Source organism: Nyctibius grandis, chromosome 19 (genome assembly GCF_013368605.1).
Source record: "Nyctibius grandis isolate bNycGra1 chromosome 19, bNycGra1.pri, whole genome shotgun sequence".
Classification (NCBI taxonomy): Eukaryota; Metazoa; Chordata; class Aves; order Nyctibiiformes; family Nyctibiidae; genus Nyctibius; species Nyctibius grandis.
This window is the reverse complement of record NC_090676.1, coordinates 3,366,281-3,436,361: the sequence shown is the minus strand read 5'-3', so window position 1 is coordinate 3,436,361 and position 70,081 is coordinate 3,366,281. Positions and strand designations below refer to the sequence as shown.

At 49.6% G+C, this 70,081-nt stretch overlaps 3 protein-coding genes across 3 annotated transcripts; all 3 read right to left on the bottom strand.

Annotated features, from left to right (window-relative positions):
• Positions 1–3,230: 3,230 nt before the first annotated feature.
• Positions 3,231–7,491, bottom strand: RPS21 (ribosomal protein S21). The gene is made up of 6 exons (XM_068416278.1): positions 7,443–7,491; positions 7,080–7,170; positions 6,037–6,100; positions 4,173–4,244; positions 3,473–3,528; positions 3,231–3,293 (listed from the first exon to the last, which is right to left on the bottom strand). The coding sequence occupies exons 2-6, from the start codon at positions 7,127–7,129 to the stop codon at positions 3,284–3,286; spliced, it is 252 nt and encodes an 83-aa protein (XP_068272379.1). The 5' UTR covers positions 7,130–7,170; positions 7,443–7,491; the 3' UTR covers positions 3,231–3,283.
• A 3,067-nt stretch (positions 7,492–10,558) lies between these two features.
• On the bottom strand, positions 10,559–30,135 carry CABLES2 (Cdk5 and Abl enzyme substrate 2). The gene is made up of 9 exons (XM_068416279.1): positions 29,615–30,135; positions 16,967–17,059; positions 16,171–16,248; positions 14,947–15,055; positions 14,139–14,304; positions 13,278–13,381; positions 12,917–13,023; positions 11,402–11,606; positions 10,559–10,934 (listed from the first exon to the last, which is right to left on the bottom strand). Exons 1-9 carry the CDS (start codon positions 30,133–30,135, stop codon positions 10,794–10,796), a joined length of 1,524 nt encoding a protein of 507 aa, XP_068272380.1. The 3' UTR covers positions 10,559–10,793.
• A 6,550-nt stretch (positions 30,136–36,685) lies between these two features.
• RBBP8NL (RBBP8 N-terminal like) lies at positions 36,686–50,257 on the bottom strand. The gene is made up of 13 exons (XM_068416431.1): positions 50,191–50,257; positions 48,406–48,448; positions 47,825–47,920; positions 47,364–47,476; positions 46,745–46,817; positions 45,368–45,534; positions 44,783–44,865; positions 43,186–43,349; positions 41,115–41,934; positions 40,593–40,701; positions 38,509–38,570; positions 38,060–38,186; positions 36,686–36,804 (listed from the first exon to the last, which is right to left on the bottom strand). Exons 1-13 carry the CDS (start codon positions 50,255–50,257, stop codon positions 36,686–36,688), a joined length of 2,043 nt encoding a protein of 680 aa, XP_068272532.1.
• Positions 50,258–70,081: the final 19,824 nt, after the last annotated feature.

Here is a 70,081-nt window from a genome sequence, read left to right as displayed (position 1 = left end):
AGAAAATGCAACTCAAAATTGATTTTTAAAGGGACACATGTCCTCCCTTGCTAGGATTCTGCAGAAATTTTTGTAAGACCTCACGTGCTACGCAGTCTCGTTGGTGAAGATGGTGTGAACTTCAGGAAGCCTTTGGCACCGCACTAATCCATTTCCAGTTGAACTAGGTTTTAGGATATGGCACCATAACATTTCATTAAGCTTATTTTGACAAGAAATTAATGAAAAAGTAATTTGTTTCAATTATTTAAAATTCTGAAAAACAAACAGCAACAGTCAGTATTACAAAGCGAAGAAAGTTTTAAATTACAACGTAATTCTTAAATACTTAATCAGTACAGAAGTGTAAATTCATTATAGCTGGATGCTAGTGGAGTTTTATTGCTTCACAAGACATCTGAGAAACCTCAAGTTCATCTTGAACTTTTAAGCTGTCAGTTCACTTTGCCTTATGGAGGAATTCCACTGAAATCCACGGGGATGAAGAGTCCCAGGGGATTAGAAGCAAGTCAACAATATTTAAACTCTTTGGTAAACCAGGCATTTATCAGCAGTAAACAGTTACTGGTTTTATTTAAAGTTCTCCCCTAAAGCCAAGGCAGAAGCAGCTAATTTAAGATATGTCAGAAAGAAACATCAAGTCCAATTAAAACTTATCTCCTTTTACTGTGTACAAAGGAAAGTAACGAGGATTGGACATAAGCCAAGCCAAAATCTCTCTGGTTTGCAGGCTGGATTTGTCTTTCCAGAAAGTGTTTTCAGAGATTTATCTGCTGGAAAAATGAATTATTTCCAGGAGAATCACAACTAACAGTCCCTCTTTTTTTTTTTTTTTTTTTAAAATGCATCTTTCGTGGTTGAACTAAATGTCAGAAGAAAATAGCTCAAAAAAAAAATATGGGTCCATTTTTTTTCTGCTTGTGGTATTTAAAAGGTCTCTTTCTTGTGTGCTTTCTGTATTATTAAGTTCAACATGAATTCAACATGAAGCCTTTTTTTGGTCTTTTTAGCTGAGTTCCCCTTTACTTGAAACATCTGGGAGTTTATCTTTGTAAGTTCTATCAGCTTGGAGGAGGACTAGTAAATTCAAGCATTATCAGTGGGAAGACAGAATATGCAGCCAAAGATGTTTTAGTTTATAGCTATAGAAAGAGCTAACAGCCTGTTGATATCAACCTCCTCTGCTGAAATTGCTCCTGAAAAAGGTTTAGTTATGTACTTCATTATATCTATACAGTGGCATACACTTGAAATCCTAATTCACTTTATGATTTGAAAAAAACCTGATTCAAATTAGAAAAAAAACACACTACACTGCAGCTACACATTAACATGGTCTGATTTGCTACGCTCAGATTCACTGGATACCCACGGTGTCAAGACAGGATCTTCCAAAGAAATATGCTGCAATTTGACACGTCTGAGAAGGAAGAAAAATACAGATAAGGAAAAAGATACTACTCTTGGGTAGTTCAGCCACCCTCCTTCTCAGTTCAGAGGCGAGAGCATCCCTATTCCAGGCTCTCCTGAGAGAAATCTGGGTCTTGTTTCCCACAGCCACAGGCATCCACAGCAAAGAATTCAGAAATAAGCCACATGGTAACCAGCTCTACATGGAGACAGCTTACAGCATAAACAGGAAAGCATCCCCAAAACAGTTTCTATCACTTGAGAAAGCTTTGAGAGAGGGCCTCTGCAGAGATTTGAGTGAGGACAGCTGCAAACATTGTCCTAGAGATGATCACACAGAATGTCATCTGGATACAACCTCTCTCAGTAGTTCTTGAGAACGTGTGGATCAGAACACATGATCTGAAGGACAGCCTGTGTCCAGTTCTAGGTATTATGAAATTGGTAAAATGCGTCTGACAATGGAAATTTTCAATACTAGCCATATCACTCTAGCATATTTTAAAACTACCAAACCCGTATGACATTCTATTCAAGCCATAAGCACCAACAAATAAACCTGTGGTGTGCAAACAAAATCTACCAACACAAAAGCAGCACCTGGAAGAAAGGATACAGCCTTTTCTTATATCCCCCCTGCAAAACAAAAATCTGAGACATTACACCACTAGAAAAGACAACACGCTTTTAAGTCCTTGTGGAATTATAGCCAAAGTAAATCAGAAACCCCTTTTCCCACTAGAGGTGCCAGTGATTTTAACTAGACACTTCAAGACACAGAAGTGTAAAGTGTCTGCTCTTCTCTGAACACCCTTCCCCTTTCTCATACCCGTATCTCAGTGCCCGCAGTTCCTTCTAGCTTAGCACTCACTGCAATTCTGTTTCTCAGTTTCTACAGACAGTATAGGAAAAGATTGTGGAGAGCTTTTGCGATTCAACACAGTGCTAAACGCTGTTAAGACATAACAACGTCTTAATACTGCCACTACAGCTCACTAGAATGACACACGAGACCCCAAAGGTTCATTAGTACAGCTACAGCACCTTAAGCATAGCCTTTTCCAGATGCAATACCAAAGCCGAAATGAGAAGAGCTGATCAAAGCAAAAAAAAAAAAAAAAAGGCCATGAAACAACACCTTTCTGGCATATTTTGGCACACACAGCAGAAGCAAGTTCAGAGGTGTCAGAATATAGTACTGCAAGGTCAGGATGGTTGAATAAATACTACTAATTTATTAAAACATTCCCAAATATTCAGTTATTTCTCCTTAAATTCTTTCCCTGCTTTTCAACATCAAGGTCTTATATAAGAGTAAAAAGGTAAAACTTTAAGAGTCTCTCTCACATGGTAATCAATCTGCTAGCATGCCAAGGCCTATTTCTGATAAGACAGTTATCCATGAATTTTAGTTTTAATAATTTGCTCAAAGAATGTGTCAATGGCAGAACAAATATCGTGAGCCTCTCTCAGCAGAAAAACCGCTGAACTTTGATATCATAACCAAAAGAATTCCCTTAGTTTTACCAGTGAAAAAGCAGCAAGCTCAATTAGATTGCTGCATTGCAAAATGTTCCATCACAGATCAAAAAAGGAGTTGAGCTACAATTGCAAATCTAATTAAATCTGGAGAAGAAAAATAGTCAACCAAAGAGTGAAGTGGAAATTTTTGATTTTCAACTCTGGCACTGCTTTGCACGCTGATTTAAGAATTCATAATCAGAATATGTATATCTTTTGAAGACACACATTTCTAAGTCTTTTAAGACTATAATAAATCCACCGATGTTTATGACTTGAACAAAAGAGACAGCACAATATAGGTTTGAACTGTTTATTTTACATCAGATGTTCCACACTGGAGTTTCTTCAATTAGAAGTTCCTAGAAGAAAATGAAACAAACTTGTTACAAACTAGTTTGCTTCAACAGCTCAAGTAAATATTTTTGACCAACTGTGTAATCATCCCATAAATACAGTATATACATTTTCATCCTAACAGCTGGATTTGGGTATGGAAGCTACCCCTGCAAGCGTTAGCGGGCAAGAGAAACATACGTACTTGGAAACAATTCCATCATTTTTTGCCAGACGCAGAATGGAGTCATCTGATTCACCCTTAAAAAAAAAAAAAAAGAAAAAATTATTATGAAGCAACCAAGTAATTGCTGATACACATTAAAAAGAGAGGCAGCTGCAGCATTTAATGCTGGTAGTGAAACACAGAACGCCTTCCACAGTCACTACATTTTATATGCACAGATGAGCGTTTTCCAAACAAGCTGTTAAATTATTTGTCATCCTTTAGAATAAGAAATAGTTTTAAATTGATAAAATATACACTTGCATTAACAAGATCTATTTCTGGGTAAGCAGACTTCTGATGAACTCTAAGAAGCTTCACACCATGTTTAACAAATTTAAGTTATGGTACTATCATCTCTAATAATCACAACAGATAAAAGCCAGAGATTAGTAGCTTGGTACATTCTTAAAAGAAAAAAATCCACTTGTATCCTTCAGTGATTTAAAAAAAATATATAAATATACATAATTCTACAAACCAAAGGACTGAGGAAAAAAACAGAAGAAACTGATTCTTGCAAGCTAATTTGTTCATGTCTTCATTATCCTCACAAAAGCTCTTCCTCTAGAACGAGCTGAAGGCACATTGTGTTTCCAGGGCCAAATATAAATCTAAAAAAATTACTAATCAATATAAAAAGCAGCACAAACATTTTGCAGCTCAAGAGAATACTTACCATTCTACGAATTGCTCCACAAATGGCATACGTCTTGCACTGGCCGTTTACTCTGCCTGTTACCTTGTCAACCTGTAATTACAAGCAAGTTACTCCATGCAGATTCTTATAAAATTTCATACTCTTACATCACACTTGCCAAGCACCCAAAGCTAAAAATTACTTGTTAAATTCTGCAATTATTTCTCTGCAAACTACAACAACCCAAGGCAAATACTGAAGTTAGAAAGACAACTCCAGAGTATCTTTTTCACTGCGAATTTACAGTTTATTATGTAGTGCAGCTATAAATTTAATGGATAAGACAGCATTACAAGAACACCATAGAAAATAGTTGCTAGAAGAAGAAAATGCTTCAGTTCTAAAATGGAAAAGCTCAATGTAAAGTTTACTTGTGGATTTTACTGCCTTTGTTAATTTTTCACATTTCTTTTCATTAAGGTCAGTATTAAGGAAAATTGAAGTGAAAGGGGGAAGGAGACAGTCTTGTTACACAGGTAGAAAAATGCCCAAGCTGAGAGACACAAATTGTCTCACTTCCTCCAGCTGCTGCGAAATTTAACAGAAAAAAAGACTAAACAATAGAAATCATGAAATTAAACAGTGTAGTGAACCCTGTAATACCATGTGGGTTTGGTTTTGAGTTTTGGATCTCTGATCCTTTGAAAGCAAGAAACAGGGATCACTGAAGGAACGAAACACAGTGAACGAGAGAAGTATTTGCCTTAACATTTACAGGAAGTCTCAAACAGAGCATTTTTAAAAATTATTTCTTTAGTCAGATAACACAAGAGACTCAGTTGTTTAAAAATATGGGAATGCAGTCTTGTGGTCTCCCATTCACGAAGAAATAATCAAGCTATATAGCTCACAAGCTATAGGAACACCGTGTCCACAGAATTCCTGCAAGGTGACTATCAATAAACAAATGGGAAAAAAAGGCATGCTAAAAGGAGTTTAAATTAACTGGATCCCACGTGCATTCACTGGGATCGTGCAGGAGTCAAGGTCTATTGTGGTTTTCTCAGCGTGTATGTTAAGCTCGGAGGGATTCGCAATAATGCTACCTTGAGAAGATGAAATTAAAACTTAGACAAGAACAAATTCCTTATGTTACAGAAAGAAAACTAAATGTACAATAGCAAGTCAATACAAATAACCAGCATGTCTCAGGAAAAATTCTAAGCATATAATACCCCAAGCACTGAGTTAATGAAATGATAATGCTGCACACAAAACTCACGAGCAACGTCATCTGTCACCTATCAAGAGCAGCAGTGTCAAGTATTGACAGAAATGATTCAAGCAAAACATGGAAGATGGCGTTCCAGTTCAGCAAAGTAGAACAGAAATAAGAGTTCTGCTCTGGAAACTCTCTTTCTTAAAGTTTGGACAAACTAGAAAAGCACAGAGATCAACAAGAACAAAAAAAAAAAACAAAAAACAAGGTGCAAAGGACAAACTGATGAATGGTACTTTCTTATAGACAGGTGAAGGTAGAAGGGGTAAAAATCTCCCAGGAACAAGCATTTCTTCTCCTTGTTTCCTTCAGGACAAGGAATTCCCTAATTTATAACTCTAAATGTCCAGAGTTAGTAAATTTTATTAGGCAAGCAGCTAAGCACTGGACCAGACTGTACAGAGCTTTATGAAATTCCCTCTACTGAATATTTTCCAATAGGCTGAAAAACAACCAGGGCTGACATAGTAATATATGTGTATGTCTGAAAGCCGTCAAGCTCTACACTTACATGGTCTCCAGTGAATTATCTGGAGATGCATCACAAGCTGTTATATTTCTTAACTTCCATCAAAACCTTAAAAGTGCAGCTCTCTCATCCCATAGTTCAGTTATGAAACTTACCTCAGAAATATTTATCTGAATAGAAGCATGGTCCTTAGCACCAATTATTCGGTTGCTAGCAGAGCTAAGGAATAAAATTACAAAATATATTTAAGCAAAAGGAAATGAACAGTTATAATGAAAAAATCCTACTGCAGTCCAATCTACATGCAAATTAAAGCTGCACAAGAAGTTCACACAGTAACAGTTTAAGCTTTCAGTGCTCAGAAAATTAAAATGCAGTTTTAAGTACATTTAAAGGGGACTTTCACTCGGTAGCATCATGCTAAGTTGCCAACTATCCCTTCACTTTGGTTTTTATATGCCCAGGTCATCCCTATCCAGTGCACACAGCAGCACAGGCCTTCAAAACACACAAAATATCAAGTTTTTCTTTTCTAAAGTGCAAAAAATACAGCAATAAAGGTAATTAATGAGAATGTAGTTTATATGCCTTTTTCATTGGGAATCATTACAGCTGTCAAAATACACTCAGGTTGCAAACCCTCAGAAATTACAGATTATGAAAAATATTTGATTTAAACCTAAGAAAATGCATGCAAATGGTTTATTTTTAGTGATTTAAGACACACATTTACATAAAGCTTCTCATAGTCCATTTGCTATAATCTCACAATTGTACTTAAGATGTGTGATCAAGTCAACAAGCAATCACTTAACAAGTTCACTACGAGAACTTGTAGCCCAGAAACACCAGCCAACTACATACGCCAACATATATTTCTTAAATGAACTGTGCATGAGCTGTCACTACCACTGCAAGGCTGGCACTTATGCAACGGAACATGCACAGTATTCTCTTCAATTTTAGTCTTTGCTTCACATATTTTACATAAAATATTTAAAAATACAGAAACATGAGAAAACTGTAGGTTATTTTTTTTTTTTTCCACAGATATTCGCTACTACAAAAAAAATTGCTTTTGCAGAGGCTGTATCGGCCCCTGGCCCGGTTCGCTTCTGAAGGCCCCGCTCCTGGGGGTGCAGGCGCCGCAGACCCGCCATCCCCACCGGCCCCCTCGCCGCTGAAGAGAACCGCTCACCATTTCCGAGGGACGTAGAGGTCCACAAACTCCCCGGCGTCGTTCTGCATCTTCGCCTTGCCGCTGAGCCGCGGGCACCAACCGGTAACACCTACAAGGCGCACGGCAGAGGCTCACGGCCCGTCCCCGCAAGGTCTGCCTGGCGCAGGGTGCCACCCCCGCGGGGAGCGGGCCCGGCCCGCAGCACGCCGCCCCCCACCCTCATGGCGGCCCGGGACGGAGGGAAGCGCAACCCCCCCGCCGCCCTCCACCCCCCGGGGCCCCGCCGCCCTCCACCCCCCGGGGCCCCGCCGCCCCCCGCGCGGTGCCGGCCGGGCCGCCCCGGGCGCTGCCTCCGGAGCAGCGCCATGAGGCCTCTCCTACCTCGCGTGAGCCGCGGCGGAAAGGACGGCTCGGCCCCGGAAGCGGAAATACGTTGAGGGAGAGGAGCGCTTCCGGCGCGGCGGGGTGACGTCACAGCGCGGGAGGGCGGCCATGGGGGACCCCACCACCACCTTCCTCCGCTGAGGCGGCCCCGGGAGGGGGCACCAGCGCCGCCGCCGCTCCTCGGCCCTCGCCCCGCCAGCCCCTCGGGGACGCTTCAGGGTCCCCAAGCCCCTCAATCTGAGGGAAGCGGGAGGGGGCCGCCGCGGGAGCCCGCAGCCCTCACGGAAACCGAGACACCATTCCAAAACAAGACGTTTGGTTACAAAACATGTATCAAAAGAGTTTTTATTTCACAGCATCTTAATTTCACACGTTCATGGGAGGGGGGGAAATAATAGGCAACAAGCTACAACTCAGACTTTTAAATAAGGGAGTAAGACAAAACCATAACAGTGTTGTTTACAGAAAAATGTACAGCCTCTTATCAAGAGAGATCGCTATGCTGAGCCAACCCAGCAGCACCTTCCCACAGCACCCAGCGCAGGGCCAGCCCTCGGCCCAAACTGGCGTTCCTCTGCGATGCAGGAGGAGCTGGGTTGTGAGAACGTAAAGCTGGCAGATGCATGGTAGTATTTTGGGTCCCACTTTCAGTTTATTAACACATGACGTAGTAATAGTCCTTTGCCACATGGTGGCAGCTTTTGGGTGAAAAGATAAATATTCCCACGCAGGACTGCAAGCTACGCTCTAGAAATAGAAAAATCAACACAAACACACGTGGGTTACTGTATCGCTGCAGAAGGGCTGCTTCTGCACAGACACCACAACAGAGGGACCGATGGACAAGCTGCAGACTATGCCTCTGGGTGGCATCGGCCCCCAACCCATGCTCTACTCGAGACATCGGTGCAGCATTCGCTCCACCGCGTCGTTTTTGGCCTGTGCTCCAAACAGCTTTGGAGCTCAAGCACACTGCATGTGCCCAAGCCAACGTTTAGAGTAACCTTTAGACAACATTCAGCAGTCTGTATTTTAATGCTCCTTATCCTAATTTGCTCTGCTGAAAGACAAAACAAAAGCTTGCCATTTTATGACGTGAAACCATAGCTTCTGGAAGCGAAACTCCAGCTCAAATGCCCACGGGAACTAGACACACTTCCACTGAATAGAGACTGCAAAGTATTGCAAACCAAAGTCCATTTTTTTCCTTAGATGGTGAGAAAGGAAAGTTAATTTTGTTACAGTAAACTCTTTATATACTAAACAAAGAAGTTCCCAGAGAAAGACATTTTTGGATTTCATTCATACTAACCAAAGGGTTTTACTAGTTCTGAACCGTGTGAGAAATTTCTTTGCTCAGTTCTACCTCTTTCCTCTCCCCTAATGAGTTTAGGAAGTGGTAGACCACTTCAGTTGTCTTCACCACTGTTTGCTAATTTGTAGGCTCGTTATATGCTAGATGTTTAGTACATCACTATTTCTTGCATGCAAGGACAGTTATATTCAGTAGAAAGTTTAACTAGTAGGCAATTTTTTAAACCTTTTGGAAGATAACTGGCAAGCTTATTGTCTAACTTATTAGCTACCATCTCACTTATGGAGACTGGAAAGTCTTCTGTGTTAGAGAGAAGTCACAAGCATATTAAATTTTACACAAATAACTTGAAGCTACATACAGCTGAGCACAGTTACAAAAGATTTGATAGTCACTGTAATAATTATATATGAAAAATACATTTCGAGCCCTACTTAAAGAGGAAGGGGCTCCAGTAAAGTTTGCTGCAATTCTAATGAAGCCAAGTCAGCTTCAGACAAAACACAGCTGAAGAGCAAAGACACAGCAGTGTTTTTGCCTACAACCAACATTTAATACAAGGAACAGGAATTTACATTACTTTACATATTAGATAGCAGGTCCCTTACCTCAATATGGGGTCTAGTATTTCATTTAGGAGTCAAACTTCAATTACAAATTTCTCAGTTGTAATAGCCAAGCATCAGTTTTGTTCCTTGAAAATGGACACAGTTACTTGTATCATAATATTGCTTCAGAAAATAAACCCGAGAGCCAGTATCACAGAAGATTCCACATATCATCAGAGTTCATTCCCAACCTGGACATTTTAAAAATAAATGAAGGAATAGCCAATGGTCAGAGAAGTTATTTAACCTCTGCATAAGCATCAGCGCGCTGCTGGGCACCAGCCGTTAAGTGGCTGTTCAGATGTGCAACAAATGCCAGTTTTATGAGGACCATCACAGTGATGCAATGCTTGGAAGCACGGAGTAAGAAAGTATTTTAAATATTGAGCGTGCTTTGTTTCATTGGCTTAGTTCGGCAGCAGTAGCTCTACTGACAAGGATTTACTCAGAGCATGTAAGACCATATATAATACAGTCACACTAAAAAGGTGCTTATTTCAGACTATGGAACACTGAAACAAATAAAAACCATAAACGATACACTTGACAGCAAATTGCTCTTAGTCAAGAGCTAATCTTGCACTGAAGAGTGGATTAGGATGGCAATCGCTTCGCTGCAGCAACCTTGTTCAACACATGCTATTTCATGACAGATTTTCAAGCAATCTTTCCTCTTTAAATAAAACATATTTTTCAGGTATTCATAGTGAACTAAACTGGAACGGAGTAATTTCAATCTTGCTACTTACAGATCTATAGTATAGACTAGATGCCCTGTGTATCATTAGTGCAGATATACTGGAATTGTTTTCCTTATATGCAAGGCCAATGCAGGTAAAGAATAAATGGCTATACAAATTCAGGATTCCCTACTAAATAACATAACTAACTTAAAAAGCACTGGTACCAGACCAGCCAGTTTTAGGCACATCTTTAAAAAAAATAAAGTATGCATTTCATTAATGTAAAAATGCGAGAAGATTCTTAGAAACATCTGAACTGTATGGTGCGCTGGAATGGAAGTGATGCTTCCTTTTGTTTCAAGGAATACAATAAAGGCTGAAAAAAAAAAAAAAGAAACAATACCATGGTATTCTTCATAGGGAAGAATAGTTTTAGTAAAACTGAAAAGATAAATAAGGAATAATTAGCAGCCATCATGACAGCTGACTGGTGAATATTTGTGCTTTAAATGTCCAAAAGAAAATAAAGTTCAATAACTCTTCTCGTACCATCCCCCAGACTTGGCACACGTGTCCGTAACGCACGCCCCGACAGCTTAACACCACACTGAGGACTTCACAACTAGCTGTAGCCACGGCAGGACGGACAGAGCGGCACAGAAAGGCCAGTGGCAACTTCACCAGCAGCGAGCAGTGCTGCGGTCCCCAGCGCCGCTGGCTGTCAGCTGGAACATGGCTTTGGTTAAGACTGTTGCGTGAGCCGTCTGTAGTGAGGTAAAACTTGGTTTTCAGGCAGGTAGAGAGCCAGTTCCAAAGCTACGAGGACGGTGAATTCAAAAGCAATCAGATCTCTTCTGTTGAATCTGAATCTCTCTTCTAGTTTCTACGATAGTAATTTAGAAAAAAAAAAAAGAGGAGAAAGAATCAGTTAATCCACACGATACCAACGCACTGTTAGATTAAGTCAGCGTAAAACAGGAGTCAGTGATGCATGGCCTGAGCTGTACCTACAGAATCAAAAGTGTTGCCAGGGATCAGACAAGTAAACCAGCTTATCAGCTCAGCTGTGACACCCACACAACAGTTACATCCGTTTGCCTGAGAAACAGTAAGTGCAAAAATAACCTTACTGGGGGATCAGCAAGGACATTAGACTGCACCAGTCAGGTAGTTTTAATGAATTAAAAAAAAAAAAATATCAAGGAAGAGCCCTCATGAGACATAAAACTGACTGAAAGAGCTGGTTTTAAAAGCAAACATGCACTGCTGAACATCTTGGGTTTCATCTTTGTCCTGTTGTACGAAATAGAGGGTTTTGACAACACCTGCAACAAGTCTCATAGTACTTACATCTATAAGGTGTTTAACTTCATGTTTCCTGAGGTCACTGCTGATCTTGGCTGCAAGCAGAACGCAAGCACCAGCACACAGTTTGCGGTTCTGTTTGTTGAGTTTGCCTTGGAGGACGAGCTTCTCAAAGTAAACATAAGCCATGGAGACAGTAACCGGCTCCAGACTGCACTCCTCACTCAGATTCCGCATCTCTCTCTTTAAACTGGGAATAGGAAAAAAAGACACCCTCTCAAACATGACAGCTTTTATGAAATGCTCTAGAAACACCGCAGCATGGGAACTCAGAAGAGGATACGGGCAAGACTCCTATTTGGAAAACCATGATGCGTATTACCCTAGACTGGAGAAGCCCAGCTGGCAGCAAGCTGGAGCTGATGCACAAACTGATTTAACCTGGTTGACAACATCTACTGTGGAAGAACAGTTCCTCATCTGCCCATAAACACCAGGGGCTTAGCTGCCTCACTGGCACACAGGCTATTGCTCTGTGATTGCCTCTGGGCTCCCGAACTGGTTTGTGATTCATACCATAAGACTGAACCACCCTGACCTACAGAATACCACATCACAGCAGCTGCTGCGTGGAGACCTGTCTACTACACACCTCATGGAAGAATCAGGTCTGAGGGGGAAGGCACAATGGTTTACACCCTTCCCACAATGGCTGGCCTTGCACTTCAGCATTAAGGCAGGCTTTACAGTGGATGCTACCTCTCATGGCTGCCACCCATGCAAGAAGATCTCTGCTCTAACACAGTACTCAAAACAGCTACAAAGATGAGTATGCAGGACACTGGCAGGACACAGACTGCCTGAGCAAGCTTTCCACTTGGAGCCGAGTTACACATCACCCTGGTGATTCAGCAGAATCGTGTTCTAAGCCGACTATTTCGGAACGCCCTGATTGCATTAACCGCCGTGTAATACCAGCAAGATCACAGCTCTCGGAAGGCCCAGCAGTGCATCTCGCTGATGAGCAGCCACATGCATTTCCTGGAAGATGGGGAATTCTGTGGGGCATAGTCCTGCCTTCTTCACAAAATGCTTTTCTTTACCGAGACTCCCCAGACCTAACGCTCTTCTTTATCCTAAAATCTTGTTAGAGTCCATGGTCATCAGTGAGTCTGGTAATTGAAGGCAAAAATAACCAGAAGGTCCACAAAGACAACCCAGTTAGAGCAGGACTGCACTACAGCCAATCAATCAGGTTACAAGTATTTGCTTCAAGGCTAATGCTGCTTCACTGTTAATTGGCTATGCGTGTTAGTACACTACAGTTGGTGAAACAAAACCCTTTTAGGCTGAACTATGAAAACCAACTGTTACCCTTTCTCAGCATCCTAAACATTCCTGTACAGGGCTGTCATCCTACAGCCAGCTCAACTGACAAGAGATTAGTGTTTAATCATATATGCTATTAATAGATCTAGTATTTGCTCCATACAAGTGGAAGATAAAAGCAGCCTTGTACAGCATACAAGATGTTCTCATTATTCATTGCTTGTTTCTTACCTCCTAATTTTGCTCAGTGTCAACTTGATATGAGGAAACTTCTCTCTAAAGGTTTCATTCATATCCTTTTTAAGGTCCGAGGGTTTCACATATTCTATAACTGTAGTCTGAAACACAAGAGGCAAAATTTATCATTTCTCTTGTGAGCAGTACTGACAGCCAAACAAGTCTTCCAAAGACACTAATGCAAAGGCAAACCTGAGTTTTATTATTCACAATTTAACATTTCTATAATGTCCTAAGCGATAGACATGTTGAATCTCAACCACAAAGTTTTAAAAAACTTCCTTGAGGAAGTTCTTTACAAGAGGATCTTCCAGGCTCTCATTCACTCCTCTGTTCAGGTATGCCAGCCACTCACCATGTAAGAGGCAAAGATGAGAACACGTTTGTGTTTTCCACAGGGCCACTGAGGGTCATCCAGAATATTTGGATCATACTCGGTGGCTTCCCCAGCTTCACTTCCTGAGGGAATGAGGAAAGCACATTGGGTCACAAAATACAGAGCTTTAAATTCCCTGTTTCCTCTTTAAAAAAAAGTTTTCAAACAGCAAACATTAAAAGTATTGGCAGACCTCATAGTACAGGCAAACTGAAGCTACAGTCATCTGCTTGCATTTCATAAATGCACCAGCCAGGTATTAGAATTATTAAAAAACCACAAAAGCTCTTTCTCCAGCACGTGCCTGATGCACCATTTTAGACTTAGTGCAAACTAAGTTCGTCATCCACAAATATGCACAGAAAACAACTGCACAAGACAATGCTTTTGCCTACACTCTAACAGACAGCAGAGGTGTCAGGTTTGCTCTTCAACACAAGAGAAGGGATTCCTGTCACAAACTCTTTGGCTTATGCATTGTTACTGTGCTAGAAGGCAAGGAGGACCACCTGTATCCACGCACACCAGATGTTTCTTGTTGAGTAATATAGAAATTCGCATTTCCAAGGAAATGGCTTTGTGCTCCTTGAATTGCATAAACAGAACTAGGCCAGATATAGAGGACGTAAGGAACGTGTGCAAGTCTCAGTCTTAAGGCTCATTGTTTGTATTTCATTAAGGAGCCTTCTTTGCTAGGCTGTGCTAAAAACACTCTCCTTCCAGCTGCAGCACATCCTTCCTAATAACGCACTTCACACTTGCAACTGGTTCAGACATATATTCCTTTTAAGTTTTTCTGCTGTGTGCACAAGTGGTGACAAAGCCGGTGGCTGTCCTTACCAATCTCTGTTCCTGCTGGTATCGTTTTTGCTGTCACAGGCTTATACCTTGATCCAGGAAGACTCCGTGAAGCACTAGCTCGACATGGGGGAACCGCAACATGGCTCTCGGCTTTGCGAACAACGAGGGCATTGGTCGGATACAAGAATTTTGCATAGGACACAACCTTAAAGAGGAGAAAGTTGTAGCAGTCATAGAGGAAAATTTATTGAAAAGCTTATTTCCAGACATCTAAGATTTTCCAACTCAGAGAGTCCCTTGGAGTTTGTATTTGGGAGTGGGGACCTTGGAACTGTGGGACAGAAGGAAAGGGAAAAGTTGGATGAAGAATGACTTGCTTCCGCGACTTCAGCATGGAAGTGTTGTAGAAGATTTGGTGAAGTGGTAAAGGGGAGAATCACATCAGTAAAATTCTGGCAGTATATAAATTTAACCAAAGAGGTACAAGTTTCGCCCATATTTCTATCAAAACATCACTCACATGTTGCCTGAGATACCAGAGTCAAATCAATTCTCCAGAAACAGAGGCAGAAGTGATCAATGGCTTCAACAGCCTCCTCAGAAGCAGCTTTATCACAAGCCAAACATTTCAAACTTTAAGGATCAAAACAAACTTCCACTGCTCTGAAAAGTTACAGCTCTCACTTAATTTATGCAGTGCTTTGCCATCCATAAAGTGATTTGCCCCAGCATAAAATGGTGCAGGGTGAAAGCAGCCAGCTTACCCACTCGCTGTCTCTGGCTCCAGTCAGTGGCTTGGTCATTGGCATTACAAATCAAGAGACAAGGAAAAAAAAAAATCCCTTACCTTACCATCAGCACCCAGCTCTACTCCTTCCAGTCCAAGCACCATCTCAGTGGAGACTGAAACTCCCCCAGAAGGATGTCGTTGCTTCTGTCCTTCCATTTTTAGATCACTAAATGAAGATAAGAAAATGCACTATTGGAAAACACAGCGTAAGCTCAGCTTTCTCGATGGTAAACAGCAGGTCCATCCACTAGTTCCAGCCAACACCACCAGGTCAGAGTTCTATGAGAACAGTGCAATCCCTCAATCCTGTCTCCAAGACGACATTAATTTTTAAGTACTCGTTTCAAAATGTAGAGATGTTCATGAACTGAAGAATCAGATTTCCTATCATTTTAACTCAAATCTGTAACAACGTACCTAGCAAACATAAACCTTTTTTTAATAGGGTTTTTCTGCATCAGACCATACCATTTGTTAACACACTAATGCTCAAACACTTAACAGCAAACACGATTTCTATCACTAGATTGCCAGGAGTAGAAGCTTGCCTTTCAATTGCAGTTTTCCAACCACTGCGCACACAAACTCAAATTAAGAATTACGGCTGCTAACACAGCTCTGCTTCAGCGATGGCAGCGTGCAGCTTTGTTGCCTATATTCCAGTGCAAAAAAAGCAGCTTTCAGTTAAAGAACTGCATCGACACCTTACACACAAGCAGAATGACACAGTGCTCAGAACTGCTCCAAAATAGCTCCAGTGGCCTCGCTGCTTTTCTATGAAGTGAGAGAATATTTTCCCATCAACTATTTTTATGGCACGTGTATTTGCATACAATACAATTCCCACGACTAAACATCCGTTTCCTTTGTCCGTGAGTTATGCACAGGACAGAAGTGACAACACAATTGTTTCGCCAAAGGTGGATTAGAATAAAATCAGTATTTTCTATGGTACACTCGTAGATCACAGACCTTCACCGAATCAACTTAGATTTCACAAGGGACTGAGCAAAGCTGCAGGGAAATTCAGTTGGCAGGTTTGGTTTCTCATAGTGACCATATTGACAGTTCTATACAAAAATGTAATACAACACTAAAAGCAGTTTCAATCCGTCTAAACTACTTCTGTTTTTCTTCGACTGCAAACAGTGACATTCATGGCTTAGAGCTGAAAAACAGAAGAGCATCTTAAACTTACTTAGATGTAACTTCACTATAAAACCTTGAAGCTTTTGCGAACAATAGGCCAGACATTTCACAAAGCAGCTAAAGATGACTCACCTGATCCGTAAACTCTCCCCGTAAGGTAGGATAGAAAAAGCCACACACAGAGTTCGTTTAGCACAGATTAACACTATCCTGTAAGCAGATGGGAAGAGAGGAGGGTAAGAATTAAGATTCAGAAGTTACAAAGAAGTTTTTTATGGAACATGAGCACAGAACTCCTCTTAAATTGCTCTGTCAGTTACACAGATACTGCGATGGATTTTGTGTTTTCAGGAAGCAGCACAAAAGCAGAGGTTTCATTCTGACCCTGTAGGTCCTTAGAGACAAGTTCCATCAAACTCATGTTCAGTAACTGCCATCACCTTGGGAGCTCCTCAAAGGAGATCCTAGTCTTTAAATATATATATTTATATAATTTTTACATACACCTTGTGAAAAGATGTAGATAATATTTTACATTTAGATGAAGTCTCACACCTCTATTAATAATAAATATGAACGTGGCCCTCCCTTTCTCTTCTGCCCAGCAACTATGAGCCAAGAAGTTGGCTAAACCAAGCCATTCTCCTTAAATCCTCCTCAGCTCTAACCTCTCTGTGTGCTGGAGATAAGAAGGGTGTTAGAAGAGAATGATTTAACCTCCTCAAAGCATCAGAACCATCAGATTATTGCTGCAGATGTAGCAGATATGAGCACCTACCGCCTTCGATAGAAGTATATGTAAAATTAACAAGACCCCAAGGACATCACATTATTCCCACTGACATTAAATGGCTAATCCCATTGAACTAGAGTCTACTGCTGAGCACATCCTATTTCACCTGAGTGCCCCTTGATCTCCAGAAGTTACCTGCTGTTCTTGGTGTCATACTGCCTCATGTTCTTGATGAAGTGCATCTTCTTCAAACTTTTGTGTCTTGGAGACCCAGATATATGCTTGGTTCTGCAATTATAAAAAAAAAACCCAAAACCTGTTCAGTGCTCTGAAAAAAAGACATGCCAGTTGTATGATCAGATGGCAGCATTAGCATGCAGGACCTCAGATATTGGCGTGGAAGCGGGTGAAGGGAGGAGAGGACTGCATGCAACGAGTTGAGATTAATGCTGCTTTTGAAAAAAGTACCTTCGTACACTGGCATATTCCACTATGTCTTCTAAAAAGTCTAGAGAGCAGCGCTGGGAGATAAAACGCCTTCTGTAAAATGTACAACACCACGAAGAGTGAACAATATTAGTTCATGGCCTCTGAGTTTATGAACTGCAACAGATCTATGAGTTCTTAGGACAAATGGCAGAGTTTTGTTTTTTTGTTTTGTGTTTTTTTTTTTTTGTTGGAAGAGTGCTTAATTAAGAGTTTCAAGTTCCTAAAAAGGCCAAGAACTTGTCTCCCCCTCCAAGACCCCTGAAGTACATATTTATACCAACTTCATTAACAAGAGCATTCACCATCTTCAACACATAGGAACACCTACCTATAAGTTAAACACCTAAAAAGCTTCAAAATATTTAAAATCTTACAAGAAATATCACAAAAAGCACCCCTCACCCAATGAAGGCAAGGGAATAAGTCATTTTATATCAATCTATGGACAGACACAGGTATATCTGTATGATGACTGAAGATCTGTGTGCATTCTCGATTCAGAACAGTCGTCTCCAGCTGCAGGAGTTGCATGACAGTAGCTCAATAAAATTGACAGATCTCTCTGGAAAACACTAGAGGGCTATTAGAGGAAGCAAAGAGTATTCGGTACCCATCTGAAATCCCAGGATGGAAGATGCAAGGAGAATAATAGTAGGAATCATGTGAGTTAGTGTAACAGTAATAGGATATTACATTTAAGCAAAAAAATAGACCTTGCCAAAGTAAGATACATTACTACTGTCAAAGTCAAGATATTCTTTGTTGGTAGAGATTTACAAGTGAATTGTGAAGCTGTGACTGCAATTTCCATAGGAACAATGCACTCAGATTCAACTGCCACCAGCAACACACTGACACTACAACTATCAGATTCCGTATTTTCTGCTTTTGTTTAAGCACACATTGTGCTGCATTTATAGCACAAACTACATGCATTCAAGTCCAAGGTTTGCTTCCAAACTGACTTAGTAACTCAACTAATGGCCAACATCACCATGGAAGTCAACGTAGAAGCAGCATACGAGACAAAAGTTGCAGGACTTTGGTTTGACAAGATCTAGTTCCGGAAAAAAATTCCAACTTTAAGCTGCATCAGAGCTCTGGCACCCACGAGCAGCCAAACTGCTCAGACAGACCAAGGCCAGGCTCTCGTGCTGGAAGTTAACATTCAGCACCAGAGCAAAGGCACAGCACCTTGGGTTGGTGCAGGGGAAAAAAAAAAGGTCAAGAAAAATGGGATTTATTAATTGCTGACACCTATAGAAAAGCTTTTACACAGCAAAGCCATTTACAACCTCAGCTGATTCAAGTTAAAGATCAAAAAAAGCTACTTGGGATTTAAGCCTTGTCTTGAAGCCCAGCACTTCAGGATTTTCAAACAGCCTGACAATCTGCTAGCCCCAGTGATTTGCCTTTTGTCCTCTCCAGCCGGAGCTGGGTAAGAGACCAAACTACACTATTTTGATGCTACAGAAGAGATACACCAGAGTTCTGGACATGGACAAAATCTGGCTGCTCTTTCTTAAGCACGATGTCTAGAAATGCAAATTGTTCGAGTGACAAGACAGGTGCTTTCACCTCTTTTGCCCCTTCTTGCAAGTTATTTCTTCTCTTCTGAGCTACTTGGAGCTATTGCCAGAGCTGCCTGCCAAAAAACGAGGCAGCAAGATGTGGCAGTTTCACTCAACGGCGATGCGCCATGTGACAGGCAGCATTGCCGATGCGCAGGACTTGATATAAAATGATGGATTACCACAACAAGCAGATTACCAGTAACAGGAGCATTTGCCCCTCTTGCTTCAATCTATACCAGGAACACAAAACCCAGCATTTTAGGAAAGACTGTGTTCTGGTATTCTTCCTTATACATTGACATATACGTTATTTAAAACTGCTGATCTGCAGGCAAGTCTTTGCAATAAGGTCTCTGAAGCTATTCCTGTAGTTGTACACACCAATGATTATCTAGAGGTTCTGCAAAATGACACTTCAGTCTGAGTATTCCCGAGACCTCATTCCTCATCACAAGTTCAAGAGAAACAATTTACCATTTTCTCTTCATTTTCAAGTACATAAAAAGAATGAATGCCAAAATCTGCTTACAATCTCGTTAATGAAATATAATTAGTGCCCTTTTCCAGGGAATTTGTAGTAATTTATACTACCATATAAAACTTTATTTTTTTCCCCTAGAAGGAAATTGTCTTCAGATTCTCAGTAGCACTGCTCAGGCATTCTTGAAAGAAAAAAAGACCACAGCTCCAACAGGCAGGAGGATGAAAAATTAGTGCCCCTTTCTGTAAACACAAGAGAGGTAAATCCTCCCACAGGACTAACACCTTCAGTATTGCTGGAGACTGCCTCCTCCAACTCAACAGCTATGAAGGGTGCTACTGAAGAACATTCCTGGCACAGCTTCCACACCCTTCACCAGCACTTCAGCTTCAATTTTTTTTTCTTTTGCTTTTCAGCGAAAACTGCACAGGAAAGTTTAGCGCATTCACATACGCGTGGTTCCCCAGTCTACTTTGGCACCCAACCTGCAATAAAAACCCCTTCACGAAACATGGAGACCAACCTCAAACCTCCTGGCATGAATGCAGCTGGTAACATCCCCAGACTTCCGCCCCTCCTGGGAGGGACCTGGCTGGATGCAGACAGACACCATGTGTGGTGAGCAAAGGGGGAAACACAGCTAACGCCAACAGGCGCTGGGCCAAAAAAAGCACGTGGTTCTGTAAAAGGATGCTGGTGTAACTAACTGGACGGACTGGGAGAGCCATGGCTAGACCCTCACTAGTTACTCCACAGTGCTGTAGGTGCAGCTGCCCTCAGGGTCAACGAGGATGTGCTCACCACCATGGTGGAGACCCATCTGGAGCGTTACACCTTCTGAACACCGCCTCGTCTTCTCAGTAACGGGGATAGAAGTGACAAACACCCGAACCCACTGCTCTGTAAGAGCACAGCTGGAAGTAAAAACCTGCTGCAGTGAAGGGAAGGTCCCGCCCCTCGACTCAAAACCACAGTGACTCATCCCCGCTCTGCCAACAGGAAACTTCACTTTAGCTACGCTTGTAAATAATGTTTTCTGTCCTCAAGTGAAGCTGTCACCTCGGAGGAATCCCAGAAGCTAAGTAAGTGTCTTACTCTCCCTCAAATCTCAAAACAGGGTGTAGGTAAAGAGGTCTCACTAATCCAGTGAGCACCCAAAACAGTTTGTACACTCAAGCCAACGTTTTACAGCACCACAGCTCCCTCGCTGCGGTCCGAGAGAGACTTGCTAGATTCCTCAGTACCACTAATGTACAGAACTTCTTTATTAGGTAGTGCAGTACTTGGAGTAAGCTGCAAAATTTAACACTTTTTGAGTAGTCTGCACTTATTTTCATATATATACACAAACATTTATTTGCTTTAGTTTGAGTGCTCTTCTCACGCAGCCAATCCACACTTCAGCAACAGGCAGCACAGCTTCAGCGGCTGCTGGCTTCGATGAAAAAAATGTCAAGTCACGTATCCTGCGCTAAGCAGCTTCACCCAGGATAACACTGCTTGCTTGTGGTCTGATCCACTGGAATTCAAAGGATTTTAAGTAGTTTACACAGAATGTTTGTTGCCAAATGCAACCTAAATACTAAACCAGGACACCAACATCTACGCATGCGCTGCAAGTCACCTTACGCACACCCTTACCGACGTGCTACCTGATAATTAGAAATCAAAGTATCCAATATTACGTTACTGAGTTCTGTGGAGCAGGCTGTAATTTCAACAGTATCCTAAAGAAAGTTCAAACATGCCTGTTCGCCAGTACCAGCTGTTTCCTTGACAAGTTATAGAGGGTTTGCTCGTTTGTACGTCCTTGGCCAGGAGCTCCCTTTTGGGTGCTTCCCCCACCACTACTTCAGGAGCCAGTAGAGCAGGACCCTCCCAGAACTTCAACGTTCACAACAGCAACTGTGTGTACACAGCCAGCACCTCCGAGGGGACCCACCAAGGGAGAAAACACACGCAGCACATGCTCAGAGATAAGGGGCTATCAAGCAGAGGAATTCTGGATTACGCCTTGGCTCGTTATCTCCGTGTGCACACATGGACGCACACAATCCAACACCGCTGCGGAATCCCTCGTGAGCTAAACATGCACTTAAAAAGCCCACGAAAAATCTTGTGTTCAGGTAGAAACGCAACAAATTATGTTCAGAGTCACATTCTGACTCCCACCCTGGGAAGCCATAGCCAGCCCACACATATATCCTTTCTGATGAGGAAACCCAACTTTTGAGTGCTTCCAGCTTCTGAGTTGTCCTCTTCTGGTCCTGCCAGTGCCCCACCGAGCGCTGGGAGAGAAACTCTCCACAGAGGGCAAAAACCAGACAAACAGCACGCAGGATCCCTAGCCCCGAGGTCAACACAGCTCTTAAGTGTTCCCAGCAGAACAGGACACAGCTAAGAGCAATCTATGTATAGCACCAGTAATCCCTGCATGTCCCGTCTTATGAATTGAAAGGAAAAAGCTGGTTAAGTCACAGCTCCAGATTAAAGAACAGTGACCTTTCTGTTGGCCTGCCAAGAGTATTTTCCCCTACCTGCAGACACCCAAGAGGACAAGGGTGAAGCCTGAGGGTAGTTGGAAGGGTCCAAGTTGACCATTCTTTAGCAGATATAGTTGAATGCAAAATAGACACTAGCCCTGGGCTATCGGACGTGGCTTCAGGCACACGCAAGCCTTTTCCACGCCTGGGCCAGTGTCCTCTAAGGGACAGTGGGGCAGCCCTTTGGGCACCTGTGTCCCTGCTCAGCACTCCCAACAGCGCTCGAGAACCTCATTCTGTTGCTCTTTAGCCATACGTACTACTAGTAGATGGGCAGAATGGGGGAGGTCATGGATTTTTTAATTACTGTGTAAAATTAGGGCCTAATAGAATTCAGTTTCTTATTTCTCACTTGAAAGAGTTTTATTTTAATACTCTGTCCCTTTGTAAGGTCCTTTACAGGCCTCAGTATAATCACAGCTGTCAAGGGATTGAGTTATTAATATAACAAGGACAAAAATCATTTATTGGTTTTTGGAAGCACTAGCTGAGTAACAACTGTCAAAGGTAATTTGCACAAGAATCCAGCTCCCAAATCCTGTTTACAATAGGAAGACATACCTGCCAGATTTGTTTTGCCAAGACATATTTTAAAGATTAAGCTGTATCGTTTTCTTTCCTTACAGGTGAGCCAACAACCCGAGATGAACTGTGCTTTGGTTTGACTAGGTAAAATACCAGCATCAAGGGATTATGAAAACCAGCTCCAGTTTTTAAGCTTAATTTTTCACAACTGCCATTACTTATGCAGCCCAGGAGATATTTGCTGTTTTCAGGCTTGCATGTCAGAGTGTACGGGTGTGAGCATCCCAGTTCTCGTACCGGTGCCCCGTGCCTTACCACCCTCGGTGCTTACATTAATGAGTTTCCTGCTCAAAAGCAGATTAAGCACAGCTCACCAGCAGCAACAGGTTCTCAGTAATTAAAGCCAAAAGAAATCAGAGACCCCATTTATACTGAATCACCTTCAGAACCACACATTTGGTGAAATAAATGACTTTAATGAAGAATCTACACCATGAAGTGCTCAGCACTGAGCAAGCCATTTGCATGGATAGATGGTTTCAGCTCTGAGGTTCAATAAGAGGCAGCGGCAGAGAAGATGATACCCTGCACAACCAATAGTAAGCATACAGCTAAGTGCTCCTTCTTTACACAGTCAGCTACTCACTGTTTTATGGCAGGCTGGATTGCAGGCCGCCGTCCCAGGAGCTCATTCTGACATTTGTTTCAGTATCAGACTGCCAGAGAATAAATACAAGTCTCACAGCAGGGCTAGTTTAAGTTATTCCTCCAGTAATCTTCATTTTAAAGAGTAAACCCAAATGAGCCACATGAGCATGTAAAGTACTTTTATGCTTCAGAGCAGGTCCCTCTGTGAGGCCTCAGGATGAGGGAGGAAGTCCAATTCCTTCACCCTTGTGTTCTTATTTAAGGTTTGTCTGCAAAACTGAAGGGGCACCAGGGCTTTCCTGCCGGTCCCAAACAGCCAGGAGAAAATCCTGCACCCCTCAAACACCAGTAAAGCCACATGCAAGGAAAAGAATGTGTCATGCAGCCTACAGGACAGGCGAGAAGGAACAGAAATGAAGCATAATTTGAACGAAGATGGAGGCAGAGTAAGTGGGAAGCTCACTAAGCCTGGAAAGTTTTAAATACTAACAAGGAAAGAAATCAGATACTCTTCACAGCGGCTGCTACCTCACTGCTGATTCACAACCACACATGATTAAGACCTAACGCTACTAAGAAACGAGCTTTGTATTCATTGCGTTTCATAAATCACATTGTTTTGGTGCTAAGAGTGTTTAGACAACCCAAGGATAAAATAATGCCTTCCAGTAAGTATTATGAAAGCCATCTGTTGCAACAGAACCACCAAACCAGATGTAAGGTTTGTTGTGCCCAGAGCCTACTTCTTCTAAAGCACTTCCAAAGCCCACTCCTAAAATCCCTGTTGCTTCTCACAAAGCAAACTAGATGTGCTGGCCAGGACACAACCAGTAACTGTATTTCTCTGAATTTCTACCAGTTTCTGGAGGTGTTCCTAGCTCACCAACCTGGTTCTCTCTGTGCTTTGTGCTCTGGTCACTGAGCACTGAACCACTCATGAAAACAGGCAAGCGAAATGCAAAGTGTGTCCTTGATAACACTGTGGGCATTATGTTAGAAACATTCATGCGCTTCCCTGAGAGATGATGCTGTCAGTTCATCATGTGCCTTGTTAAAATAAAAGCCTTGGGCACAATAACACTCCCAAGTTAAAAAAAAAAAAAAAAGCTTTTAACTGGGAAGAAGAAAATTCAAAACAGGCAACTGGAGGAAACCCAGCCAAAGAGAATCGAGAGAGGTCTCCCAGTGTTTTTATGGGCACTTGGTTCTTCCCACCACACCTTCAGTCATCCCCTCCAACCCACAGTCAAGAGGCTGTAGCCTCACCAGGGCAAAATTTTATGCTTAAATTGCAGTGACCACGACAGAGCAAGTGCAAATCTGTCCACGCTGTCGAGCAAGCAGCTTTGACCGGTAGCAGTTCAGCCCACGCCATGGCTGGCTAGCAAATGAAAACGGCTACCCAGCTCTGAGGCAGGTCTGCAGGCTGTGCTGTGCTCGGGTACCACCACGCTGAGCAGGAGGAGCACACGCTGGAGAAGGTGCCTGCAGGGTCAGGGCGTTCAGAGCTCCCCAGGAAGGGCTGCCAGCATCGCAGCCTCAGCAGCGGGGTCAGCTGGCAGCAAACTTTTAGTTTTAACACCTCGATACATCTCACGAATCAGAGGGCTATCTCACAAAACACTTTTGCTTCGCTTGCACTTACGAGACCAGTTAAAGGTTCTTCATTTAACACGTTTTTCAGAGATAAAACTATAATAATTTACAGGAAGTTATATACACAACAGCTATAAACCAAAGGTTACGAGTTTAAAGCTGTGCTGCTATGTAAGGTTTTGGCAGCACATTCAAGTCCACAGCAGAGGAGCACCAGGATAAGGAAGCTCCGGCCATAACACTCCTGCAGGACCTGCTTACTGGAGGACTAAAACCAGGCCCCACAAATTCCTCCCCGAAGTTAAGCTATTCAGCTTTTTGCATTTAATTTGGTAGCATTTTCCCTCTCAGCTGATGACTTACTGACCTGAAGCAAGACAACACCATTCCAACCACCCTCATCACCTGCTGTGGAGAGGAACTGCGAGCTGGCAGCAAGGGAAAAGGAAAGATGGAAACGGCACGTCCAGAGCATGCCCCTTCCCGCAGCACCCCGAAACCCGCTGCTGGGGCTCCGGCACGATCGCTTTGAAATGCTACGGAATCCATCTGCAGGTAAAATCAGCTGCAAATACAATTAATTCTGTACAGACTGCTCCTGCCTGGAGATCAAAGTTACTTTAAACGCCTCCAGACTCTTTTAAATGAAGAGGTGAAATAACCTTGGTGTTAAAAGTGTCTCGGATTGTTTGACCCAGACCCATTTGCAGAGGGGCGCAGGATACAAGGACGTGGATTTTCTGATCTCCAAGTTTCCTGCTGGGCACACAACTTACTTCTTATGATCACTACACCTGCCTGGGAATGTCAGGTAATAAATACTACAGGCAGCTATAATTATAAACATTTAATATTGGACACATGCAATTCACCTGCAGTTGCAAATACGAAAGAAAGCTGTCGAAGCAAACTGTGCCTGCCGAGGAGGAGACTGCAGCCTTCACATTTCAGCTGACTTTTAAATAAAGTTCAGGTTTAGAATATGTTCATTTTCAGCCCTGAGCAGCACATCCCAGTCTACACAGTTCATGCCTGAAAGGTCAAAGCTTGCCAGCTCTGACAGATCTTGCTGCTTCCTGAAAAGTACCATGTGTGCTCAGGTTATTCCAAATAAGGCTCAAAACTAAAACTTAAGACTTCTAAACATTATATTTCATCCATCTCAACAAAATCTGTTTATTAGCAGAGCTTTTTTTTTTTTAAATATTTATATTTCTTGAAGTGAAAACAGCAGCTAAGCTGACAGTAGGACAAAACAACACATTAACCAACATAAGCATAAAAGCCTGACCAAGCATTTCTGCCATTCCACCCAAGGAACTAATTTGATCACACCTATGTCAGCAATACAGCATCCAATTAACCCTTAAAAGCAGAGCTGGTCCAAAGTGCTGCTGTTATCAACTACTGTCTAAACTCCCACCCTTAAAATGACCTAAATTAGCTCAGTCATTTCTGATTTATCAGCAACCATGACCATTCAGTTCAGCTCGCTGACCACTGAACACCAAGGACATTAAAGCATCAGTTGCAAGTAATTTAGTCTCTCTATTTATTCTTAGGCCCAGCAAAAATATGGCAAAACCAGCTGCTTTACCTTACACTATACTGAAACCTCAGAAGCACAAGCACTGACATTCAGGGCTGTTCCCATTCTTCATGCTGCCATAACCTGGCTATTTTCAGGGCCCTCTCTTATCTGTGTTTCCCCAGAAAGCTCTGCCAGTTTCAGACCCAGCTGCAGAAATCCATTAAAAATCTGTGAATGCCGATTTGTTCGCTGTTTGCTGCCTCCCTCCGTTGCTTTCTGTGAGGCTGGTTCTTTGAAAGAACAAAAGAACAGAGCAAGAAGGAAAAGGAGAAGGGAGGAGGGATGGTGAGCAGATTACGCCAGCTGGTATAACACAGCATTGTAATTTAACATCCTGTAAACAGAAGATTCCTTTGGAAAACAGAAGTGGAAGGTTAAAGTCATTAAGTTTATAACCCTCAGCCAGCAGCGCAATGAAACCAAGCATCCAGCTCGAACGGTGCCTCCGAGGGAACGTGCACGGCTGAAGTTTCCATCCTAAAGGACCTGGCAGCTACCAAGCAACTCCAAGAAACTCCACGTTACATCAGCTGAGCAGATCACCGACTCCTTGGGCTGCACTGAAGGTCCTGCCTGTTGCTAATGAATAACCACCGACTCTAGCAGAGGTGCCGGCACAACCTGCCCTGAGCTACGCTGGCCGGTCTCATCAGCTTCTTGCAACTTCTCAATCAAGTCAAACAAGGTCAAGTTTTGTACTAAAACTCGGCCCAATGAAACTGCCAGTTCTAGATAAAGTGATCTCCAGATGAAACCCCCAGGCACGGCACAGGACTGCAGCAGCACTGATCACTGAACACGGATGGAGCCAATGTGGAGACCCTTCAGCCCGTGCTCCTGGTGCATTTAAGGGAGGCTCCACCAAGGGCAACTCAAAGCAGCTCTTGACAGTGACTAAAAAAGGACTCTGAGGAAAGCAGCTGCCTTAAGTGGGCACCAAAGATTAAATGTCCAGAGTCGCAGTGCAGATTCCACCTCCCCCTTCCCTCTGATGACTTCATACGCCCATGTATTTGCAGGATGCACACAGTTAACCTATCTGGAGAGCAGCAATGTTACTGTACGGCAAAGCGACACCCAGATTCCCGAGACCCAGTAAAAGGAAACCCATTTTGTGATCGTTTGTCAATTTCTGAATGTGATTTTGCAAACAGAAGGGGAAGCAGCAGAACCACCACCATCCTGCAGGACAGAAAGTCCCCGAATCACTACTCGTGTGTTTGCAGCAAGAGGAGCCGTCGCTGTCCTGCAGGGATGGAGGGATGCTCTGTCGCAGAGCAAACCGTGGAACCGTCCAGCGAAAAAATAAAGCACTCCAAGTCCCTCACCCTGCAAGTCGCACGTAAAACCGTAATTACAGAGGGATGGGCCACCTCACCCACTCCTGTGCCCAGCGTGACTGGGAGCAGATACATCGGGTCTAACACATCCACGTAGGCAGCGTAAAACTGTCCTTTTGTCAGAAAAATTCATATATTGCTATGTGAAGGTGAAGCTCTTCTGCCTGGTAGTTTCAGCAGATGTTCTCCACTCACTCTTTTCTTCTTCAAAGATGAAAAAAGATGAATTCTCACTCCAAATCACCCTCATAAGTAGTATACAAAACAATTAATGCAATACAATATACCCTTTCAGCCATCTCTTCCAAGCTGAAAAATCATGGCCTGTTTTGTCATTACTCACACAGATGCCCTTTCATTCCTCTCAGCAGCCTCCTCGCACTTCTCTCTACCTTTTATTTCTGATTTATCATTGTTTTCAGGCAGATTGATTAGAATTATGATAGTGGAACATAACACCAGAAACCAGATGCCAAGGAAAGAGGCAGGAAGGACATCAAACGAGAAGATCCCAGGAAAATGTATTAAAGAGCGTTTTCTCAGTGTCCCCTTGACTTGGCGTGGGAAGGGGAAGGACTGAACCATTACATGACCTCCATCAGTCCAGAACTCAGTAGGCACAGGCACGCTGAATGGCACACCTGCAGAGGTCACTGTGCAAAACTTTGTGCAAAACTTGCCCTCAAGAGCTTTACCTACAATATTAAAGCAATGAAATTAATCGTACAGCACCTAGTGCTCTGGCTTTTGTGAACCACGAGTGCTAGGACATAGAGGGCAGCCACATAGCAGGCCCAGCTTCAACTTCTCTAAGAAGTAAGGAAAGAAAGGTCTTTCCTATTACAAGAAGGAAAGTAACAGCTGGTAAATGACAGTTCAAGAAGGGAAAAACCCAGGAGAGACACACACGAGGACCCCCACACCTCACCAACAGCTACTTCTCTTTAAATTCACTCAAGCCTCCAAGCAGCCGCTTCCTGGGGATCAACGGGACCCCTCCATTGCGAGATGTACACCGAAAGCGAACACCCACCAACTGCATTAGCAAAGCTCCCCTGCTTTAAAGCACAGACAACACCTCTATTTCAGCTCGCTAACAAAGCGCTGTGAGCCACTATAAAGACCCATAGAGACTTAAAGCCTTTGATACAGCTTTGCGTATCTCCAGGATCAGACGGCCAGCTCACTTTCCAAAGCTGTTTATGCAAGAAACAGCCTGAAAAGAGTTCCTTCAGAGCTCAAATCCCCAAAATCTACGCCTGAGCCGGCCTTCCAGTCAATGAGAAAACCAGCACTTTCAGGCTGATAAAGTCCCTTGGAAATGCAACGGTAATCCTGCACTGAAGGCCAGAACATCCTCACCGAGGCTGACTCAAAGTTCCCAGCGCACAAGCGTGCATTAATATATAGAGTTACTGCACAGACAAGCAGCAGAGATTAGGAGAAGGCACCACAGCAGCAGCGTGGCCGTTGCGCGGAGGAAAAGTCCTACCTAGCAATGACACTGTCGGCTTCATCTGGAAGCAGAAAAATACAAAAACCGGGCTAGGGAGAAGCAAGAGGCAGGTTCAGGACACCGCAGAACTGCAGCCAGAGACTCAGCGAGCGAAATACTCCTCAACCCCCCCCACCAGCCGCTCCCGCAGCCTGGGGCATCCCCCGCCCCGGCAGCTGGGCAGCCCCGGCGCTGAGCCGCACACCCAGCGCTGCCAGCGGCAGCGGGCAGGGCAGGCAGCGCTCCCCGGCTGCCTGCGAGGCTCTATCCCCCCCGGCACACCACCGGCGGGGCTGCCCGGGGGCAGATGCTCTCTCCCAAGGCCGGGTGACAGCGGGGCCGGCGCCGCCTCCCACGGCCGCTCCCCCCGGGGGCGGCTGTTTCCCATGCTCCGCTCCCCACCCCCGGAGCCGCCGGCCGGCCGAGGGCCCTGGGAATGTCCGGCTCTTCCCAGGGCCCCGGGGGGTCCCGCCGCTTCCCACGCCCCGCGGGGTCAGGGCGGCCCCGCCGGCAGGGGGGGTAGATGCGGGCTGGCCCGGCGCGCCCGGTCCCCTCACTCACCTCTGCCGCTGCGCCTCCAGCGCGAAGCCGCCGCCCGCCGCGCTCTGCGTGGGGCTCAGCAGCCCCGGGGCGCCCGGCTTGGGGGCCGCCAGCATCCCCGGCAGGGCGGGCGGCGCGGGGGGCGGCGGGCAGAGCGGGCCGGACAGCAGCAGCTGCGGCAGGAAGATGCCCCCGCGGGGGGGGTCCGCCTCCCCCTTGGATCCGGCGGCGGCGAGCGGGGGGACGCCGGGCAGCACCAGGGCGGGCGGCGGCGGGCAGGCGGGCGGCGGGGACAGCAGGCGCGGGGGGGCTCCGGCCGGCTCCGCCGCCGCCTCCTCTCCCTCGCCCGGGCCGGCGGGCGGCGGTTTCTCGGCGGGCGGGCAGGGCGGGCGGCCGTCCAGGGAGATGTTGTTGAGGAAGAAGAGGGCGGCCTGCCGCCGCCGGGAGTCACCCCGCTTCCGCGGCGGCGGCGGCTGCTCGCGGGGCGGGCGGGGAGGCGGGGAGCCGCACGCCGGAGAGCCGCACGCCGGGGCCGCGGCCATTCTCCGAATGAGCCGCGACCGCCTCGGCCGCCCGGGCGGGGCTGCGGGGGGCGCAGCGCGGCCGGCAGCTCGCGCGCTCATTGGACGCGTCGCGCCGGGATGTAAATGAGCTCGGCGGCCGCCCCGCGCTCATTGGCTTGGCTGCTCGTCACGGGTAGCCCCGCCCTCCTCCCGCCGGCCGGCGGGGTTCTGCCGGGTCCTAGCGCCGGCGCTCAACGGCTCCGCGGGCCCAAGCGGCTCGGTGGTGCCCCCGGCGGGCGGGCAGGGGCTGCCCCGGCGGCCGGGCTGGGGCGGCCCGGCACCCCGGTTCCCTGGGCCTCTCCCCGGGGCCGCCACGCAGGCAGCCGCGTTCTCCCTCGGGTGCTCCCCTACCACAGCCGCAAACCCACCGTGTCCCCACGCAAACACCCACCGTGTCCCCACACAAACACCGTGTCCCCATGCAAACACCCACCGTGTCCCTTTGTATGACTTTTTAAAAACTCCTCCTCCTACCATGTCCCCACTCAACCCCTCAGTGACTCTGGCCATCGCCCATTCCCAGGGTCTCCCGGCCTTCCTGCAGGCAGGGAGGACACATCTGCTAAAGCCATCGGCAGAAGGCTGCGCACATCAGACCGCTCCTACAAAAGCAGATGAAGGCAGTTACTCCTCTTGCTCCAGCCCGGCAGCCTGGGGTCCCACCCTCCGGCTTGCGGGGCTGGGGTGGACCATTGCGGGTACCCATGCATGCTATGGATCCCCATGCACGGCCCTGAGACTCACCCAAAACCCACGCGGAGGGATGAATCCCCACGCTCCCGGCCCCTGAAGCAAAGCCGAGGCAGCGCTGATCATGGGCCGTATATGGGCAAGGCAGACCCAGATCTGCGAGAGCATAAACTTAGCATTTATCTCCACGAAGTGACTCAAGGCATTGCTGTGCAGCACACCACTTCCCGCACTGGTGTGTTTATACCACACGGTGTAAACATACCCCTTAGGCACTTGAACCGATGTCTGCCCCGTCCCGGGATGACGCTCTGACCGCTTGCCAAGTAAGAAAGCTCTGCCCTTTCCGCCGTCCTCGGAGGACGCTGGTGTGCACTGACAATGTCCATGCCACTGGACCTGGCAGAGGAGGTTTGGGAGCTTCGCTGGGCGTGATGAAGCCTCCGACGCTGTGAGCACCGGGGTGTGGGTGCTGGTGGCCTCTGTGCTTCCCACCTCGCATGCTCCAAAGCAGCTTGTGCTCACAAATGGGGTTTTGCCCATAAACATGGACATATCAGACCAAATTTGCCATTAACGAGGGACTACTGACTACAATTAAGCAGGTATTAATATATTTGCAACACTGGACTCTTAGCATGGTAACTGCTTCTGCCAAATGTTTTTAAAGAAGCTACATGACAACTCTTAATATTGTTCATGGTTTACATGAACAATCAAACTGATGTCTGATGATATGACCTGAAATGTGGGCACTAAATAAAAGAGAGATTTTGAAACTGTCCTATAAAACACATACAGGTGCTAAGTATTTTCATATGGCTGTTTCAGAAGATCCTATTTGTGTACTGTTGCAAGTGGGACATCAACATTTGTCTTACAGTATTAATAGTACTTAATAATAGTAATGATAGTATTAGGATAGGAAACATAAGACAATGTTTTCTTGTAGTCTGCCATTAAAAAGCTATTAAAATAATACAGTGCAGTGTAAACTCTCCCCATAAAATCCCAAGAACATTCTCAGTATCTTACGCTATTCAATATAGGTCAGATTTTGAGCCTAAATTATTTGGCAGAATCATCTCATGTCACTGCTGCAGAAAAAATAATTTGGGATAAAAAGGAATTAAAATCCTTCCTGTGGGCAAACTCATCAAATAAGCCAAGGCATAAATAGGCATGGAAACCTAGCTAGGCTTGCTGCAAACAATTCTCTAGAACCCAAGATTGGAATTAAAAACAAAAATGGGTTTTTTCTCATTCTTTCCTTGTAAAAACAGCTGTAGGATGTAAATTGTCCCACTGAGTCAGCGCAGGATGAAGCTGAAAGAAGCCAGCCTCCATAGCTCAGTGGGTTGCTAACTTCAAAGCTGAATTTAGTGGTTTGTGTGTTGCTGCTATTAATGCTGGGGAGCTTTGATCTACATCTGACAAACGAACTAGCTCACAGTGTATGAGTACAGTGGGCATGTTGCTGTGTTTTCATGGAATCTGCCGCTAAAACTGATGAGTGGCACATCAGCATGATTTCCACAAATGGCAGGGGCTGGCTACAACCCCGAGCAACCTTTACTCCCTGTTTCCTACAACGAGGAATCCCCGCAGCGGGGGGGACGGAGGGAGCCCGAGCTCCTTTTTGACTGGAGATGCTCCCGATTCAAAGTCACCAGAATTTTTCTACATGCAAGAACTGCAGGCTTTGGCCTAAGCGTCTGATATGAGACAGCATTTTAAAGTACATATGTGGGCTGGGTGTTATATTTTTTGCAAAATCATGGCCCAAAATCAAGCAAAGATAAACAGGTCATGAATATATTTAGGCTGGGAACCAGAAGAACAGCCTTCCAGTTGGAGGAACTGCTAGTATTAAGATAAGGCACCAGAAATTTCTGTACACATTTTTCCAGCCTAAGCAGAAAATAGGAACGGGGATCTGAGAACAGGATGGGGATCTGAGAGGTGTCACAGGGGACCAGGGTGGCCCCTGGAGGCCTGGGAGGATGATATGTAAGCACAGCATGAATCCAGAGGTTACCATCCTCTCTCTCCTGAACAGGCTCCAATCCAAGGTCCTTATCCCAAGGATCCTATCACAGTTCACCTCTGCTAAATCCTCTCCTTAAATCAGCACCTCCAAGGTGACCCGCACTCTTTGGAGCTGAGCTTCACACTCACCACATCCATCTAAAGACCAGCCATCGCAGTTTTGGGACTATGCATTCTCCTGAGCTCATCTTCCCCCTCCTATGTCTCAGAAAATGCCCGGAGGCACCATTCCCTACACGTTATGTACGTAAGAAATTATGAAACCCTTCCTAACCGCATCCACGTGTTGGCCCACTCCTGCTCTCCGCTGGCACATCCATCTGCATCGCTCTCCTCCTGCGTCCCAAACCCGTGAGCCGGGTTTGACTCAAGCTGTTGGCCCCACCAGCACATTAGCCGTGCAGTGGTTTTAACCTGCCTCCAGTCGGTTCCAGTTGGGAATCCTGGCTTCTCTTGGCTGTTGCTGGAGCGGGGTGGCCGTGTCCCCTGGATTCCCGGGTGCTCACCCGCGGTGGGTGATGCAACCCTCTGCTCTCGCTGCAGATTTCCAGTTACAGCCAAATAACATGCTGAGCCCCAGGAGGCAAATGTTGCCAACAGACCTCTGTGCCGATAACTGTGCGCCTTGGAAAATGACTCAGGCTCCCCTGCGTGACACGAAGGGTTTAAAAACCGCGGAGCTGATTGATTTAATCATAAAGCTCTGCACTCGGGAGGGCCGTGTGCTCCAGGCGTGAAAAATGTACGTGGTGTTTTACGTGAGGATTTGTGAATGAAAGAATCAAACCCTCTCCCCTGAACTGTGTGGTGCTGCACTACATGCTGTTCTTCACAGATCAATGATTTTCAGGGGAGGATCTTGTAACGTGTTTTCTGAAGAAGTCCCACTGGAGATCAGCACATGGAGCAGCAGGTTTGGTAAGAGCAGGGTGTGCAGCACAGCCCTGCCAGAGCTGGGGAGCTCTCGGAGGGTTGATGACAATGTTCAAGGCAGAGCAGAAAGCCGTGATGCCCAAGGGATGCAGGAGGAACATGCACTTTGGCTCAAAATTTCCTACAATAAACTTTGCTCGAGATAAAGGAGCAAAGGAACTCCCCAAATCTCTCCCTTCCAAGAACCACCACGGCATGCTGGACTTGCTAAACCTATCCACGACTTCACAGCCTCCTTTCGAAAGTGTAAAGCCTTGCCCTTCTGCTCTGCTCTGAACACCCGAGCAGTTCCTGTCCCCTCCGAGCTCCCGCTGCGCACCGCAGAGCTGCGCGCGAGGCTGCCCGGGTTCACGCGTGCAGGGTGCATCTGACCGTGGGAAGGACCCACACAAAATGCCCAGCCCACTTAAATCCCCAAAACAGGACTTAAGCAAGGCTTCAGTAATGACTGGAATGAGTTTTCCTGTGGTGAACTGAGGGGTGAAGCTCTGTTTCCCAGGCCAGCACTATAAATGGGCATTACTCGCTGATCAGCTCTTGGTTAAAAGCATCTCACTACAGAGAAGGTGGTGCTCAGCCTCATGAAAAGGGCATGAATTGCCCCCTTCAAAATATCTATTGCCATAGAGGCAATACCACCACGGAAGATTGTAAGGGGGAAGAATCTGAGGTGCATTTCTCTATTTCTGGTGCTTTTAGTTCCTGTACTGCAGCCAGCCGCATCCTCAGCACAGTTCCCTCTTGCTTCAAGCTCGTTGGACTTCCTACTTTCCTGCACAGCACCCTCCCCATTGCACATGCAACAGAGGAACCTCTGTGTGGTGGCAATGTTTTTTTTCCCCAGGATGGAGATTTATACTCATGGCTAGACTTGCACAAACTTATTTCTTACGAAATTTTACAAATCCAGCCAAGAGAGTAACTGAAAATGTCAGTTTACTGCTGGGTTTAGTGGGAGGCTGATGCACAGGGAGGACCAGGGGGTTCTGCAAGCTGAGAGCAGCGATCTGTGCTCTGAGAATGATTCAGTGTGTGCAGATGCTTAAGGACCAGCAAGCACAAGAGTTGCAATGGTCTGTTACTGGAATTGTTTTGCATGATGGGCACTAAGGGAGCCAATCGTTGCCATTTTGGCTGGACTAAAAGCGAACAGAAGTGCTCCTGACTGGAGCGAACCCCAGCTGTGCTCTGAACCTGTTCCTCGGGAAACCAGTTCACTGTCCCAGGCATCCTACCTGGATGTAACACCCCATCGTGCCCCGCTGCTCTGCCGAGGGTTATTTGGAGGCTGCGCTGCCCCAGCCAGCCTGCTGCTAACGAAGATACCCCGTGGCATCCAACGAGCTCTGCAAAACTGCCTAGATGGGAGGAAGACGAGAGCTGTCTAAATAATTTTTCAGCTTGGCAAGTTTAGCTACTCTGAAATACTCTGGCAGCAAACCTCCCCTGTGGGATCCCCCCCCTTCCCTGGACACCCCCGCACCCTCCCTGCTCCTTCCGTGCTGTGAGAGCTGGCGGGACCCCCCTGCTTCCCTTTTTCCCTGGCTCCACAGCCATCACGCACCCAGCCCAGGGCAGACCCTGACATACCCCCCCAGCCCTTCAGCTGCCCTGGACAAGGCTGAGCCTGGCTCCCTGCCCCTGCTCCCTTGCAGCTGGGGGGTTTTGGGGTGGTTTGGTTGCTGCCTGCTTGCTCTGGGGAGGTGGGGATGCACCGTGGGGCATGCAGACAGGATGGTCCTGACAGGCTGGGGGCTTGGCTTGCTGCACTTTGCCCTTTGTTCATGTCAATGGGCAAACAAAACCACATTTAAATAGAAATAACTGCGGGTAAAGGATATGGTGGTGCAGCAGACAGGGCAGGTATCGTCTCTGGCTCTTCTCCTTTGGTCTCCCTCCGTTTCGGCCCTGTTCTCTGCACGTGTGCTAGGAACAGCCCAGCCTGGCTCCTGAGGCAGCGCCGTGGCTGCAGGGATGCTCACAGCCCTCTCATCCCATCCCCGGCTAGAGAGCCCTGTCACTTGATGCTGAAGGAAAACTTGCCCGTGCTTAATGCATCAGAAAAAAAATGTTTAAGAACAGTTTTTCCATGTGAAAACAAGCTCCCAGCAATCCTGCCAAGGTCGGTGTGAACTGCTGAGCCGGTGCTCTGCTGCGAGCTGCAGCTGGGTCTCCCACACCTGCCTTTTCCAGGCACGCAGGACACCCTGGGGAGGGGGAGCACGCAAGCCCTCCCTTCCCACGCTCTTCTCCCTGCCCTCTCCAGGGACATGTCCCACCTGCCTGCCCACGTGCTTGCTCCTCACTTAGCTAGAAAAGAAAACAATGGGCTTTCTGCAGGTCAAACAAAATGCACACGTGTGTGAAACCCGGGTAGGGATTTAATCGATGCAGGCCCTGCGGCCTTCAGCTTGGTCACCACCCTTCGGCCAGCCACCGGGACATCGTACATGGGGAGCGGGGTCTGGGTGGTCTGTTGTCCTTGCATGAAATCCCAGGGAAGAACATCGTCCTGATCCAGGGCGAGTGCTGCAAAGAGGGCATCTCCTCGTCCTAGCCCCGGTCTGAGGGTCTGCTTCGGCACAGGGCTGGGGGGCACCGAACGCGCTGCTCCGCCAGCAGTGACCTGGCTGCTCCAGGTATCACCTGCACGGCTCTTCCTTGCCTAGCCTCTCCCAGGGCCACCAAGTGAGGATTTTCTGGGTGCTCTACTCATTAATGAGTCCTTACGAATTCCCCACTGCCTGGTCCAGCGCAGCAGGAGGAGTTGCTCTCCCAGTGTGGGTGGGATGCTGAGGTCTCCGAGCCCTCTCCTTTGGTCTGCAGCGTCTGTGCTTCTTCTCGTCCTGCCCTGCTGTTAGCTCTCCGCAGAGGTATTGTTGTGGGAAGCAGGACAGTTCTCCAGTTCCTTCGTGATCCCTGCTGAGCACTGCTCCACTTTGACTTTCTTTCTTCCTCTCATTGACTTCTTAGCTCCTGCGAACAGTAAGATGACCGCAGGAGTTAACCACAGAGCAATGGATTTACATGTACAAGGTCAGCGTGGCCTCATCCCCAAATAGGGACAGAGCAGGAGGAAGCAGAGCTGAGCGAAGGAAAGATGAAGAGAAACCCGCTCACATGTGAGATGCCCGGGTACCTGGGGGAGGCTGTTGTGACCCTGGGAACAGAAAAAACATGTGAAGCAGAAGTAGGCAGAGAACCAACCTGGTGCAGGAGTGTCCCTGAGAGGGTGCCCTGATGAGTGGGATGCATTTCTTGCGTTTCTCCCCCTTCCAGCGTGGTACATGGCACACTGCCCGTGCTGAGAGAGGGCTTGTGCCTCTCCATCCCCCCATTCCTGCCACAACTGCATCCAGCCCTCACTGGGGACATCCCCATCCAGTCCCAGAGGGTCGGATGGTGTCCGCCCTAGGGAGCACAGGGCAGCTCCCTCCCCACTGCTCCAAGCAGCTGGTTTTGTAGAGCAAATCCTTTTCTCCCTCAGCTGCGGCGGAGTCCCCCGAGCGAGCAGGCACCTCCGAAGGCTGGGCACGGAGCGAGGGGCAGCGCTTGCCGGTTAAACAAGCTCCCTTCATGCTTAAGCAACAGCCCTCTACCTGTGTGAGACACTTCCCTGTCTTTACCAGCAGTACCAAAGGGTGTTTCTGACAGAGCGCTTTTTAAGACTTGACAGGCACACCGGCTTATCCTTGCCCTTATCAGGAGCAGTTTTCTGCTTATTCACCTGGAGGGAACACGGCTACAACACATTCCTCTGTCATCAGGGAAACCTCCACGGCCGCGCTGGGAGATCAACAGAGTTGGCAGAAACCTTTCTCTGAGTGTCAATAACTCACCCCTGGGAATGTGGCCTTCTCCAGTTGCCACCTCCCCGACCGGCTAAGCAAACACGAGGGACTCAGCCCTGTTAGCTTAGGTGCTGGGGAGCGCTCTCCTGGCCGCCCTGCCCAGGCTCCCCTGGCTAACCATTAGCAGGGGCTCCTCCGGCTGAGGCACGATCACTGCCAAAACACGGTACAGAGTGTCTTATCGCAGGGAAATGAGACCCCACTGCATCACCTTGGGCAAACATTTGCTTGCAGCGTGGCACGCACTGGGCGGGGGAGCACCCTCCCCTCCACTGCAGGGAAGGCGACTGGTGCCCTTGGGTGTTTCTCACAGGAGCCCCTCGGGAAGCAGCAGAAGTTGTAGCCCTGAGCTGATGCCACGAGGAACTCTTCCTCCCTACCTTTTGTCCAGGGCTCTTGTCCTCTTTTTCTCTTCTTCTGCAGCGCATGAGCTTTGTCTTTGGTGCAAAAATATTTCTCATCAGCCTGGGCTTCTTGTAGGATATCGTCTTCATATGGGGCAGCCACCTACACCAACGAGAAGAGCAGTCAGTCTGCAAACTCCCAGGCTCTCCCAGGGGCCTGATGGCCCAGCCGCATTGTTGGGAACCTTCGTGACCATTGCTATGGAGTGGTGACAGATGCTGTTGTTCATAAACCCTCTTGACTAGCTGGAAAGAGTGATATCTCTATCCCTCAGCAGCAAGTTGGGTAACAGTGTGGGAATGAGGTTTGGCACCTCGTGCAGGAAGAGCTATCACCTCCTGCAGTGAGCTCGGGTGGGGACAACCCATCTGACACCTCTCGGACCCGACAGCCTGAGCTAATGGGCTGGGGAGAGCAAACACACCTCGCTGTCCGTCGTGTCTGGCTCATCAGATTCCTGCTTCCCAGACTCAGCATCATCGTCATCTAAGGAAACACAAAAGGAAGGGTTTTTGGCTGGTGAGGGCTCATGAGCAGATGTAGAGCCACTGGCCCAGACTCTGAGAGCCGTTGAGGCAGAAAACAGATTCAGCAATAATCTGTGTTGCAAAGCAGAGGCACTGTGAGCTACGTGGCTTGAAATTAATGTTCATGGGAGATCCAACAGGGCTCTGCTGGGGAACCAGTTCCCAACAGAGCTGCATCCATAGGACTTTGCTACGCCAAGGTTGCAAGTGCTGCCCTGAAGTCTGTGGCCACGTGTAGGCTGGGAAGCTGAGGGGGTGTTTAAAAACCCAGACTGCACCTTCCTTTTGAGACCCAGGTGGGGAGAAGCATGTCTGGATAGAGGCCAAAATGCACAACCCTCGTTTGCTGCCGATGCCGGTCGGTGGCTCTGGGCAGGGAACGTGTGCCGAGGAGCAGAGGAAGGGAAGGCGGGGGAGCTGCTTCCCTGCCCAGCAAAAGGGTTGTGCTGCACACAGGCCCCAAGGCTGCACAACCCCAGACACGTACTTGCACGCACCCAACCTTCGCGCAGAGTGAAGCTGCCCGGGCCAGGGGCCGAGCCTTGCCGGCGGTGGCATCGCCCTGTCTGCACCTACAGCGGCACACCCGTGCTGGGCAGAGAGGGCTGGGGACGGAGCTGTGCCCTCTTCCAAGGGGCAGGGGCATCCCAGGACCTCAACAGACCTGACACCCAGGTCTAGCCAGGGTGGGACTGTGGGCACGGCAGCCCCCCTTGCTGCCCTTCCCGGGTGGGAGGGCAGAGGTGCTGCTTCCAGAGCCCCCGTAGTCTGACCCCATCCTCACTTCATCCTTCTGGGAGTTCAGGTTCACTAGAAAGTGCAGCAATGTTTGTGTATTGTTTCCTGGGCTTTGTGTCAGCCTTAAGGTGAGAACTGAAGAAAGTCCTGGATTCCCACACCCAGAATGTAATCAGCTGAAATTCTTCTGCTATGATGATATCTCCTCAGCATGTGAATCACAGAGGACTCCCCCCTCCTTTTTTTTTTTCCACCCTGCAAAATCCTGCTCCTGAGAGTGTTCCCAAACCGCTCCGACACGCCCAGACCAACTAATCCAGGCGAGCTCAACTTTCTGGCCGAGCCAGTAAGGCTGGTACCGAGCAGCTCTGGGCAGACGTGCTTCCTGCTCCACTCCCCATGGCTGCTGCCTCCCACCCACCCAGCAAACCCAGCACCCACGTCCTGCTGCGGTCGGGCGGGGAGAAAGCACTGCGTGTCCCCAGACTAAGGGCACTGCTGGTTTTGGGAATGGAAAGGGCTTTTACAGGGGATGGAGCAGGGAAGGGGAGGAGAGCATCCTGTCCCACCTGCTGCAGGTACCAGCATCCCTCTCTCAGTGCTCAGCCCCACGTGCTGTGCCAGCGCGGGGCACGCTTTGGAGTGAGGGGGCACAGACAGGGATGGGTTTTCCAGTGCTAGTCCTGCAAACCTCTTGCATTTTCCCCATCTCTGCTGGGTGACTTCTGAGCTTCTGCTTCCCTGAGAGGGGCAGGTAACGCTGGAGCAGCAACGTCTTGTCATGGCTCACCGTGGAGTGGGGTTTGCCAATGGATCGGGGTTAAACTGACCTCTTTAGCTCCTGGAGCCTCCGTGCCACCCAGCAGCTGGGTGCAGGGTGCTCTGCAGGGCATGCAAGGGCACCCCACGGGTGGCTCCTGCTCTGTGCTGGGCAGAGATACTGGGCTCTTCTCCAGAACAGCCGGGGTTTATTTTCTCTCTATAGATACTGACCCTGAATTTTGGGCATCCTGAAGGCTGAAAATTGAACCCTCAAAGATGGAAATGTGAAACCTAAAGTTCTCCCAATGGCCCAAAAGAGCTGGGAGCCAGGAGCACCTGGGCCCCTGTCAGGGTGTCCCATCTGGTCAGCTACTGCTTCTGCAGAGCCCAGCACAGGGAGCTCCCAGCCGCAAGATGCCTTCACCAAAAGCACCTTTTGCTCTTGCCTTCTCAAATGTCACGTTTGCCTGGGGCTTTTTACCTGGTTCTCCCTTCTGTGCACCAACAGCCAGTCTCACCCCGCTCTCTGGAAGCACCTCTGGGTCGCTCAGTGTGGCCTTGTTTGTCGGATGTGCCCGTGCGAGAGCGAGCTGTGAGATACAGGAAGCACAAATGCCGCCTTTGCCAGCAGGAAGATGGGGCCATCCCCAGCCCCTGTGTGATGACTGTGACACCCGTGGGGACCAGCACTCGTGGTGAGTTGCAAGGGAGCCCAGCACCCCTCCTGCACCAACCTGCAGGCTGGGGTGCAGGCGCTGCCACACGCCTGTCCTTGGACATGGATGGACACCCCATGGGCGCCAAAGGGGAGGGCAGGTGGGTATTGAGAGCCAGAGCTAAGTGGCCGTGGCTTTACTGTGGGCAAATACATCCCCATTGGCTTCACATGCAGCAAAGCCACCCTCCCATGGGACCTTAATGGTGGTCATAATGGTGCCAGTCCCAGTGCTGGACTCTGGGGAGGGGAAGGGGCCACGGTTGATGCCAACATGAGCATACTCACCACAGCTTCATCCTCCTCCTCCTCCTCCTCTTCGTCCTCCTCCTCCTTGACAGCGCCAGGCAGTGCCCGGGTGGCATTGGACCAGTGGCAGGGGAAGCGCAAGCCGTCCCACTCTGCCCCGTGTCTCCCGCAGGCTGCTGGCCCAGCGGGGCTGTCCCCAGGGCTCAGCCGTGGGCTGCCGGCCCCCCGCCGCTCCCGGCGGTTGTGCCAGCCCGGTTCCCTGCCACGGCTGGTGTCTGACAGGTCCAGCGGCGCATCTGCACCATCGTCCCTCGCTGCCTCCACCTTTTCTCGGAGCTCAGATCTGTCCCGGCTCAGCCAAAGCTCCTTCTCTTCCTTCCCACCTGCAGCATCCCCCAGGAAGGACCTTTCCTCCTTGCACCCCGCTGTGGTGCTCAGCCATGGGGAAAGCGGCTGCTCCTCGGGCGCAGGCTTTGGGTCTCCGTCTGCCTGCTGCCCTGGCTGACACTGCTGCATGAGGAAATGCTGCAGCCGCTCCCGGTGCTTGAGGAGCTGCAGCTTCTCCTCCAGGTGCTGGTCCCTCACGTACACCATGGCGGCAGGGAGCTTCAGCAAGGCTGCATGATCTTCCCAGCCATCATGCGACCGCGTCCTGCCTTCAGCGTCTTTGACCCTGAGCAAATGGCTGGAGAAGCTGCTGCTGTCGCGGTCGGCCAAGGCACAGTTACTTGCCAGCCCCAGCTGGTGCAGGGAAAGGTGCTTGTGGAGGAGGCAGAGCTGCTCTCTCCGGGCCGTCACCTTTAGGTTCTCATAGGATGGAGCAACCTTGGGGGAGTCTGGTTTGCTTGCTGTTAAATAACTAAAAGAAGCAGGACAAAAATAATCATGTTAATCAGAGAATTTTCATGTTAAGCTGAGAATTTCCCAGCTCCCGCAGGTGATGTGCGTGGTCTAGACATTAGGGAGCATTTCTTCTCAGCAAGGGTCATTAGGCATTGGAACGGGCTGCCCAGGGAGGTGGTGGAGTCACCATCTCTGGAGGTGTTTAAGAAAAGCCTGGACATGGCACTTAGTGCCATGGTCTAGTTGACATGGTGGTGCCAGGGCAATGGTTGGACTCAATGATCGCAGAGGGCTCTTCCAACCTGACTGATTCTGTGATTCTGTCTCTCCTGCTCTTTCTCCATCCCGCTGCCTGTTGCAGCTCCTGGCCCCGTGCACCACGGTTGCCTTCGGGGACGACGGTCCCAGTGGCCGCGGGAGTCAGGCAGCCAGCAGCGGGTCTGCGCACAGCACACACCGCAGGAAGCCATCACCATCCCACCATCCATCCCTGGGCCATGGCAGCTCCACGCAGGGGGTTGAGCGAGTGGGGGGATGCGGTGACTGCTCACGTCAGCACTGCTGCTGAGAAGTCACTTGTCAAACCATGCCTTACAGCCAGAAACATCCTAACTACCTGCTGTTGGGCTTTCTTAGTGCCTTGGTGGGCCTGAGGACCTCCAGGACAGAGGAACAGCCCACCCTCCCCTAATCTCACTCAACGGGAGATTTTTACAGCCATGCTAAGAAGGTCGGTGTGGTGCATGAACCTGCCCCACAAACCGAGTCCCGGCTGTTGCTGGTGATTTGGCAGCTTCTGTGTGCGTGGGTTTTTCCTGGTAACACTTGGCAGATCCACTCCCACTCTGGGAAACTGGCTGTCTCTACAGGTGAACTCACTGGCTGTGCCCAGCCCTCTGCGGGGAGGACAAGCCCGGGGAAGTGCTGAGCCCTGCAGGGAAGCCCATTAGAATAGATAAGGAGGAGCAGGGATTGCTGCCACCCGTGAGGCAAGTCCTTCTCCTCCCGGCTGCAGGTGGGGGCACCCGGTTCGCCTTCTGGGTCTGTCTGATGAAGCTGGAGAGGCTGATCTCATCGGACTGGATTCCAGTCATTTTTTGCTGGTGTAAACTGGGAGACCCCCCTCCCCAAGACTGTGGGAGAAGTCTGGAGAAGAAGGTGGGCAGATAGAGCGAATACTGGCCATCTCATTGCAGTCTGCCTGGTGGGACAGCTGCAAGGGGCCATGGATCAGGCCCACACCGCGACCCACGAGCCCCTCACTCACGCCTCAAGGCTGGGGCTGTGCTCGCGCTCCGGTGGGAGAGGAGTCTTCCTTGCCGGGGGGGACACTGCTGTCCCCGAAGGACTTTTTTCCAGGAGGCAGGGTCTGGAGCCAGGTCTCACCAGGGCGATGGTTCCGTGCAGCTGGTTGGCGATCCTCTGGGATGCCTGTGGCAGGGGAGGAAAGTCCAGGTGAGCTGTTCTGCTGCACACCCCAGGCAGCACGTGGCCGAGGGGAGCCCCGCCGAGCAGACACAGCTCTTCACTGGCATGAACAAGACAGCTCCTGAGTGCTCTGTTTGGTACAATTCTGGTCAACAGCTCAAGCGTATTTTTATTGCTTTTCCCAGGAAATTTCCCCTTCATGTTTTCTACAGGATCTACAGTACTCCTTGTTTTCTGGCTGCACTGATTTGTAGCCCAGGAGGTCTTGTGCTTCCTCTCCCGTCAAGCCATGAATCAGTGGCTCAACCAAGATAAGACTCTGCAAATTCCCTGACCCCTAATCAGGCCACTAGACTTTAATTCATGCAAGCTCCTGGCATGCACTGATTTGGTGGTTGTATTTCCAGTGCAGTACCTGGCTGCGAGGCCAGGACATCATCATTTCCATCTGCTGTCATGAAAGGCTCTCCACATGTTCTGACTTGCTTCTCCCCTGCCCACCTGGAGATGTCACCAACCCTTCCTGTGATCCCTATTAATTATCCTCACAGCCTGCCTGCAGCCTTACCAAAACCCCTTCTCACCTGCTCTTTCAAGTTTTCTGTGGGGTTCAGGTAAGCGAAGCCTGTGCCAAAATGTGGGGGTGTATGCAGGCTTGAGTTCCCACGACCAGGAACAGGGCTCCAGGTCCTGCAGTCTCATCTTCTAGTACCCAATATCACTCTATCACTCAGCATCCTTTGGCTGACACATACTCTCTGTGTTTTTTAAAGGCATGGCAGGCTTGCATCAATGCACAAATGCCAGCCCTCTGAAAATACCAATATTCATTACACTGCAGATGGAGAGACAGCTGCAGTGCTCTGGGGCAGGGCTGCTGTGGTGTGTTTGTTCTCAGTACCCACAGCTCCCACAGTTTACATGTTCTCCAGGCTTTTCCAACACTCACAATGCTCCAGCTTCTTGCTCGCACAGATAATGGAGAGCTGACTCTATAACTCAAGATAAGCTATGCTGAGATGTGGCTCAGCAGAAGCTCCTCAGATCCTTCACTCCTCAGAGCTTTCCCCAGCCAGATGTCTGAGAGAGGAACCAGAGCAATGGGCAGAGGACTCAAGGATGCTAGACGTGTTGTCATGGAGAATAAACACAGGAGCAAACAAAGATGTGCACACTCACGGCAGGGACAGGACCCTGTGCCAAACTCCAAATGCTTTGCTTGCAGTGAGTGGCGATTTCTGCAGAGAGGATGCATCTGGCATTTGGTAGGTGCCCTCCTCGGCTCTGGCAACGGCAAACTGCCCAAGTCTAATTGTTTCACCCCCTAAGTGCCTCCTACTCTTTCCCTGTCCCAGTCTACCTCTCTTGATCCAGTTCAGGTGACCACAGTGGTGGGGAGAAGGTCTGAGGTCATCAGGCTACCTCCGGCAACTCACCATTTCTGTGAGGCTGACTTCTTGGAGGCCAGTGCCTGGGGAAGTCCTGCTGCTCGGAGAACTTCTCTGTCCCGCAGGCTTTTCTGCAAAAAAGACACAACCAGCCACCATGATGGTCCCACAGAGCTGTTGCAGGCTGCCCTGCCCTGCAGCATGCTGGAGTCTCGCAGCCTCGCAAGGATGCCACTGGCTGGCACCAACCACCTCCTGTTGAAGATTTCGAGCCAAAATTTCTGTCTGGCTCAAGCCAGACCTGATTGAATGTACCCTCCATTGCATGTGTGGGTGGCAGCAAGGCAACAACATGGTCTCTGCATGAAATGGGTCTAGGTCCACAACTGCACAGCACTCGTCTTACAGTGAGGGCACCCAAGCACTCTTTTCTCTAACACAGAGCAGCGTGTTTCTCCCTTGACATGCATTTCCCCCCCCCAGCAGATATTCTGCCCATGGCAATGTTCATCTGAGCTGCCAACAGCTTGGTCTTTGCTCTCCAGACCCTTTCCCAGAGCAGCTTTGCACCACAGCTCAGCCACTCTTCCCATCCCAGCTCCCTCAAGGATGGTGGGAGCCAGCAGCACCCACCTTCTCCCAGCTCGAGGCTCGGCACATCGTGGTGGGCTGCTTCTGCTCCCCTGTGAGCTGTTTTCTCGGTGCCAGCGTTCTTGCTCGCTGGGGACAGTAAAGCCAAGGGGGAGCTGGGGGTGGAGCTGCTTTCTCTAGAGGTGACTTCTGGCTGCTTTGTCCTGTCCCTGTTGAAAGAAGAAGGACACGAATGAATGAGAAGGGGCAGGAGAAGGAAGGTTTGAGAGCCACTGTACTGGGAGCTCTGAGTTATAGAGCCCGATATATAAATATACATATTTATATATATCTGTATGTGGATATACCGGATCCTCAGACTCACCTCCTTCCATGGCAGCTTATTGCTAGCTCAGCTGCAGTCTGGAGCATGGGACAGCGCCAGAACGACAGCTCAAGGTCTGATTTCCCCACTTGGCTGTGGGTAACGTCGCAGGAAGCCATGACGTTGGGTAAGCCAAAACCCAACTGCGGCTATTGCAAAAGCTCTGTGAGAACCTGTACGTCCTGGCTGGGCTTTCAGCCTGATGGAGGGGTGGATCCAGCACAGGGATGTGGCGGCTGTCCCCCTTCACCATAGCGAGCTGGTGGGGCTGATGCTCTTGGTCACTATGAGGGAGTCACTGAGTCTCAGAGACCCACGCTTATGTCATGGACAAAATCCTGGCTTGACCCTGATGCTGAGACATGAGTGTTTGGCTGGAAATCTTTCAATCCAGCAGCCAGGAAGGAGCAGAGCAGAACAGCCCAACCTGCAGCTCTGAAACTCCTCAGGCCTTGGGAAGCATCGAGGAGTAAAAGCAAGAGTTTCTCTTTAAGCGGATGGTGCTTCTGTGCTCCAAAGAAAACACATTTCTAAACTAATCCCTCAGTGCTAATTCCTCTGGACTTTAAACCCTTGAGGAACGAGCTGATTTGTATATATTGGCCAGCCTGGCAGGTTACGTGGCTTTCAGCATAGTGCTCTGCTGGGATATGAACCTGTTGGTGCAGATCACTTCTCCCTCTTAATCCCATCTCAGTCCCTTGCACGTCACTGTGCAGGAGAGGAGCTGGTGCCATGGAAAAGCCACGGAAGCCCAGGGTGAGGTCTGTGGCCAAGGCGAGCAGCCCAGGGCTTTGCTTCCCCCATGGGGGGTGTTGAATACCCTTGTTCCCCAAGAACCGAATCCTTGGATGCTGGTGAACAGAGGCGTGAGCAAAGGACTTAGAGACCATTACGGGTGTTTCGGTGTCTAACATGTACAGGAATCCATAGAAATTAGATGCTAAGTTACCCCTGAGGATGCCGCGGTCTGGACGTAGCCCAGCTGAGCTGCGGGGACGCCTCTGTCCTTACCAACACCCCTCGCAATGAATGAAACCCAGGAGAGCACTTACTCCAGGCTCCGGAGCCTCTTCAGTTCTTCCTTGAGAGTTTTGTTCTCTTCCCTCAGGCGGTTCGTCTCGTTAGCTGCAGGGACACAAGTTGTGCCTTTACCCCCACGACCCTCCCTGGGCCAGCCAGATCCCCAGGGAAAAACACGCCGAGCCCAGGCGGTGCTGGGAGCTCTGCCAAAGGCAGATCCATCACACGTGCTGCTTGATTTCCATTCACCCGTGCTGAGCTGCTGCCGTGACTTTCCTGCCTTTGCCAGAGCATTGCTTCTGTGGTGCCAAAGGCATCTTTTTTCCAGGCAGCTGACACGGCCTGGCCAGCTCGGGGCTGCTTTCGGCGTGAGCATCTCTCATTTTGCTGGAGGGCTGGAGGACTGCACCGCCCCAGCTCTGCCGCTTCGTGAGAGCAGTCACCTCTGCTTGGGGGGCACGTGGGCTGCCACCCGCAGTTCCTGGTCAGAGCTGATTTTTCAAGACCCCCACACTCACATCGGCTCCCTCCCTTGTCCCCATCCCCAAACCCCTCCTGGGTGCCGGGTCACCGGGAGAGCTCACGTGCAAATATCTGGGAGAGGCATTAACTGAGCGAAGACCCGAGCTTACAGCAGGCAGTGGTACGTACTGAGGATGAAGATGTGCTGCAGGCTCTGGAAATGGGACGTCTCATACTCATTCTGCTTCTTTTTCGCCAGCTCCTGGGTGACCATGCATCTGTCGCAGAGACCCGCTCGCAGCCTGGGGGGAAACCCATGGCCAGCAGCTTGTTAACATCCAGTTCCCATGAGGGAAATAAGCTCCTGCCCTCCCCACGGAGAAGCGTGCGCACCCAGCCCACCACCCCGAGTTGGAGAGAGGAGTTATCACCCGCACAGCCCAGCCCTGGCCCTTCCACCCCCCAGCCCCACCACCAGCAGCTTAGGGAAGCTCCTCTGCATGTGCCCAGGCTCCCCCAGCAGCTGAGTATGAGCAAAAAAGTGGTTCAGGTGCTACATCCCGCTCCTGGGAAGACAGCAACCCCCAAACCCTCCCCCAGGAGGGTGCATTCGCTGCCACGGGACAGCACCCTATTGAAAAATAAATTACCTGTTTTCTAACACCTTTACATTTTCTTTAAGCACCTTCTGTTGTTCCCTTAACTGGTGATTTTTAGCAAACAACTCTTCAATTCTCTGAGCATCGCTAATTGAAGAAACAGAGCAAAGAAAAGAGGGTTATTAGAGTTCTCCCCCAATTCTGTGCCTTTATCTGCAGCACCTTGACAAGGGGAAGGATTTCTGCTCTGAGCCCACCGTGCCGCTCACACTGGAATGGCTGAATTGCTTTTTCTTGTGTGGCAGGAGGGGAAACAAAGGTGTTAGAGGCCAGACGCCGCCCTGTGACATCCACCCTTGGAGTTAGCAGCTTGCTGCATCCCATTTTATTGCTTCCCAAGAGAGCGAGCACCCGTCAGCATGAGCATCACTTGCCGTCGGGAAGCTAAACTGGAGGTGGGGACTTGCATGGCAAAAGTCACCAAAAGGTTTACATTTGGCAGAGCCAGAAAGGCAAACCATGCTCTCGAAATCCGGCAGCCTTGGAGGAGTGCCCGGGAGGTCTGGAAATGAACTGACATAACCCCCCTCCGCCCCCCATCCCGCCACGGTGTGGGTAGACGTGTTGCTCACCGGCACTTCTCCATTGTCAGCTCCGCCAGCTTGCTTTGCAGACCTGGAATAATTAACAGAGATTGAGAGGCAATTGAATAATAATAATAATAATAATAATAATAATAATAATAATAATAATAGAATTTATTGACAATTCCCCTGTAGTTTGGAGACAAAATGCAGTGATGGAACTTCAGGAGGGTGAACCTACGAGGAACGGCTGAGGGAGCTGGGAGTGCTTAGCCTGGAGAAGAGGAGGCTCAGAGGTGACCTTAGTGCAGTCTACAGCTACCTAAAGGGAGGTTGTCGTGGAGTGGGAGTCGGCCTCTTCTCCCAGGCAACTAGCGATAGGACAAGAGGACACAGCCTCAATCTTTGCCAGGGGAGGTTCAGGTTGGACATTAGGAAGAATTTCTTCTCAGAAGGGGTTATTAGACATTGGAAGGGGCTGCCCAGGGAGGTGGTGGAGTCACCATCTCTGGATGTGTTTAAAAAAAGACTGGACATGGCACTTAGTGCCATGGTCTAGTTGACATGGTGGTATCAGGGCAATGGTTGGACTCGATGATCCCAGAGGGCTCTTCCAACCTGATTGATTCTGTGATTCTGTGACTGGCTTTGCAGAAACCTCATCATTTGCAAACCTTATTCCTGAGAAGGAATAACACCTTGCCTGCGTTAAACAAGATCGCAGTGTTAATGTAGCTGGAAAAGTAGTACAAAATGTGAGCACATTTTGTATTTCCACTGTTTAGTGAGTCTGCACTTCCCCCCCACCCCCAAAAAGTCTGTTCCAGTTTTGTTCCTGGTTATTTCTCGTTACAGCACACATTTCCCAGGTGGGCAGTATTTTATAACTCTCAGCACTACAAAGTGTCTTGGAGGATATTTACAGCTGAACAAGAACGGCTTTCGTTGGTGGATCTGCAGATGCTAGATCTTGTCAGATCCATTTTATGCAAAGTAGATGTAAACATGTGGTTTAAATTGCTCAACAGTTTCCTCTAACTCTCACATGGCTTGAAATTACACAAGAAGGGAATAAATTCATAAGCCCAAATCCTCCAAAAGCGCTGTTGTTTTGTTCATAATATTGGTACTGGGAATTATTCTAATATGAAAACAATTGGATTTGGCATTTGGTTGCTTAACCTAATGGTTCTTATTTTAATAATGTATGATCCAGGGAATAATTTATTCCCTAGAGGAATAAACTCTCTAACCTGACTCTAGGATTTTCTTTAACAGAGCCTCATACTCCTGCTGCTTCGGTCTTATAGATTATTGCATCTTTCCACTTTCCTTTTATGCAAGTATACTCCAATCCACGCTCGGAGAAGATGCCCAGCGGGTGTGCATGTTGCTTCTGCAAACCTCCCGATTCACCTTTATCACAGCCCACAGCAGCAGGAGCAGGAAAGGAGCCAAATCCCCCGTGATTAATGCTTGGAGCAAGTGGGATTCCCGTAGGTGGGATATCGGATGCAGGAACACCCTCTCTCTTCTGTCCCTCCTCATCATCCAAAAAGTTACTGATTTTCTCAGTAAACCTTGTTCTCCACCGGAATAAGATGGATAAACCAGACCAAGGTGCCATCGGATGGTGTGGTCCCCCGAGGGCCAGGCTGTGACCCTGCATCCCCATCCATCCCTGTGGGTGATGCTTGCTGAGCCCTAATTCCCAAAGCTCGCTAATCCACACCCGCTCCTCCTCCCATCGGGTTATTTCAAACCAGATCAAGGTGGCATCACAAAGAAACAGATCTCTGCTGGTTTTTAAGAAGACTTCTCCTGTCTCCTTACCTTGGACCTCCTTCTCATGGATTTCCTTGAGCTTATTCAGGAACTCTGCAAAGCTCTCCGTGGTCATGTTCAGGGCTGTGCCGCACGCCGGGCTGCTTCCAGTGTGAGGGTGTCCTTTTGTTTCAAATTATTCAGGTTTCAGCCTAAAATAGAAACAAAAAGTCCGATAAAAGAGAAGTGTCTTCTGTATGGGGTGTTCTGGGAAGTCCTAGAAACAGGACAAAGCCCAAATCTAGAAAGTGAAATCGTTTGCTAAGCCACGGGCATGCACAAAGCAGCGAGCTCGTCCGGGGAGGCGTTTTCAGACCTGCCCACCCTGCCTCAGCCCCAGGCTGGGGGCACGGGCAAAGCGGAGAGCAATGGCTCGGAAAATGGGAGAACTGAAAGCCCAGCTGAAAAATCAGGCTTTTCCTCTACTTTTTGAGCTGTTTAAATCACATTTCTCTGGGATGAGGCAGGGCATCTTCTTGAGGAAGGGATTGCAGGGCTCGTGTCGGGACCACGTTGCTGGGGACTGATGATGGGAAAACTTGTGGCAGCCTTGGTGCTCGAGCCTGATGGACTCATCTCCCACTGGGTCCTGAGATGCTCCCATGCATCCCTCCTCCCTCTGGCACCATGCACAGCTTCTACCGAGGCAACACGTACCTCTCGGCCGCCTTACTGTCATCGCCCGGGCTCCTCGCGTGGCCTCGCTGGCTGCAGCCTCTTCGAACCCTTGGGAGACACAAAACCGAGTGTTATTCAGCCCATTTTACAGAGAAACCTGGAGAGGTGATGCACAGAGCTGAGCCCAGCAGGAAGCGTGATGGGTGCAGAGCCGGTGTGGGCACAGCACCCACGGGGCTGAATGTGAGCTGGGGCACCCCGGGGTGCGGTGGCTGTCCCCCCAGCTCCTGCCCTGGGCTCAGGTCTCTGCTCAGCCTGCCCCTGCCTCAGTTTTTCCATTGCTGTTATGAGGTTATTAATGCTCCATCATGCTGAGTGCCATCACTCAGTGCTGGCAGTAGCATTCTATAATCCCTGAGAACAGATAAAGTGCTCTGCTCTCTAAAAAAACCTTGCTTCTTCCTTTTTTGGTTGAAAACTTCCCCAAAAAACAGGCGAGGTGGAGAGCAGCCCACGGCACCCCCACCTCAGTAAGTTGGGAAAGGCAGGAGGTAAACAAACAGCCTGAAAGTAAAGTGGTTGTTTTTTAAGAATTTTGCCCTAATCATTTTGAAATTACTAGCAGGGCTGTAAAGCAGAAACTTTAGAGGTGAGAAAGCTCACTACATCAGTGATGACCTCATTCCTCCCTGGGATGCTGTTGTTGGGATAAACTCTTTTCCTTTCCATCAGTCAAAGCCTTGGAGAGTCTCAGATCCCTCAAAACAGCTGTGAACGCAGGTCCCTCCTGGACTGTGGTGGTCCCAGGGAGGGGTGTGTGTCCGAGCATCCCTGCAGAGCATCGTGGAGGGTCCCCAGGGTTTGGGTGTGCAACCTCCCTGCCCCTCCGAGCAGGTCAGCAAAGCCCTGCCCACCCTGAGGTGTCCTCCAGGACCACCCAAACCACGCTGGGAGAAGAAGGACTTCCACGTGGGGGCATTCAGCATCTCCACGTGGGAGCTTCTCCCCTAAAAGTCACAGCGTGTTACTGAGTCACGGCCAATAATCCCGTTCCTGACAAAGCACCTGGGCACACAGCCTTCAAGCATGCAGAGATGACCAGGGAGAAAACCTCCCCTCTGTTGTTTGAAGGTGAACGGCTGGGCTGGGAGCTGGGTTTTGCAGCCCCACGGCAGCACGGGGAGGTTTCCGCCGGACTCCGGCACGCTCCCAGCCCGGCTCCCTGCCGGTGCCTTTATCTGCATGCAGAGCAGAGGTGTGCCGGATCGCCTGCATATGCAAGATGTGGGCACGCAGAGCTGGAAGAAGAAACTTTCCCCTAAAGCATCTGATTTTCAAAAGAAATGAGGCACGCGCCAGCGAGCAGAAGCAGCGAGCTCGGCTTGTGCGCTCTTCGCTCGCTTGGATTGGCGAAGAAGCTTCCTTGCCTTGTGAGCAAACAAGCAACAGATCTCACTGTCTGAAGAAAGAATTAAAAAAAATATTCATCACTCACACATCCCTGGGCAGAACCTACCCTTTCCCAGGGCTGCGGGATCTCTCCCAGCAAGCAAAAGCCACCCGAGGCACAGGGCGGCTTGTCGTGGCTCGCACAGCTCGGGATCGGCCGCCGCGAAATGGGATTGGGAACCGATCTCTGCTGCTCAGCCCCGAGAGCCACAGCTGAGTAACAAGCCAGGGGAAATAACACCCAGCTCTACTCCAAAAAATAAAACAACAACCCCCTGATGTTAACGGGAAGCACTTTGCAGGGTCGCCGAGTCCTAAATTCGGCTCTGCCCCGGGCAGAGCACCTCCCCGGGGCGGAAGGGAGGTTGTGAGACCCACCGCTGCTGTTGCGGGGCTGAAACCCCAAGTGCTGGCTGGGGAGGCTTTGAAGTGCTCAGGCACTAATTCCCATTGCATTCGCCAGTGCTGCAAACTGGGCAGGGATTGCAACTGGGAGCAGAGCTGGTAGTGGCCGCGTGGGCTCCCTACCATGCTCGCTGGTGCTGGACCAGCCCCTGCCCACCCCAGCGCTGCCCTCTCCCCAGGGCTGAGCAGCACCCAGCATCTTGGGCTTTGGGGCTCCAGGTGGGACATGCCGGGAGGGTGACACCCAGGCTGGGGTTCAGGAAGGCAGGGCTGGGCTGGGCTGTGGTGGGAGGCAGAGGGCACGGGGCAGCCCAGATGCTCAGCACCGGATCTGGATCCCTGCTGCTGTGAGTCAGGGCTGCGGGCAGAGCCCGGCAGATCAGGATGTGGGGCTGGGCTGTGGGCAGCAGCTTCGCCTTCCGTGCATGGCTGTGGTGCCACCGGGGCTGATTTTCTTTTCCCCAGAGCCCCCGGGTCAGCGGGGATCTGTGACCTGCTGGGGATTTGGTCAGTGGGGAGAAGCTATTGCCATTTTTGGTGCTTTTTGAGATGCCAGCATCCGTCCCTGCCTGCAGACGGGACTGCCCTCTGCGGCAAACCCGGCGAGGACTTGGGGTCTCTGGTCCGTGCACACACACAGCTACAGAGATGCTGCACGAGCGTTGCCCCTCGGGTATCTGTGCTCAGGATTTGGCCTTTTGCCGCAGCAGAGCAACCCCACAGACAGCCCAGGCTCTCAGAGGGCTTCGGCTTTGCTGCCTTCTTGCCTGGTGTGGACTGGCAGAGGCATAAAGCCGCAGCCCCCTGCTCCTCCGCCCCGCTCAAGAGGATTTATTGAGGGAGATTTATTGATGAAGACCAGACCACAGGGTCCCTCAGTGTGGAGCTCCCTCCCTGAGACAGGGATTTCATTTACAGCCCTGAGCCCTTTCCAGAGCTGTCACTGTAATATACACCCGGCGGTGCCGGACGCGGGGCCGGGAGCAGCCCTTTGGCGTGCTGGCGGGGCCAGGCGTATTTCAAAGTGACGGGTGCCCTCTGCGAACAGAGCCCCAGTGTCGGGGACCGAAGGCAAACTCCTCATCCAGCCCCTAAACCTGGCGGGTTGGGAAAGCCCCAGGGCAGGGCGGTTGCTGATGGCTGTGGCTTTGCTCACCTGCTCGCTGCGTCCCAGCTCAGGGTGGGACACGGGGTCCGTGTTGGGGTGCAGGGTCCGTGGCACGTCAGCTCTCACACATGGGGCTGGGGCAGCCCCCGGCATCGCCTGGGTACCGATGACATTGCTCCTCAGGGTGGGATGCTCCTGGCTGCAGCTGGGGAAAGGAAAAGCGACAGGGAGGTTATTTCCCAGGCCATGGAAGGGATTTCCCATCCCTTAGGAATGGACGGGCTCAGACAGCGCAGCCATCCCCCATTCCCCGCCCCCTGGGGGGCTTCTGCCCTCTCATTACCGGGACACCGGCCATGGCACATCCTCACCCCCAGCACTGCTTCCTTTCAGGAGAATAAAGCAGCTCATTAGCTAAATGGGCTTAAGATGTTAAAAAAAATAATATGTCAGGGCTCTGAAGTTCTGACACTGACAGATCAGCGAAGCTTAATGGATTTACAACCAGATATTTCCTCATCAGCAGCGCTGGAGTTGTTCAGCTTCAGGCTGGATTTATGTAATATACCTTTCGCAGGGCGATTGCCAGGCAGAGCTGCTTTCACCAGCCAAACTTTCTTTTCTTGGCTACCCTACTATGTTCCTGGTCTAATTTTAGAATTATAAATTGAATTTATACCCATAAAAGCTGCCTGATCACTCATGGAAAATATACAGTGCCAGGAGTATTTTGCAGGCCAGCATGAAGCTGTTCCACTTTGCTGATGTACTGTGTGCTTGGCAGACTGGAGAGAGATTTTTGTGTTTGTTTTTTTTGCTGGGCATTTGTTTATTTATATGATTTAATGTGGCACAGGCTGTCCCAAAATGGAGCCCAGCGCTTGCTCTCCACCACGCTGGTTTTGCCCGCGGGTGTTGGACAGGGGCTGGCAGATTGCAAAATTACCCCCCGACAGGTGAGACGGGAGGAGCAGCTTTGGCTCTCCCCTCTCCAGGGAGGAGGATAAGGTGCCTTCCTCCTCCTCACACAACCTGAAAATCCTCCCCGAAGCAGGGCAGCTGCTCTGTGCTGCTTTGCCATCTCGGGGGCCGGTTTGCACCGAGCCCTTGCTGGGGACACCCTGCCCCAAGGTTGTCTCTGCTGACTTAGGATGGGGATCCCACCCGGGTGGTGCAGAGCCGCAGCGGGGCTATGAGTTGTCTCCGTGGCCCTTTGGGTTTGCTGGGGACTGACGCTGGTCACAGCCCCCTGAACAAGCTGAACAGGATCAGCAGCAACAGGTAGAAGCTGCCCTGCTCACGTGTGTGCAGACATGCCCCATTGCAGGGAGAGGAGAACACGAGCGAACCCTCCAAGACGAAGCTCCAGCCTCAAGTCCCAACCTGCACACTGATTTACTTCAACCCTATAAAGCGTGTTGCCATAATACAGCACAGCCCTGGCTATCACAAACCCAGCAGCTCAGTTTCTCCCCTGCCACCCTGGTCCTTTACAGGCAGCTTCTGCATCTCTAACCGTTGTGGCAATCACCAAAGCAACAGGGATTTTCCTCCACTACCTTATTTCTGCTTGAGAGTCCCCAGCTGGCGGGTGCCCCCATGTCCCCTGGGCACAGGGACATCCCTCCTCCTAGAACAGAGCCTTTGCTGCCCCGGTGTTGCAGGATCACTGAAGCAGGAGAAGCTGGTCCTCTGCGATACTTGAATATATCCAGGAACCGGAGTCTGGCTTTCATGTAGTGGGGTGAGCAGTTAAGGGGTCAGTTCTTGCACCGTCCCCCGCTGGGAGGGAGGCTTTGTCCTCCTGCTCCCCAGTTCCTTTGATGAACAGCTCCCTGCTGCTTTGCTGAGGTTCAACAGGAAATATTTGTCCTGCTCCCTGCTCGGGAGGACATTCGCATTCAGACCTGCTGACCATGCCATGATGCTCCCCAGAGCGTGGTGGGCTTTGGCCAGACCCGCAGGCAAGTCTGTGTGCCTGCACGAGGGTTCAGAAGATGATTAAAAGTAGCCACTTATCTGCCTGTGCATCTCGGGGTAACCACAGCTTCTATAAGCATTACTTAATTAACACCTCAAAATGCTCTGGGAAGTGGGTAATGAAGCATTATCACATTTTTCACGTGTTTTAATTGAGAAGCGGTGAGGCGCAGGGAATAGCTCAAGGCCCCGTGGGGAGCGGAGGCACGTGGCCACTGCCTCCTCCCAGCACAGCCAACACCCTCCCGCTGCCTCCCCCGTCCCCAGAGCCCTTGGCTGGGGAAAGCAGGTGGTAAATACCCTGGGAAGCTCTGATAGACAGCGGTATCACCCCACGCTCTGCTAGTGATCCCGTTACGCCGTGTGCAGCACCTGGAGAGCATCTCGGTCTTGCTGTCACCTCTTCCATGGCAGAAGACCTCGACAGCAGCACGCCTCGAAGCCCACGCTGCTCCTGATGGAGAATCTGTCATTCCTGATCCTGCATGGGCAAACAGGGCTTGCGTGGGGTAAGGGGCATGAAGATCCTTCGTAACCACACTCACATAAGCTGGCATCTCTGCTGTTCCTGTGTTAGGGTGTGCGTGGGCATCCTGAGTCAAGATAATGGCCATGCAAATGAAAAGAATAAAGCTCTCTCCCCTGGATGCGGTGCAGGTAATGAAGTCTTTAACTGAATCAGCTTTTCTTTTCAGCACTATTTAAAAAAGGGGGTTGTGTGCTAGGAAGATTCAGTCCTGCAAAACCATCCTGGGTGCTTTGGCCCCACTGGTAGAACCAGGTCAGCCGGATGAGGGTGGGACAGCCTGCAGCACTTCCCCTCCGTGGGAGCTCGCAGGGCCTCAGGGTGCTGGATCTGGCCCTGTCCCCATGGCCAGGGAGGTTTAAAGCTGCTGGTGGTGCAGGTCCAAAAGCTGAACCAGGTGGCTGGGACTCCCTGCTGATGGGGATGCCCCAGTGGGGGACACCTGGGCCCCCCCTTTCCAATGGGGACACCCCAGCTTTCAGGGGCTGGGAGACCACATCAGGCTTTTATCCACTGATGTAAAGCTGAAGTCTCGGTGGTCAGTAAATATTTCTCTTTTATAATAGCAGGAGCTGCAGGAAAGGCTCCGCTTGCTTTGAAGACCCAGGGCAACGTAGCTGTGTTTGCTGTTACTCTGCCAAACAAGCTCCCCACCCACCCACAGGACACCTGCATGGGACATGGTCCCCTTGGCCTTTGGTTGTTGCGAGATGCTGGGACCACGGTTGTCCCTGGTTTGGGGTGAGGGGAGGTTGAGGGGGGCTGCAAGAGGTCCTTGCATTCACCACACTCACTGCTCCAGTCTTGGGCAAGACCTTGTGCCTCAGGTTTGCCCACACATCCCACATGGCTCTTCCAAGGCAGTGACAGAGCAAATCTCCAGGTGCTGCTTCTCTGCTTTCAAGGCTCCTTTTGGGCAATTTGAGCAATGACAGGGTTTCAGGCGCCATTCAGGTGGAGCATCTCCAGGTTGAGCACAAGCAGGGCAGAAAGGGTTGATGTTTTCTCTTCCCGGCCTTGGCATCTGCTCCTGGAGAGGTCTGGGAGCCAGGTTCCCATTGCCGAGGTGGTATGGGAACGTGCTCATGATGTTGGGCAGCTGGAACAAATGAGCTACCTCTGAAAGCCCTGGAGAAGCTTTGACAAAAGATGCCAAGGACTAATTTCACCAAATCTCCATCCTTTGGGAATTCCTGCAGCTCTTGTCGACACAGGTGGGAGATCCCTGGGGAGGGAAAGTGTCCAACACCTCTGCTTTGGAAGAAAAACCCACCCAGCATGACCTTGCCTTCCTTGCAGCCACACATTGGTCTGCCCAGCTGCAGGCGCGTTTGCCAAGCAGAGCTAGTCCGCTCCCGAGCGCAGCCCCTAACACACCGCATGCTTTCAGGCTAGCTGGGACATGTGCACCCTCTCACCGCTGCCGAGCGGATCGAGGGCAAAGCTCAGCGGGAGATGCTGTATTTGGAAAATATCTGCTTCTTCGCCAGGCTTGCACGGGACCACCTTTGCTGGGCAGATCTCTGCCAGCTTCATCCTGCATCTGATCCAGATCAAGTGATGACGTGATCCTCTCCAGGGCAGCTCTGCTCCACCTGGGCTTTGGCCCCACTGTGGCATCATGGTCGTGTCCTCTCTGGCAGGGCCCTGGCAGGGTGTCCCATGGGGAATGCAATGGGGACAGAGGGTCTGAAGGTGGGGGAAACATAGGGCCACCTTGCTCAGCTAGTGGGGAGGGTCACCACAACCTGGCTCTCAGCTGCCATGGAGGAAAAAAGGGTGGCTCTTAGCCCTGGCAATAGAGATGGGGTTGATTTAGGGTAGGAAACCAGGGATGGGAAAGGAGCCCCATGACCCCATTGAAAGTTATTTAGTGCCGAGCGTGTGCGTGGTTTGGGGCAGCCAGCGCTGGTGAGATGCTGCATGGGAGGTGGGTCAGGTGTGAAAGGAGGTGATGCCACCCTGGTGCTGGGCACTAACGCCCGGGTGAGCAGTGCTGCCTGCCCAGGATGGGCACCGCTGCCAGCCCACGCGCTCCCACGGTGCATCCCGACGCGGCCACGGACACGGCTCTGCTCGCACCGCGGCTGACATGCGCCCCGGATGTTTGCTCAGAGAAAGCTTTGATGTTTGCAGCCTCTGGTCCCTGCTCTCTAGATGGAAACGTGACCAGACTCCCCAGTAAGCCCTGACACCCACAATCTACCCTGACCCTCACACAGCTATTTCACTTCGCCCAAGCTAGAGCTGGATGCCATTTCTTTGCATTTCAGATTCCAGTGATACCTCATGATCTTTCATGCTCAAGTAGAACACACCAGAGGAGCAGTTTTTGTCAGAGCAGAGGAGAGCCCTGGGGTCCCCGCGGGGCAGCGGCCGTGCAGCCCGCGCAGGCTCAGCTCTGCTCCCCGCTGACCCTGCACGCCCGCAGAGGCAGAGCCGCCACTTTGCAACAAGCCATCGACTCCCCGGCTGCTAGAAAAACCCAAATTTCCTCCACAAACTCCAAGACGGAACGGAAAGCAAGAAAACCCGTGGCACGACAGCCTCAGCCCATCAGATGGGAGCTGGAGCAGGCTCCGGCTGCCAGCACCAAGTGACAGCTCTTCCAGGCACGCTGCTGTGCAGTTTTTGGGCAATTCTCCATGCGTGGCTCAGCCCAGCTCCCTTCCCAGCTCGTAACACTGCCCAGGATGCCGAGGACAGATAAAAATCAGTGCAGGCACAATACTCACATTGGGGGACTGTCTCTGCGTCTCTCCCTCGACTCCTCTGGCTCGGTGAAGTTGTGATCAAGGGACGGTCATCTGGGACACGGGAGACAGGAGTGAGCAGTGTGGCTGAACTTGCACAGACAATAAACCATAATTTTTTTCTTTGCAGTCTGACTGGCTCTACTGGTTTGCGTTTCTTTGCCCCAGCAGCAGAAAGGAGGCTCTGCTTGACTAAAGCTGCCCAACAGGTTCTGCTGTAATAGAGAAAAAGTGGCAAGACCAGTAGGGTTTGAAAGCAGATAGAGATTTGATTGTTTTCCCATAATTACAGTTCAACCTGTGCTGTTGGTTGTAGTCAATCACATTAGCAAACAGACCCATTTAAATAATTCATCCACCATTAAGATGGGATTTTTTTGTTTTATATAACTTGGCTTTTTCTGAGAGGAAGAGAAAAAAGAAAAATCAAATGTGACAACAACATCCTCCTACTAAACAAAAGCGGCATGGCCCAGGGCACACAACAGCCCAAACAGCTCGGGAGAGGGGAAGGAACGTGCTCAAAATGACACAAAAGGCTACTTGCAAGTGCAAGATGAAAGCCCGTGGTCCGGGACTGTCTCTTTGGGGCATTTTGCAGCAGCTGGGGATGCTCTGGGGACCTGTGGGGAAAGGCTGGGTGACTTGGGTGCCGATCCTGGCTGGTAGCCCCAGCTCAGCCCAGGTTGCCTCCTGGCTTCAGCTGCTGACACAAGCAGCTTCCACCCGGAACGTGGGCTGGCGGAGCCGAAGGCAACATGGACACGTCCTGAGCCTTTGAAGTGGAGCTCTTTTGGCACAACACCAACTCCCCTGCCCGTCCCTGCCAAGGCTGGGCAGCGACAGCCTCCCCCTGCATAGCTGCAGGCAGCAGCAGCGCACAGGGGCTGGGAAAGCAAGAGGTGCATTTGCTCATCATCAGCACGGCACAAATAAAAAGCAATAAAAAGTTGTTGCCTACGTATCTGAGACCCAGACAGCACATCCTGCTCGGCCCAGAGCTGCTTGGCAAGCACAGGGCCCTGTTGTGCCGGCACAGCCACCTCCGAGCACGGCTCCGTGCTCGGGACGCGTCCCTGTTGCTTAACAGGACACGTAAGCTGGGGAGGGTGGTTTCCGTGTGATATTTCCAGGGCCAGTGGACATGGATAGCTGCTGTGGAAGGGGATTTGGAGCACGGAGGCTGAGCACCTCCTTTGAGTCACCCTGTGTGAGGACGGCAGCTCTGCCGTGCTGTGCATCCCCGGAGCTTGGTCCCCAGCCATCAGCTTGGACCCTCAGCCGGTGTAAAGTCGCATCTGTCCACGGGCACCAATATCACCACGCTGATTTACACCCCAGCTGCTGAGCTGGCTCCTTAAGTAAGCCTGGCGCAGCGCTGAGCATCCTTGGCAGCGTTTCCCCGCAGCAATCACATTGCCCATCTGCAGCTCGGCTGCCAAACGGTGGCTTTGGGCTTCCTCACCTGCGCAGGGACAGGTCGGGCAGGCGGGGAGCAGCCGGGGCTCCCAGGAATGTGGCTGCACGCCCACGCTATGGAAATGGGCGACAGGTAAACAAGCAGCCACTTGGCGAGCCGTGGTCCTGGGCAGACCTGTAGGGACTGTTTGGTGGTTGCTCTACGTGCATGAAATTCCTGGTTTGTTCCTCTGCAAGAGGGACCTGCACAGGGCTAAGGGGAGTTATTTTCCATCCAAGGCTCCTCACAAGCCATCTACAATGGGTGGGGGGAAGCTCTTGTCCTCTTTATTCCCTTTTCCTTTCCTTTTGGGCTTTTTGTTTCACAGAGGGATATGGCAATTAGAGATTGATTGCTCGATATGGTCCAGTACCTCAGGCTGATGTTTGCGGTGGTGGAATTAATGGCAACCACACGGAAGAGAGATCCTTGCTTGGACCAGCCCGGTGATATCATGGGAACGGCAGTGGGGTAACAGGGAGGCATGAAGCTTGGGGAGATAACCTGCAGCAGCCAGACCTCCAAGCAGCAGCGGTGGGACAAGTGGCACGAGCCATGGGGGCACCACCACTGTCTCATGCCTACCTCCAATGGTTCAGCAACTGCTCTATCATCTGCAGCATCTCCCACAGGGGCATTGGGAAGGGAATCACTAAAAGGAGGGCTTAATGGTAGCAGCTGCTTGTGGGGAGCAAGGAGACTCGAGGCAGGAGCAGCTGCCTGGAAGGGCTGTGCTGGTGCATGAGAAGGCAGAATGGACATCTCCTGGGAAGCAGAAAGTGATGCACTTTGAAATAATCTCCACCTTGTTGTGCAGGTGGCAACTGGAGATCACACAGACTGCTCACAGGAATCATGATTATGCCAAAGATTGCTCTGCTTCCAGGCTGAAAAGCCAAAAGATCTGGACAGGACATCAGTTTCCTTACAACTGGGAACTTAAATAAAAATAAAACCTGAATTTCTAGCCCTTTTTCTAGATGAAAAAAAAAAAATCTTCTAAGCAAAGAAACACAAAACCACTAATACAACCTGCAGGTATATGATCAAGACTGAGACAGGTGGCTGCAACGGGAAAGCGTTGCTGCACACCAGGCAGGGAGGCTCTGCAGCAGCGGGGCTGTGATGGACAGCATGGAAAAAGGGGCCACCAGATAATTGCATCTGGGAAAAAGCAATCAGGTTCAGAGCTGGAGCTGTCAGGGGCTGCTGCCAGAACGTATCAGCTGTTGAAGAGGATGATCTCTAGCTGGACTCAGGGCAGAAATCCCTCCATAGTCACCATGGGCATGTGCTGCTGGGAAAGTGCCATGAATTTGTAAGAAACCTGGAGGAGGGTATTTGCCAGGGTGGGTGTCCAGAGCAGACTCTGGGCATTAGACTGATGCATATTCTAAAAAAAAAATAATATAGGTCCAGCCCTGAATTGATTCTTTCTGTAAGTTCTTTTTTCCCTTTGTAAGCACACTTCTCACCCTGCCAAATTCCAGCTGTTACCATTACTGCACAAGACAAGAAGGACCTTTAATAGGTTTCAACCTGTTTGGTGGATGGAAAGGATATGACCAAAATCAGAGGGAACGCTGTGCTCCTGAGACAGGCAGCCCAGCTGTAGGTCTGGGAGGTCTGAGTTGGGCAGCTGCCTGCTCCATGGGAGCCATCTCCATCCTCTGCCACCCAAGCCAGGGTCCGAACAGCCATTATTCCCAAAGCTGGTGGTTCTTTGTCCATAGCTTTGAAGTCTACCTAAATAGGACCCAAAGAGGGAAGAAACCTCCCTGTCCTGCTAACAGAGAAAGCAACCCTCATAGTTGCTCCCTCCCACCACCTTTTTGTACCAGAGTGTTTGATAACATATTAAGGAAGAGCAAGTTAATCAGTCTGAGAGCATCAGCTCAAGCTATGTAACAGGGAAACTGCTTCAATGGTGAGAAAACCCATTCACCGAGTTGATTCATACTGGGCTGCACCCAAAAATCAGAGGACAAGTGTGGGTTCGGCTTTCAGAGAAAGCTAGTCACCAAAAATAACATCTGTTATGGATGTAGGTTATCCTTTGCTCCACAGATTTCAATAGAATGGGGAAAATTCCTATTTCATGGAAGAACTCCATGAAAGCACATACTTGTTCCCACTGAAGAGGCCACCACAGGGGACTAAAGACACCCAGAGACTACAGGGGGGATCCTCCCCATGGGTTGGGAGCCTGTGCCAGCAGGACAGGGCTGCAGTACCTGAGTAAGGCAGAGCTGGAGATCACAAGTAGGTTTATCCAAGAATTCAGGTCACCAGGTGAGTTCATGGTGATGGGGCCAGAGCTGAAGACCACCATCCTGCAGCACCACTAGGACAGGAACTGACAGCCCCACACTGGGCTGAAATAAGCTCCTGGGCCATGGGTGTGGGTGGAAGCACCAGGTGAGGCTGCTCAGGGTTGTCAAAGACCATTAGTGCCCTCAGGGCTCTGACAAAAGGATTCTCACATCATTAACAATCACTTATGGACATGAGGAATCAGGTGAACAGGGAGCAGAGTCCAATGCCTAATTTTAGGGTACATCCATGGTGCCAACTGCAGCATGTGTCAGTGATACTGGGGCCAACTTCACCCGCAGCGTGCACCTCCCGCCTGCTAATGTAACGCCATGGGCACCATTGCCATTCTGAAGAGTATTTGGGGCCAAATAAAATTAAATAGGAACCCAGGCTGAGGAGCCAGAAGTGTCTGCCAGCTCCAGGACAGGATGAACAGCAGCAGCACCCATTGCAGTTCTTGATTGCCTTGCCCTGACCTTCCCACTCCATGGCATCATCATCCAGCACAAAGCTTTCCTGCCCATCCTCATTTCTATTTAGATATAAGGCAAGGTCACAGGCTCTATCCTCCACTTGCCTTGCACCTGCCTTCCCAATGGCTGCCTTTTTGCAAGAAGCACGATCCTTATCCCTGTTACAGTGTAAGTAAATAACAAATTGGAAGTAGGCTGAAATCAGGACCTACCAGTGCAGCTTCAGCGGGGCAGGCAGAGCTCCACATCTCTTTGGTGATCTCATGTTGGAGATGCAGCATAAAAAACTCCATGTAGGGTTTCTTACCACCTCCTCTGTTTCACTTCTTAACAGTCATCTCAGTGCAGATTTAAGAAATGTTTTTCCAGGCTTACAATCCTCGTTGCCTGGTCAGCAGGGCTCTGGCATTTTTGCAGCCACACTGAGCTCAGTTTCTCTGAAGGAATCGTTGGCGTGTGCCATGTGAACAGGACATTTTTGGAAATACATCTTCTCCCTCGTTTGAAGGCAAGAGGTGTGGGCTCTGCATGCAGAAACCTTGCTGGGAAGCGACTGCTCCACTGGCACAGGTTTGCTGGGAAGCAAAGTGAGTTGCATGCAGTTGTCCGTGCCATGTACGAATCCATATTAACAGTGGAATAAGAACTTCCCGTGGACTATGCAGGACTTTTCAACTTGGTCCAACAGCAGACCCCAACCTGTGGGTCCCCGCCGATAAGCTGAGCATGGAGGTGAGGTGTGAAATGTCCCCCTTGCTTGGGGCTTCAGAGGGGTTTGTGTTGACGAGGATGAGCCTGACCCACTACGGCTGAGGTTGATGCATCCCCATCTCTGGCCCTGACTGACTGACATCAGTACTGGACATTTGATATAAGCCTGAGGGCACTTCAGAGCCTGATCCTCTTGGGCTTTTTGTAAGACCCCATGAGATCAAACCCACCGGCCAATGCCCAGCGCTCCCCTCAGCAGGAACAAGCAGCATCACTAGGCTCACTTCAGGAGGACGCTGCTTTGCAGCAGACATGCAGAAACAAAGTCAAAAAAAAAAATAAAGGGGAGCTATATACCCCCAACCAGGCAGCTGTTACAATGAGCTGAGGACATTGTCCCCGGTTAAAGCCACCCCACCGCGCCAGCCCTGCAGTGTGGTGCTGAGGTGATGGCGGAGCAGCACATGTACAGGCAGCATCCACAAGAGGCTGCTCGCCGGCTTCCATCCACCGCTGCCTGCGGCTGCCTGTGCCGGACACAGCTCCTGGCCTTGCCTGGGGCACCGTCCGCAGGCCTCGAGGGCATCCCGGCAGCCTGGGCAGCGCTGGATGCTGGACCCCAGGGGTGGATGCATCATCTTCTGGAAGACCAGAGGTTGCCAGTTGCTTTTCTTGCTTTGCAAAGGTGGAAAGGCACTGCAAAAGTGGGGTAAGGAGAGATCAAAGTATAAATCAGTTCCTTGCAGGTGCTAGAAGCATTTAAATAATGCTAAATAACAAAGGCATCCTGCTTTTGTGTGCTGTGGTCACACCATTTCACCCTGGGTTTGCATGGGGTGGCACTGGGTGACACAGGGTGCAGGCAAGAGGGAGTTGCTTTAACCCTGGAGGACACTCACAGATCTCCTCAGAAATCTGCTTGGAAAAACCTTGTTTTAAGGCATTACCTACCTTAAATTTCCATTACTAAAAGCTATAAAAACAGGTCAGCTGGGAGAAATGCAGCCACTGCAAGAATACTGATGGCATGGACAGAATAAATTCAATTTTTACATGGGTTTTCCTCCTGTCATTTGCTCCTGGAGAGCATAACTCAGCTTCTCTGAGTCATCTCACTGATTTCAAAGCCAGGAGCTACCAGCTTGCAAGCCTCCTGTCACAATCAGCAAACTGGAGCAAAACACATATCAGAGGATGAACTGTAGGAAACCTCTAAACATTTAGTCCCACAGCACAGGGTATCACTTCCCAGACCTAAGAGCTTCACACCGACACGGCAGCGCTGTGGGCAGGGAAAAACTTCTTCTGGAAGGGATGTTCAGCTTTTTGGGCAGGTCGTTCCCGAATGGAAGGAGCCAGCCTGCATTAGATGCAGCCAAGGAGACTCCAAGCAAATGGTGATAGCAGGTAACGTGTGGCGCTTACGCAGCCCCGCTCACCGGCAGATCACCCCGCTCTTTGCTCTGAAGTGGGTAAATATCATTATCCCCCTTGCAGATGTAGAAGCTGCCAGTTTGAGAGGTCAGAGCCACTTGTTCAAGGTAATGGAGCTCGCCTGTGGCCCTAGAAACTGTACCTGATGCCTTGCGGGAGGGCGGCGCAGCGCTGCAGGGTCCTTCGTGCAGCAGGGACGGATCCAGGGATGGAAATTTCCTGCAAAAACCCCTCTTTTCCTTCTCTTTTGACCAGCGCTGCCAGCTCTGGCCCTGGACGCACGTGGGTGAGCTGCGCCTGCACCCCAGACCTCCTCCCATTGGTGCTGCTTTGCCCTTTAACTGTAATTTTTCTCTTGATTGGAAGGAGAAGCAGATGAGTCCTTTCCACTCTGGCTCAGTTTTCCTTTACCTCCTTGAACCTGCACCATCTGGGTTGCAAACACCCTGGGCGAGCAGCTTTTGCCTGCCAAGGTGCTGCAAATGTGCAGGAGAGTACAAAGACATCAGCAAACTGGGTGACAGCTGTTCTCAATGAGGTGCAAAAGGATGATGGAAACGTAGCTGTCGATGTCAGGCTTTGGCACAACTTGTCTAGTTGGGAAACACGTTGTAAGTTTTCAGGATCCCACCTAAATTCACCTGTTCCTATAGCTGTTGCTCAGATTTTCCCAACAACCCAATGTATGAATATTTAATACCCTAAAAAACATAGTTTGTCTCCATGGATGGGGTGGTTTGTAGGGTGCACTGGTGCCTGGTGCCAAGGACTGGGCTGTGCCAGAAGTTATCCTCCTCTCTCCCAGTAAATTCCCAGTGTTCCCATCCAAGCTGGACCAGGATGCTGATCTTGCCCCAGATTCATCTTTTTTTCTGCGGGGAGAGGGGAGCCGGGTCTGTTTTCAGCTGGCTTCTGCTCAGCTGAACTGGGGAGGACCCTGCTGTCCTTTGACACGTCTTGGCTCTCTTTTGAGTGGTCGTGACCCATAGTTTGAGAAACTCTGCACTTAACAGTCTTTCCTATCTCTTACTCCTCCATCTCAGCTCTGTCTCCTACAATATCAGTTTTGCCTTGCCCCTCCCTCCTCCCCTGGCCAAAAAGAAATAAAAAATTAAGTGTGAATTTCAGAGCCAAAGATGCTTTTGGTTTTTTATAAGGAGACACTGAGAAGTGAAGGAAAAACCCTTCCCGTAAATTATAGTCCCATTAAATGGCTCCAATTGCAGAGAGAATTTGGCAAATTACAGAAAATGCAAATGTCAATCGAAGAAACTCTGGAAGTAAATATTTTTCACAACTGCTTCATTAGCAAAGCATTGGAAAGGCTCCTGATCTTAAGAGCTGGGGAAGGATGACAGGTCTTTATTTTTTGGTAGGCTTTAACTGGTTTACTCATAACACACAGCTATGTCATTTATCCCTTTGTAATTAATTCATCAATAATATCTCAGTCTTAAAGACAAGAAAACTTATTTTGAACTTCATTTCTGGCACAGATCCTTGGAAAGAAAGATACTTCACTGCTCTCTTTTTCCCGTCTCTCCTTGATGTGTTATCTCCAGCGGGGCAGCAGCTGGATAACCAACGTGCAAACCCTGGAAGTGCCAAAGTTGTTTTTTTTTTCTCATCCTGTTTCCATCTCCTCTTCCTCACGATGGAAAACTAGCAACAAAGTGGTCACACCACAATAAAAGGCAGGAAGAGATGATTTGCCTCAGTCCAGTTGGAGTGGAAAGAGGGAATGTCAAACCAGCTGTGCAGCACCCAGTGCCACTAACCCATCACTGATTTCTCACAAGTCTCCTGGTGTCTAATGATTTTCTTCAGAAAAATAATAGAAAACAAAATTCTTCAGTTTGCAGTGGTGGCTGATCAACTCTTAGGCAAGAAAAAGTAGCTCTCTGCCAAGTTAGGCTGCAAAAACTCCTAGAAGATGTTTCCCATAGCCTCCAGACCCAGAAGGTAAATAAAAGGACTGAAACAAGCACTGCACTGACACGGACAATTGCTAATCTGGTGCTACCGACTTTATGTTCTCCTTCTTGGGCCAAAACCTTTGGAAATGTACGACTTGCCCCAGGGCCCCGTTGCTGATCGGCCGTTTGCGTGGTGTAACACTCGCGTAACTCGTGGCATAGGCAGTTGTGCAACGCCACAGCTTGAGCTGTGCGAGCCCCTGATTTATGTCCCTTCCTCACGAGCACCAATAAAAGACAACATCATCTGATGTATTTGCAGGGACCTCTGTGAAATTTCCTTCTCCAAGTGCGAAAGATCCTTTGGGGAACGCGGTTTGTTTGGGCCAACTTCTCCCCGACCCGCGCCAAGGGCTGTGTCCAAATCACGACTTTCCAGCGTTGGGCTTTTCAGGGTTCCCTCTCCCAGATTGCTCCCTTGCCTTGGCGTGGGAAGATGTTGAGCAAGCGTGCTTGGCACACGGGGGTGGCTGGGGGGACGGCTCCTGCAAACCCTCCCCTCTCCCCTACACCTGCCTGCAGGGCTCCAAGCACACCCACCCCAGCAAAACCACTGCAGCCACATGCTGCCGGGTCCCCTCCAGGAGCCCAGTCCTCATGCAACTCCTTTTGGGAAGTATTTTAGCAAGTTCCTCTCCATCGCCCGCTAAAAGCAACACCCGCTCCATGCTCTTTGAAGAAATGAACGTGCAAATAAAACCTGAAGGTGAAGGGCTTCGCCGCCTGCCTCCATGCCTGGCCTGGCTGCTCCCAGCCCCGTGATTTATGCTTTGATTTGCGAATGCCTCTTCCTGCCAGGTGATCACATGGGCCCTTGCCTGCACGTTATTTTCACATTTGCTTTTGCTTCCCTTCCTTCCCCGCCCCCCCCGCCTTGAAATGGTTTTCATTTTTTATTAAAGCAATTTATTCTTGCAGTTGCCAAAGGCTTATCAGGTTCGGCATACGTTCAGACAGGTCGTGCCTGGTGACTTTGGAGGGGGAGGGGGCTATTGGGGGGAAGAAAATGAATGAAAGCAACTCCAAATCGGCGGCCGAGCGGGGCTGGAGCGAGCGTGGCCGGGCTCCAGCACGGAGATTTCGGCTCCAGGCGAGGGTGGAGGTCAGGACTGAGACAGCCTGTGTGGAGCTGGGGAGGACCAGAAAAGGGGCAAAGGGGACAGGGGGAGGTATTTACACCCCCTCGAGCTATTTGCAATACCGCCGCTGCCAATCCGGAGCTGTTGGTATTTAAAATGGCACGTAGAGGGGCGTCTCTCCTCCCTGGAAGGTATGTTAATGAGTACCCCATTAGGAAACTCTTTGGAAACTTCAAGGGAAGACAAATCCTCTTGGCTGATGAATTAATTTTCTCCCTTTGCTTGACCCGTCAGCCTGTGCTGCCAGCAACATTCCCATTAGCTTCGGCGGAGTTTGCCAACATTTGCTGAGATCCAAGACCCATAGAAATCCACTGGAGCCTTTCCATGGATCTCAAGGAGCTTTGGGTCAAGTCTTCTGCCTGCAGGATGGGGCTCGGGGTATGCGCGTTGGCTGCCTGCTCGGAGCCTGCTGGTGAGTGATGAGCTGTTGAACAATGTCTTCATCTCTGGGCAGGGCGGGAGGAGGGACGGGGATGTTAACTGGAACCAGCCTGGAGTGAAGTCATTTGTTTCCCTGTGCTCTTTCCCTTCTCCTGAAGGCTCCCAGGGAGGGAAGCAGAGCTCACAGGCGGCGATATCTGCAAAAACCCAGGGCTCTTGCTTTGTTGTGTTAAAGCTTCGCAGCCCTGGAAGAGCTGCTCAGTCCCCAAGGATGTCACCCACCTCCAAAGATCAACCCACGACAGCAGGGTCACCACGGCAGACCTCCCACTGCTACTTTCCTGCAAACACCATGGCTCTGCTGGGCAAAGGCCATGGCAAACGCCGGCAGCACGGGGTGAAGCGTGGCCCCCGCAGAGGCTGCCCTGGCCCTGGCCAAAGAGAGTGAAATATCTCCAAACCGACAGTTTTTGAGCACTGCTTACGAGGCAGCTAAACATGGGTTTTTATCAGCGTATGAGAGCTTGCAAAGATAACACTTCAAAGAAAACACGCTCTAAATACACCTCTAAAAGCCTTAAAATGTAATTCCATAAATGTTTGTGTTACTTGGGCAAGAGATAAAGCCAAGTGGTATTACTGAATTGTAGTGGGGCCGAATACCTGCAAACTTCCCTCGTGTCCCTATCAGATGAATGGTTCACTTATTAATCTATGTGTGGATACAGTAGAGCCCTTTCCTTTCTCGATGATCTTTTTCCCCCCATCTCTGTGCGCCGGCTGCTTTGCTGCTCTGGCAGGACCCGGGTGCGGGTGCAAATCCCAGCAGGAACACGGCGGCTGCGTGGGCTCCGGTTCGGTGCAGAGACCCCATCCCTGCAGCTGAGGATTAACTGAAAAGCAAGGCTGCAGAGAAATAATTAAAGCCAATTCTGGCTTAATTGGTGATGCTGGTCCCATTGGTTTGGAAGTGGTGGATCCCTTTTTTCTCTGCCGTTGGTGGGTCAGGACCGTGACATCTCCCTGTCCCAAAGGATGGACTGCAGTGGCCAGATTTCAGCATTACAGAAATGCTGGGAGAGGTTTGTGGCATCCAAGGATTGCAGAGCTGTGGGGTACAAATACCCCATTTCAGTTTTGTCTTTTGTGAGTATTAAAGAGATAGAGAA

Bases quoted from the DNA above. Each gene is read 5' to 3' on its own strand.
- CABLES2 (XM_068416279.1), bottom strand. From the start codon at position 30,135: ATGGCCGCGGCCCCGGCGTGCGGCTCTCCGGCGTGCGGCTCCCCGCCT. The intron at 16,249-16,966 runs GTAACTTCTGGA...ATCTGCTTACAG, and splicing joins TATGACACCAAGAACAGCAG to GATAGTGTTAATCTGTGCTA. The intron at 11,607-12,916 runs GTAAGAAACAAG...TCCTATTCCCAG, and splicing joins ACACTGAGCAAAATTAGGAG to TTTAAAGAGAGAGATGCGGA.
- RPS21 (XM_068416278.1), bottom strand. From the start codon at position 7,129: ATGCAGAACGACGCCGGGGAGTTTGTGGACCTCTACGTCCCTCGGAAA. The intron at 6,101-7,079 runs GTGAGCGGTTCT...TTTATTCCTTAG, and splicing joins CTCTACGTCCCTCGGAAATG to CTCTGCTAGCAACCGAATAA. The intron at 4,245-6,036 runs GTAAGTTTCATA...TTGTAATTACAG, and splicing joins TTCAGATAAATATTTCTGAG to GTTGACAAGGTAACAGGCAG.
- RBBP8NL (XM_068416431.1), bottom strand. From the start codon at position 50,257: ATGACCACGGAGAGCTTTGCAGAGTTCCTGAATAAGCTCAAGGAAATC. The intron at 46,818-47,363 runs GTACGTACCACT...GTGTCCCTGCAG, and splicing joins GCAGCACATCTTCATCCTCA to CTAACGAGACGAACCGCCTG. The intron at 40,702-41,114 runs GTGAGTATGCTC...TGTATCTCACAG, and splicing joins AGGAGGAGGATGAAGCTGTG to CTCGCTCTCGCACGGGCACA.